At 34.7% G+C, this 72089-nt stretch overlaps 6 protein-coding genes and 3 non-coding genes across 11 annotated transcripts in view; 1 reads left to right on the forward strand and 8 right to left on the reverse strand.

Moving 5' to 3' along the window:
- Nucleotides 1-9692: 9692 nt before the first annotated feature.
- Nucleotides 9693-11467, reverse strand: LOC113742336 (gibberellin 3-beta-dioxygenase 1-like). The gene is made up of 2 exons (XM_027270163.2): nucleotides 10849-11467; nucleotides 9693-10463 (listed from the first exon to the last, which is right to left on the reverse strand). The coding sequence occupies exons 1-2, from the start codon at nucleotides 11331-11333 to the stop codon at nucleotides 9830-9832; spliced, it is 1119 nt and encodes a 372-aa protein (XP_027125964.1). The 5' UTR covers nucleotides 11334-11467; the 3' UTR covers nucleotides 9693-9829.
- Nucleotides 11468-25819: 14352 nt separating this feature from the next.
- Nucleotides 25820-27285, forward strand: LOC113740832 (UDP-glycosyltransferase 90A1-like). Its single transcript, XM_027268351.2, has one exon. The coding sequence runs from the start codon at nucleotides 25840-25842 to the stop codon at nucleotides 27283-27285; it is 1446 nt and encodes a 481-aa protein (XP_027124152.1). The 5' UTR covers nucleotides 25820-25839.
- A 2727-nt stretch (nucleotides 27286-30012) lies between these two features.
- LOC113742994 (protein DELETION OF SUV3 SUPPRESSOR 1(I)-like) lies at nucleotides 30013-35283 on the reverse strand. 3 transcript variants are annotated; one of them, XM_027271045.2, is made up of 4 exons: nucleotides 35162-35283; nucleotides 35003-35031; nucleotides 34554-34671; nucleotides 30013-30237 (listed from the first exon to the last, which is right to left on the reverse strand). In XM_027271045.2, exons 3-4 carry the CDS (start codon nucleotides 34648-34650, stop codon nucleotides 30107-30109), a joined length of 228 nt encoding a protein of 75 aa, XP_027126846.1. In that variant the 5' UTR covers nucleotides 34651-34671; nucleotides 35003-35031; nucleotides 35162-35283; the 3' UTR covers nucleotides 30013-30106. The 3 variants fall into 3 exon arrangements, with proteins under 3 accessions (XP_027126846.1, XP_027126847.1, XP_071903806.1); XM_027271046.2 differs by having other exon boundaries at nucleotides 35008-35031; nucleotides 35162-35251; XM_072047705.1 differs by lacking the exon at nucleotides 35162-35283 and having other exon boundaries at nucleotides 35008-35155.
- On the reverse strand, nucleotides 31771-31928 carry LOC113743091 (small nucleolar RNA snoR145). Its single transcript, XR_003460978.1, has one exon. It is a non-coding gene; the product is annotated as a small nucleolar RNA snoR145 (small nucleolar RNA).
- Nucleotides 32705-32869, reverse strand: LOC113743093 (small nucleolar RNA snoR145). Its single transcript, XR_003460980.1, has one exon. It is a non-coding gene; the product is annotated as a small nucleolar RNA snoR145 (small nucleolar RNA).
- LOC113743092 (small nucleolar RNA snoR145) lies at nucleotides 33636-33792 on the reverse strand. The gene has a single exon (XR_003460979.1). It is a non-coding gene; the product is annotated as a small nucleolar RNA snoR145 (small nucleolar RNA).
- Nucleotides 35284-37859: 2576 nt separating the features above from the next.
- Nucleotides 37860-40244, reverse strand: LOC113742083 (U-box domain-containing protein 19-like). Its single transcript, XM_027269786.2, has one exon. The coding sequence runs from the start codon at nucleotides 40102-40104 to the stop codon at nucleotides 38053-38055; it is 2052 nt and encodes a 683-aa protein (XP_027125587.1). The 5' UTR covers nucleotides 40105-40244; the 3' UTR covers nucleotides 37860-38052.
- A 20703-nt stretch (nucleotides 40245-60947) lies between these two features.
- On the reverse strand, nucleotides 60948-65636 carry LOC113742365 (benzaldehyde dehydrogenase, mitochondrial-like). Its single transcript, XM_027270203.2, has 11 exons — nucleotides 65315-65636; nucleotides 64701-64838; nucleotides 64444-64586; nucleotides 64182-64335; nucleotides 63867-64096; nucleotides 63562-63651; nucleotides 62697-62870; nucleotides 62482-62619; nucleotides 61910-62047; nucleotides 61754-61815; nucleotides 60948-61347 (listed from the first exon to the last, which is right to left on the reverse strand). The coding sequence occupies exons 1-11, from the start codon at nucleotides 65376-65378 to the stop codon at nucleotides 61074-61076; spliced, it is 1605 nt and encodes a 534-aa protein (XP_027126004.1). The 5' UTR covers nucleotides 65379-65636; the 3' UTR covers nucleotides 60948-61073.
- Nucleotides 65637-70914: 5278 nt separating this feature from the next.
- Nucleotides 70915-72089, reverse strand: part of LOC113742927 (probable cyclic nucleotide-gated ion channel 16) — a 7640-nt gene continuing 6465 nt past the window's right edge. The window contains exon 6 of the mRNA XM_027270956.2: nucleotides 70915-71975. Within this exon, the coding sequence (XP_027126757.1) occupies nucleotides 71187-71975 (789 nt within the window). The 3' untranslated portion in view covers nucleotides 70915-71186. The remainder of the gene's footprint in view (nucleotides 71976-72089) is intronic.

The raw sequence follows: 72089 nt of genomic DNA on the forward strand, positions 1-72089 counted from the left end.
TACAAGACAAAACTACCCCTCTATTATGCTGATTTTTTTCTTTTTTTTTTTTCTCTCTCTCTCTTCTCTCTTTTATTCCAAATTAGTTTTCTTTTTCAAATTTTTATTTGAAAGAAAATAAAAAGTTTCTCTAACAAAAAATTTAGATTGTTCATTCTCTAACTGACAAAATTCAAAAAACCACACATTTCTGTATAATCAGTTAATTACAAATCAATTTCACATTTTCCAATTTAAGAAATTAAGAAAAAATTATGTATTTATTTTCTTTTAATTATAAAATTCAAATTTAATTATGCATTTCTTTATATCACACATTCACATGCCGATTACCGGGGCATTTTTTTCTTTATTCCTCTAATGGATTTTTTCTCATTAGGGTCTTTTCTTTGCCTTTTTCTTAAAATGTAATCAATTTTTGGTATATTCCTTAATATATCTACTCATTTCATGTGAAACTTTATTACCATCAATTAGAGTGGTCAAAATTCAATCACAGTTTAAAATTCATTTAGAAAAAGGAAGAAGAAAAAGTAAAAATACAACTTAGAATTTTAAAAGGTTATTTTGGCCTCTCAAGGGGTCATGTGACACAAAATAAATGTTAGAAAGTAAAGTGAGAATCAAAATATATGTTAGGAAAACAATTATGATTAAGCCTTCTATTTTCATTTTCTCCCTTTTTGGAATTAAAATTGGGGGTTTTATGTAGCCAAAGTCAAATGAATTACAATAACAAGAGGATGTATTAAGTTTGTCATTAACAGTTGAAACAAACAGCTACAACATACATATTTTCATTCAAATTCCTTGGGCAGTTGAATATTTGAACTCTAGAAAAGATAAAATTAAACTTCAATTAGGTTAGGGAGCTGACCTAATTTAAATGTAAATTAAATTTTATGGTGAAGAGGTATACAAATAGTTCTAGTAAAGGAATTAAGTATTAAAATGAGAAACAAATTTTCTTGGTTGCCTACTTTGTTATCCGCATCTGAGTTGACAATATTTTCGTTTTGCCTTTCCATCTTAAACCGACATATGATCGTTAATGTCGTCCAAATTTGGAGATGATAGGCGTCTCAGGTCACAACCATATCTACCATTTGTTTTTGTTCAAACAAGCCTAGGATACAAAGAACGGAAAATTCTAATATTCGCTATAGAGTCAAAATTAAACTATTTTTCTCAAGCAAATGACTTACACTATTAATATTTGAATTAGGACTAATTACATTTTGCATTGACCTTTAACGTTTGTGGCATATCCCTCCCGCTTTGCTCCTTTAGCATATTTTTTGGAAACTTGCATCCTAAACTCATCAAATTGTTTAGAATCATAACAAGTGTGTTTATTAAATATAATTATAGTTATAGGCATTAAATGAAAGAAAAAAGAACAAAGTACTGTATTTCACATTGATGTAGAAACATAATAATATGATTATTATTGTCCTTATAATATATATTGGCTTTTATCGTATTTATTTTATCCATAAATTATAGTTATAGAAAAAGTCATAAAGAAAAACAAAATGAATAAAATCAAATTATCAAATTATTATGAATAGGGCGATCAATAAGTATGTAGATATTCACTCATAGACAATAAAATCCAACCCCCATTGCATATTGTTACTTATTGAGTATAGACTAAATTTGCTTCTCTTTGTTCCTACGAAGAGAATTGTTCCATTATTTTATTACCAAGAGAATAGAATAAATATTAATCCCTATTCTGAATAATCCACCGAACAGGGGGTCCATAGGATAGTTATAGTAGAGTCTTTTCTAATACAATAAAGTTACGTAGTGTCTATTTAGCTTTGATAAAGGAGTATTTTCATGGATTTGCCTTGGTATCACGTTCATACTATTGTATTGAATGATCCCAGCCACTTGCTTTCTGTTCATACAATGCATACAGTTTAGGTTGCTGGTTGGGGCTAGTTCGATGGCTCTATTCGAATTAGCAATTTTTAATCCTTTTGATCCTGTTCTTGATCCAATGTGGAGATAGGATATGTTTGTTATACCCTTTATGACTTGTCATGGGGTGGTTGAAGTATCACAGGGAGAACAGTAAGGAATGCGGGTATTTGGAGTTACGAAGGCGTAGCAGGGGCATATATTGTGTTTTTTTTTTTGTGATTCTTAAGTATTAATTCCCCTATTTGGTGTTAAAACGGTAAATTGTTGCATTGTATAGCCGTCAATTGTTGCTAGTCACTAACAGTGTGTGAAATCATACTAATTTGAGATGAATTGGAAATTCTAGAGTACAAAGTGTCTACAAGAAATTTTACCTTTTTTCTTCTTTTTTTGTTTTTTGGTTTAAGGGAAAACTCATAACCTTGTAAGAGAAAAACAAAGGGTTTGAGAGTTGAAACATGAACGTCAAGCTCACTTAACCAATGAATTGGTCACATCTTGATTAAAGCTATTTAAGCGATGCACACATAAGGAGATTTGCATATAAGATGCTAAGCTGGGTCTTGGGCTGAATTACTATGATTTGTGCATGAGAACATTCGGTTGAGTCACACTATTAAACTCAAAAATGCACAGATGAGAAGAAAAGGTAAAATCACAAATCAGAGAAGCTTCAGCCGGATTACATATTTTTAATGGTTTCTCTTGCTTGAAATGCGAATTGACAAAATGGTTCCTCTACATTGATCTTGGATTTTAAGGGTTTTCATTGTCCATACTGCTGCGATTCACTAATTTATTCTCATTTTCAAGGGATTTGCACTCATCAAGTAATATTTTGAATTCATATAGCGTGCATAAATATCTATCATATGCATGAATATAAATTTGAATACTATAAAGATATATCTGTATGTATGCATGTATATTAAATTTGTATAGACACATACACGTTTATAAACTATGTACAAGGTATAGGCTTATCCATTTTAACGCACTTTATCACTTTAAGTGATTTTATTAAGACTTAATCTTATATATATTGACAATGTATACACTATTAGGATTGGATATATGATGCATATGCAAGATTTGAAATTTTAATTCAAATTAGATTAATTGTTATATATCTAATGGTGATAATGTATACACTGTCAATGTATAGAAAATTAATGTTTTAATGAAGATCCTTCTTTCACCGAAATTTAGAATTTCTGACTTCCCCTTCTTTCTCCCTACGACATTCAATGCAATAACATCTTGACATTGGCACATTCAACATGACCCTCCAGATATTCAGGGGGTCAAATTTATGCTTGCACCATTTGTACATTTGCCAAAATTGAGACTAAGAATTAACTGTTCCAGTGCTTCAAGAAATGGTCCTATGCCACTTTCAAGAGATCACCAGAATTCAAGTAATATATAGTTTTTGAGAACTATTCCGAGTTCGAATGGGCATCAATTCACCCCTAAATAGAAGCAAACGGAGAAACACCAGAGGGAGCAGTAGTTCACAACTTCAACTTGTGCATTCAAGCCTTTCTCTATTCATTCTTATTGTCGTCGATGTAAAGTACAAATTGAAGAAGTTGATATACATAGAAAGGGACTGCCACCAAAATAGCTTAATTATAATCTTATCTAATATTCCAACTTCAATAGAAACACTACTCGTGCTGCAGCTGCTATAAACTGCAAACTGCTTTGTATTGATAAGAAAATTGATCCCCTGAATATCTGTCAAGGGCATCGTGATGGACTGGGATTCTTGCAATTGACACAGCAATTTCACCATGCAATTGATCACCCTATATTGGTATAATTTGAATTTGATTAATGGATGAAATTGATCGTGGGACATAACTTTCATTTGGCGACAAAATTTGTTTTCTTTTTGTACATTATTCTCTTAATGTCAAGATTTGCAATTTCAAATCATAATATTGTATCATGTTTACGGGATTTGTCATTAAAAAACAAAAGTATCATGCAGCAATTGCAAAGACTTGAATCGCATGGTGACATGTATATTTGGCCCTTGGAGGACTAAAGATGAGAGAGCTCAATGCCTGTCTACATCTGTTGCGTTAATGATTACATTGTGTATGTCGCAATTGCAAAAGCCGGAATCCCATGGTGACCTGTATATTTGGACCTTGTGCGTCTAAAGATGAGATAGCTCCATTCGAATTCCAGAATTAGTCCAAAATTCCAGACAACTACATAATATTTGTCAATATGCATGTGGACGGAAATACTTGCAATAAGGCAGTAGATAAGGCCTGCAACAATCATGAAATAATTTATGTAACAAAATTAGAAACCAATAGAAATGCCAAGAGGCTAGAAAGAACGATAGGAAAGGGAACCAATTATATATGAAAGTCCAAAAAAGTATATGTGGAATTGTGCTTGGGCGCCATGAATATTATTATCATAAGGGATCATCATTTCTACCATTTATTTCTGGTGAGAATTTCTCTTCTAGAAGAGAAGAATGTGCCAAATATCACTTTAGCCTTCCATGAAACTTGATAGTTGTTTTGCAAAGAACAAGAGCCCTTGGTATACGGTTGTATCCAAACTTCGCTGTGAGCTACACGAGTGTATTTCAAGTGTCGTCACTTTGATTTTTGTTTTATCTTCTGACTTGTGCTTTTACTTATATTTTTCTTCAAGAAAGAAAAATGCAAAAGCATGAAGTTTATCAGCCCATATAAGTAATGAGCTAAGTTAAAACTTAAATACTCATGACCTTCTTGTCATTGGATTGCTAATTTTAAAATTTTTATAGAAAAATATATTATAAAGATTTGATGTACGTAAAGTAAAAAAACGATTTCGAAAATGATGTATTCATGAAAAACGTAAAAGTTTTTTTTTGAAAAAAGAAAAAAACTGCAATCCAAACAAGCCTTACATTTTGATGATTCCAGGTGACTTAGGAAATTAACTTAAGGATAAATTTGGTTGGACAATTGTGATGCCAAAGTGATGCACCGCCTTCTTGAAGAAGCAAAACCCTTTATTAGACATAGATAAACAACCAAAAAAAAGGAGAAGAAAGCTGGAAGAATATAGCAAAAATCAAGCAAACGAGCATACTATATCCTGTTGCCCAAACTCTAGATTGAGGCTTCTGTCGTTTTGAAAAAATTCACGAGGATCATGTTACATTTGCACTCACAATCTTGGGTAGCTGAGATCAATTTTTCTTGGAAAAACCTCCCAAATTTTTTTGTGTGCAAACCAACATTTTAGCCATTTATACAATTTTTATCAAGATTTGGAAACACCCAGCCATAAACTACTATAAGCAAAAATGGTGATAATTGGAGACCAATCCCTGGCGCATTGGGCTTCATGTAATTTTTTTTAAAAGAAGAAAAGATTGCTTAACTGAGCAAAATTTAATTGAAGATAAGAATTAGGCTAATTAAAAAAAAAAAAAGGCTTATTGCTACATCTAATTGGTTGGATGAAGCAAGTCATGAAAGCTACTGCATGAAGGTATCAGTGTAAATATGAAGTCTCACCCTTTTTTATTTCTTTTATTTTTTTAGTAAGGAACATGTGAGATTTAAGGAGTATGGAGCGAGTGGAGGATTTTAATTCAATACTTCTAATTTTTGAAATTCAATCTTAGCCATTAGACGTGAAGTCTCCTTTATGTTAGCAACTTAACATATAACGACAAAAGAATGTAATCAAATCTTTAAAGGGGAAAAAGTGAAATTGTAACAATCAAGTCATTTTGTGCAACTGGAGATTATAAAAAAAATAGAAAAAAACTGGTATCCAAAAATAAGAAAATAAAAAAATGCATACAAAGAAAAAATCCAAGGCACGAAAACCGTTCCCAACAATTTCTTTGCATCATGGACATATCATATTTTCAATAAGTTACTGCATTATGGGTACAAGTTGAAACTGCATTTTTGCTTCTACTTAGTACCTTTCAGTTTTTCAGAATTTTTCACCCCTAGAGATCCTACGATCTTTCAAGAGCTTGCTTCAAAATTTTGATTTTAGGGGCCAAAAGTACCTCAAATTTCTAAAATATGAAGATTGTGCGGAGCTTATTTACACCATTTTTAACATTGTGAAATTTACAAAATACTACTAAAAACGTTACCTATTGTACAGAATGATTGAAGATTCTTTACTAAACATTTCACAGCAGACAATCGTCCTGCCCCCCATAACATGTTGCTGCAAAATGGACCAATCTGGTAGCAACCAACTTGCATCTCTGATTTATTTTATTTTGTTAACCCCCAAACACTTCAGAGGTATCACCTGACAGATATGATTGTTTGTTAGAATCCCATCAAAGGTCTGTCCTAAACAGTAACACGCAACATTATTGCCTTCAATGAATGCAGTTCCCTGTAACAATTTTTTCTTTTTTGGGAGGGGTAATGATTGAGTTTGTTTGGATACCCCAATTATTTCAAATAATATTTCGCTTGCATCATAGACACATTTTCCAACCCACCTTTTTATATTCCCAATCACCTTTTTATCTCACATACATCACATCACAAAAAGTGCTACAGTAATTATTCCAAATAATATTTCAAATAATACACTATCCAAACAAACCGTTATACTGTCTTTTATTTTCAAATTTTAAACTCATGATTGAATTATTATGTCCTATTCCTTTTTCATTCTCTAAAAATACTCCTGTTTGAATTGCTATTTTTAGGGGATTTTATAGAAAAATGTACTATAGTGATTTGATATATAACATAAAATAGTGATTAGAACATGTGTTCACGAATTACTATTTTTAAAAGATTTTATATAATACTTAGTTACTTTGTTTGGATACCTCAATTATACCAAATAATATTTCGCTTGCATCATAGACACATTTTCCAACCCATCTTTTTATATTTCCAACCACCTTTTTATCTCACATACATCACATCACAAAAAATGCTACAGTAATTATTCCAAATAATATTTCAAATAATACACTATCCAAACACTATACTATAATGATTTGATATATGTGAAATAGAAAAATAATTGAAAAATATATTCACGAAAAATATAAAAATTTTTCTAGAAAAGATAACAATCCAAACAAAAACGGCTTCTAATGGAATGTGTGGCTGATTCTAGTCATCCCATTCCCCAGAAAAAGACAAGGCAAAGAGAATAAAAGAATGGATGACTAGATTCTGCACTATATTAATACAATTTTACAAGAATAGATCAGTTGAAATTATAAAAAAAGAAATCTAATGCAAGTCTTCGTTCAACAAATATTGAAATCTGAAATTCAAAATCATGCGACATAAAAAATTTTTTTATCATATTTATTTTTATGTAAATCACTTGTTCCATAGAAGATCAATTTCTAGTATAACTCTAATTCATATACTCCCTCCATTACTGTTATAATTCAACTTTTCTTTTGATATAATAGAACAGAACTGTACACATACAAGAGAGCATTCCCTAGTAATGCTAACAGTTGACAAACCCACTAATTAATCTATTGTACGTTTACCTTACATCACTATTACAATCGACTAATAAAAAATTTTTGAGTTAAACCCCATTCCATTGCAAGAGTTCGGGTGAAATAAGGCTTACCAATTTAAATTTAACACAAAACATTAATTGCTTTTTATTTTTTCCGTTTCAAAGAAATAACTTTTCGAGATAGAAGAACACATTTACCACTTGAAAATGTTGAATTCTAAAGTTACATATATCTGAATTCTTTTCATACCATCTCATAATAAAGGTGACTCCAACGTTAGGACGGAAAGAGTACGTAACTGTCTTTTGGTGTGGACATCTTGTCTTATAAGCGTCAACCACTCCAAGCCGTACTAACGAAGGAATTGTGTTTGTTTCTTTTGCAAAATTTCTACTCTCAGTACGGGATATATTAACAATTAGTGATTAAGGCACACTCGCTATGTGTGCAACAATAAAAACAAGAATATATATAAAATTATTTCATGAAAATCTAAGCATGAAAGGAGAAAATATTGAGGTAATTTAGAAAGCATGAAAAAATGAAGAAAGAAAGGGAAAAAAATCGTGACAAATATTTTATTTCATATTTCTATCTCTATCATAAATTTAGATGAAATGTAGCCTATACCGCAAGACGTTTCACTTGCAACTGGCAGGTTACGGGTTCAAGTCATCAAGGGGGTAAGTAAAGAATTACTGTTAATCTTCTTTAAAAAGTTTTTAAAAAAAAGTCCGTTCAATCCAACAGTTCAACTGATCAACCTTGAAACCTAGTCACTTAGTCAAGTTGGATTAGTAGTTGGAACAGATAAAAGAAGAAGCTGATTGACTAGTCAATAACTTATCGATTCAACTGATAAAATTCGAAAAATTGGCCGATTCAACTGCCAATTCAATAAATTGTATTATTTCAAAAAATTTGAACATATTATTTTGTGATATATAACTATCGGTTCAACCAATAGACATGTAGTGAACCATTAACCTGTTAAACCGATTGCCTTGCTGGTTCATGTCCTAGTGGGATTTAATAACCATGGTTAACACTTCTGCTTTAATATATAAATTTGAAGAATGTCAGAAATAAATGTGGAGATGTTGTAAATAAAAATAGAGAAATTAACAGAGTAAAAGATGGGAAGACGGGGTAAAATAGTGACACATTTTATAACACTATAAAGGGCTTCCCACTGAGTCTAAACGGGCCAAAGTCGATTAATCCTTTAAATCCAATTGGCAATTGCAACATCTGATTGATATCATCACCACATAAGCCAAATCGACAGCCGTTCGGTTTCAGTTACAAAACAACAAAAGCTATTGTTAACAAATTGAGATTCTGATGAGCCATATTGGAAAGGAGGGGTAAAGAAACAAGCAAGAAAAGTTGTAGTTCATGGAGAATTATTGTGAAGTACTATGATGAAAGGAGTAGCTAGCAAAATGAAAATTTTTTGGACAAACTTCATTCAGGCATTGGCGGAGCTCTTCCGTTCTCGAAGTACATGTCCGAGTAATACGTGTCTTGGTGGACTTTGTTTTTCTTCTTATCATGTTGTATGGAATTATTGATATAGTCCTTTGCCCCCCATCATCTTCCAAATATTTGGTCCAATCATTTGTCCATTGTCATCTTAATCACTGTCTTATTCTTTGGAGGTGGATCTTCCTTCATATCCGGGGCAAAAAGATGTCGGTTTGAGTGTCGTTTAGTTGGATATTCAAGAGACCCCCACCCCCCCACAACTCTTTAAGTCCTCCATAGCCCTTGTCCGTGTCTCACTCTATACACAAAGACAAATGGCCAACAGGGACTGCTCATTTTGGATGCCTTCGTGTGATTTGATTGAAGTTATCCTCGAGGCACTTTGTATTGGAAAAGTTACTTTAATTCTCCACTACTCTCCAAGCACTCCTTTAGATTTGGCAAGCGGAATATACAAACATGGGCATGATTTTTGGACTACATAAAACTTCTTCTCTTATATATGAGCTGGTTTAAATGCATGACACATAATTTCTATTCAAATTTAAAATTTTTTTGTGTGCAAAAGAAGGATAGTAACTTATTTGCAAAAAAAAAAAAACGATTGCATTATAAACACATTTTCAATCATCTTTTCATCTTTTTAACTAGTTTCTCATCTCATATACATCACATTACAAAAAAATTTTCAAAAAAATTATTCCAAATAATCTTCTATCCAAACACACTCCTTATTTTGTACATTCATCCTTACACCTGCATCCTCTCGTGTTAAAAGAAGTCTATATATTGTCAATGTAAGACAAATAATAAAAATAGTTGAAAAACTTACCTCAAGAATAATCACCGTGGCGATCCTTACAAGGGACAAAAAGAAGAAAAAGAAAAAAGAAAAAGCACTTTATTTTAACCCACAGTCACACTCTGATGATCATTCGCATCCCCAAACCCATTTAAAGGAGCACAAACCCTAACTAGTGACAGTGCCTTGTCAAAGTGTTTGGCTTTGGTGCCAAGATACTCAGTCCAAGTGACTGGCCTGTATAGAGGAGGGCGGCCTTGGTCTACTAGTTTTTGAAGCGGTGAAATTGTAACACCGGATGGGGGCCCATAAAGATAAGCTACGGAGAACCGATGTCGGGTCCGGTTCACGACGGCCCGGTGCAGTACACTAGGGTATAACCCGTTGGATAGTATGTGAAGGAGGTCCCCAATATTGACCACCAGAGCTCCGGGAAGAGGAGGAACCGTGACCCACCCGGCCCCGCCGTCACGGAGCACCTGTAAACCACTGGTGTTATTCTGGTGGAGGATGGTAAGTATGGTGGAGTCCGTATGCGCAGCTAGACCCATGGCCCGGTCGGGCTCCGGACAGGCCGGGTAAGAGTTCAATTGAATGGCAGCATTTCCACCTTCAAAGGCTCCTTGAGGGCTAGCCCATTTCACCGCCTCCTCAGTTATGCCCAGTGACCCAAGAATTAACCACATCAGCTTCCCCGCGAGCTTTTTCATTTCCTTCTCGTACTCTTTAATTACAGTGCTGCAGTAAAAATTAAATTAACTGAAAGTTAATTGAAGAAGTTGTCTAAAGAAAAACAGCATGCCTTTTTGTATTCATTCAACAACAGACTAAGAGAAGAAGGGGCAAAAGGGAATCTTAATTTTAGGAATCTTATATATCTAGCTAAATTCCATATCTTAATTGTGGGACCATATCAACTTTGATATAGGTAATCTTTACCTATTGGATCTTATTGGATCAAGGAGATTGTCATGTACTTCACTCAACTGAAGTCCCAAATGGATAGTAAAAATCACCCCAAAATTCATCCCAAAAAAATTAGATGAACATATTCTACATTTGCAAAATGGAAAATGAAAATCAATTTATACACGTGCATGAGCAGGTAAGGATGGATATATACCAGAATTCATGGTAATCATGGGGCCAAAGTTGACGTGCATGTTCCAGTGGAGAACCAACAATGGTGAACCCTTCGGACCACATAAGTTTAGGGAAGAATGAAGAAATACGAGCGACTCCATAGCCAGAGACCCCCTCAGGGGAACGAGCAGCTTTAAGTTTTTGATGCATGGGGAGCGAGAAAAGTCCTTTTCCGGCAGACTCAATTTCCTCGAGCAAGTTCTTGGAGATGCCATGGTTTTTGACTTGGAAAACGCCCCATGTTTTGCATGCATGGCCGAGTAAATCTTGGGCATTTTTACCAGCCAGATCAACAACAGGAACCGTCTCAACGTTGAGTAATTCGCCACGAGGGTAGTCGTCCTTTGGCGGAGCCGTAGTCCATGCATGGGAGTCAGGTAACTTCTTGACTCTGCTTAAATCCAACTGTTTATGGTGGAAATAGAGAGGCTGAGCTCTCATGCTATCTGAAGCCCTTGATGGCATTGTTTATAGCTAGGTCAAGAAACAGGAAGATTTTAATTAGAAATTGATGTATGGAAGTTGCAATACTCCGGCAAGGGGCGGCGCTACGGGTGGAGGTGGAGGGACTAGGGAGACTTGTGATGTAAGTATCGTGTGAGAAGTGAGAAAGAATTGATGTTATGCAAGGGAATTGATGGTGTCTGCCTTGTATATTTATAGGGATGAGGGGAGAAGATGGTGACAAGGTGGGATACAAATAGTTGATCTATTGGAGATTATGGAGTAGCATAATTTTTGTTGTTTTTGTTATTATTTTTAGTTTACTTTTTAGTGGTCTAGGGGTTATCAAATTTTGGAAGGGACAGAAGTGATAGAAGGTTAGGCAGTCATTTACTAATTTTGTAGTGGACAAGTGAAAGAACAAGTAAAGATAGACCATCATGTCCTACATGAAATATGAAGAAAAGTATAAATTGCCATCTCATCGCTCAAAACAATAAATTAAAATAAAAAAACCAAAAAAAAAAAAAGAAAGGCATCTCATCTCACATTAACCAAGCTGCTATTCCATGAGAGGACTGAGGAAAGAGTCAATCTCTCTCCATGTGGCCGTGTCTTGTCTTCAAGTAGAAAAACATCTACATCACCCCCTTCACTGCTTGGTCTAGATCTCTCTTGGCTATAGGACAATGCATACTATTTTCCTATAGCTTTTCTTCTTTGTCCTTCTCTTCTCAGTTAAAAAATTGAGGATATAGGGATGCTAAAATTAATCACATGTACTAGTAGTTGATATCATGGTTATTCTGTCCTATGTCACTCTTGTATAAAAGGCTTTAAGAAATTGATTCAGACTGATTACGATTATCCAATCATTTTTTAAGATACAGATATCCTACGATGTATTCAGTCAAACTTTTATCAAGGGGAGGATCTATAATTAATTTTGGAAAGTTACAGACTACTACTCTTAGTTACCAAAATTTATTGTTATCCTATTTTATTATTTCTACTTTTACTCGACTATCTAATGTCTCCAATGGTACGAGAAACGATGACAATTGAGGGAGTTTATATACATACATCTGTAACTTTCATCTTCTTATGTGATGCTAATGTTTGATGTTTGCCTTACCCTTTTACCCTTTTGTACGGATGAATCCTCTATCTATCTTATATGATGCGCTGCTTTGGATTGGTAGGGGACCCTAAAAATTGTTAAGACCTGTTTTGGTGCTCTACATGATCTGGGCAAGAGGTGATAGGAGACCTCTTTTGGGCTTATTCGTTCAAAATTCGAATCCGACTGTGACAAACAAGGTAACAGTTTGACCAATTGAGCCGATAATTAAAAACCTAATAAAGAAAAAACCACAAAAAAGAAAGAAATAAAGAAACGGAAATCAAAAGAAAATTAAAAAGGCCAATTTTGTTTCCTTGTGTTTTTATTTTTCCAGTCAAACTCAGCATTATCAAATTTATCCGAGTCAATAACTGGCCAAATTTTTTTGGTTTAGTCGGACCAAACAACCGTTTGATTCTCGGTTGAACCGGTTGATTCTCGGTTGAACCGGTTGAACCGACTAGGCCCACCCAAGTTTTATGAACCGCTTTTGTACGATGGGGGATGGGCATTATTGTCCTCCCAAAGACAAAAAAAAAATCAGGTATCTTTCGTGCTTTTTCTTCTTTGCAATTGGTCATTTCGGTGATAAGTAATAAAGTTACTTTTGGTATTTTGCGGTTTAGATTTGCCGTCTTTTGTCCCATAGTAGACCCAAGAGTCGGACCATCTCTAAATCCATCATCTTTACTCGAAGAACAGAATTGAGACTGTTTTGTCTTAACACTGGCAAAGGGGTCATTTTCTGATTATATGTCATGCTTATGCAAATTAAAGTCTTTTACACTAGAATTCTGTGTCAAAAATAATTGCTCACAGAAAAATCTTTTACTAACCCCATGTAAGAATTAATTCATCTACTACTACTCATCTGTAAGGGTGTGACAACTTGGTCCACTAGCATCTGATTGGACTGACAGATGCATTATATTAAGTAGACATGATTAGAGTTGGATAACCATTTATCTATCTCTGTCTCAATTGGTTGCTTTCTGAACCAAAACAGCTAACTTGTGGATTGTATACATACGAAAGAAATGGGCAGCTGTTGCGATGCTCAATTGCACATGTTCCTGCCGAATGGACCAAGCAGGTCGCAGTCAACTTGCACCTCTGATTTATTTTTATGGCATTAAGCGAAACGTGAACATAGGTTTCAAAGCAAATGGTATGGCCCTTAGAATTAACTTTATCTGAAGAAAAGAGGAAAAATAGGATGTAGTTATAGAATGAGACATCTTTCTCTTTATTTTTATCACTTAATTCGACTAGTAGTCGTATTTTATATCTTTTTATTTATTGTGTTTACCTCCAACTTCAAGAAGTCGAAATTTTTTGGCACGATAATAGTATTGAACAGCATCCATTTGAAATTTTGAATATGGTGCTGCACCATGTCCAACGTACAAGACCCAAAAACAAAAACCCAAAAAAAAAAAAGATTTATGGTACGTGTCTTGTTTTACTTTGATAATTATTCACTCAGAAAGGATTGACAAAAGGCTGCTAGTGGTATATATGTTGGTGATTTTCAATGTCATTTTAAGCAGAGGTTAGTCCAAAGAGGTTGGGGTACTTAGAAACTCGTGTTCGTCTAAGAACTCAGACAAGAAACTAACTATGGGTGCAGATTAATTTTTTTTACACTAACAATGTAATATTTTGTTTACATTACTAAGTGTAAACGCGTTACATTGTTCCAAATGAATTTCAAAGTTTAAAAAAGCTTATGTGTGTCATACAATCAAACTCGATAAGCTTGCATAATAGGAAAACCTTTACAGTACTGGCGTCCAAATATGGGAATAAATTTTCTAGGTTATCAATGATAGCATTTGGGTTGCTATGTATTATTTGTAATGGTATGTGACGATTTTTTCTACAGAGGTAGAATTTGATAGAATTTGATTTTGTTACCTGCAGAGTACAATGAAATATGTCATTCAGAGATGGAGACGTGCTCTTGGTGTTAATGTTTGTGGCAGTGGGCTAGATTCCTATGTGGTAGGAAGGTGGCGGCTATGGTCTGCAGTTTGGGGTGTGGGATTGATATAATTGAGGCTGTGCACTTGCTAAAGGTTGATCTAACATTGTAGCCAAGCTCTTTTGGGTACTTGATGTGAAGGTTTCAAGTTGATTCAATTATTTGCTGTGGAAGCCTATAGGTAACAAAGGGATTTTGGGGCTGCTCAAATCTGCTGGATTTAGTTTAGAACTTTTGTAATTGACCAATTGAATTTGAGAACTTGTTGGATTGGTTTGGGGGAGTGATAGGCTTGTAGCAAGCAAGGATGAAGCAATGAAGTGGGTACAGAGAACCATTCTTTCCCCCTTTTTTTGTGTTTTTAATTATGACCACAAGGTTATTTTAGAATTTTGAAACAAAAAAAAAAACCTAACCTTTTAGGTCTACAATATTATTGAAACTATGAAAATATGAGAGGTAGATGTAATTTGTAAAACTTGAGGGGAGCTACATGCAATTGTCATAAGCTGCAGGGAAAGTTTGTGATGTTATCCCCAAAATTCATACAACTCTCTAAAGTCTAAATGAATACAAATCTTGCCCTAAGAAGAATCTTCTTCGCTTGTGTTTGGTTTGTAAATTATTTGAGATATTTTTTCTGTAACACTGTTTGTGATGTGATGTATGTGAGATAAAAAGATAATTGAAAAAATAAAAAAGTGTATTGGAAATTGTAATAGTGATGTAAGCAAATATATTTGGGCAAATAATCTGCTGTCCAAACACTGTGGTTTGAGCAAAATCAACAAATTAAAATCAAACTTCTTGAATGTAAAAACATTTAACAAATATTCACTCACGTTAACTGTCATTAAAATAATTATCAAAAGATATGTTTGAAAGTCCCAAATACCGATTTGAAGTTTGATTATTTACATTTACCTCCATGAATTCGGTCAAACAACTAAATGCACCTTATATTTTGATCCAATCAATATCCAACTCTTTGGTTAGCCAAACTATTATCAGATAGACATTCTCTATGGTCAATTTTAAGTAATGTCAACGAAAGTTTTATTGGAATTTCAAAAGTAAGAACAAAAACTCAACTTTAAATTATTAACCTAAACAAAAACAATTTTGGACCAAATTGCCAAGTTTATTGAGCTAAATTTTCTCTTTCCTATACTTAATTCTATATGCAAAATTAATGAATGATTTCTGTATGAATTAGTGGGTTGGGAGAGTATGATAGCAAATCATATGCATCTAAAGCGAGGAAAAAGAAATGTAAGGAAGTACTTTTTATAATTAATTTTCCATTTGTTTAATGTTTGATGCTTTTATGACTAGCAATTGGTTGATTTATTTTAATTTTAGTTTCGTTTTTTCTTTTTGGATGTATGTCAAGGACTTTCTTTGCATAATTTGCTATTCAAAAGCTTTAGGCTACATGTTTCTCAAACTATAGGAGTCCATTTTATGATTTGGACAAATTTTAAAGGAGATAAATTTATTATTAGAAAAAAGAGGCATTCTCATTATTTCCTTTGGTTGGGTTTGTGGTCGGTCGCTTGTAGGGGGTGAATGTAATTCGGTTAAACTATAGAGTTTATCTGGTAAACTCAGGGGAGAAAAAGGTAACAAACCCAACAAAAAATAAAAAGAAACTCATAAACTTTTAACTAAATTTGTTGTTGTCACATAAAGTAGCACATAAAGTAGCAAATCTTTATGGCAATTCAAACGAGTGTTCATATAGCAACAAACATTACCGACCCTGGAAATCGCATTCGATCCTGAGCCCCCTTAAAATTGCCTCTTATCGGGTCTCACTCTAAAATTTTGATACCTATAACAAGTTTGACATCTACAAACAAATTTTTTTTTCATAATAGGAGTAGTGATTTTTTAGAATTCCAAGCAAATCACCAATTATTTGAGAGTGATTTTCTGGAATTCCAAGTCAATCACAGATATTCAAATTAAAGAAAAAAGGGTGTAAAGAGTGACGGAAAATATCGAATGCTGAGAGGGTTGAGAATAATTTTGATTATGAATTTAGGGTTTATAGATTTTTGTTTGATGTGATTTCTCGTTAGTTGGATCATTGATACACTAACTGGGTTTTGTAATATTCAAGAAGTGGGAATAGCCAAATAGATTTTGAGATAGGATTAGATTGATGAAATCACATGAGTTGTTACGGGATAGGATTGGATTAATTAAATCCCGTGAATTGTTACAAGTGTCAAATTTTTAGGATGAGACCGGAACTCCGCAAGGGGCTGAGGATTGGATGCGTCTAGAAATGTGTAAAACAAATATTAAAATTGGTTAGTAAAAGCAAAATATCTTCTGGCCTTTGGGCAGTAATTTGCTGCCACTATTGAAACGACAAAGTGTAGCCATCCAGCAAAACTGTGCTAGGATACAAGCTTTCAGTTTATCATAACTGATCATAATACTACAAATGCAGAGTAGATTGTTTCAGCATACATGTCCATCAAATGGATAAGCCTATCAGCCATTCAAAGTTCCATGCATGGTTGCATGATTTGTAGTGCTGACTGCCAATCTTGCCCTTGTACCAAGCATTTTAAAATATCACCAATAATGCAGGATTTCTCCGACATATCATTGCGGCTTCAATCATCATTTTTCCAGATTGTTTATCTATACTCTCGTGCATGCATGTAATTCTTCGGGGGCTACTTTCATTAGATCAAAGTTTGAAAGTATCACAAAATTTTGCAGTGTATTAATACTCTAATTTCTTCGTTTTGCCTTTTTCCTACCTTTCCACCCCTCCTTATGCCCTCTCATTCCAAACTGCTAGAAATATAGGATTCGAGCCTTGATAGTGGAGAAGACTTTAAAAGTCCTCCCCTGAAGACTTTAAAAGACTTACCTCAGTGATTTACTCTTATTTCTCATTGTAGAGCCATGATTTGAATTATTTTGTCCCCATCTTCTTTCCATTCTTTATACTCATTTAACATACCAATCAAAATGGCTCGTGAGCCACTAGAAGACGTTGTTGATTCTAGTCCTCATCATCAGTCATCCCATACCCCAAGTTGGACCTCCCTGCAATTCCCGAAGGAAAAACACGACAAAAGAGACTGAAAAAGATTGGATGACTAGTTTCTGCGCCGTATTAATACAACTTTGCTAAGATAGAACAGAGGTCGTAAAAAATTTAGAGCACGAAAATCTAAATAAACCAGGTCTTAATTCGACAAAAGGCGAAATCTCAAGTTGGAAGTCACAAGGCACCCAAAAAAATAACTAAATTTGTGCAAGATGCGTGAACCACTCGAATCTTGAATTTTTTTCTTTTTTTTTTTTTTTTGTAATTTTATAAAGCAGGGAATGGATGCAATTTAATATAGCAGCTTTTCCAAGCAAGCCTCTGGAATCTCCTGTAAACCCCCATGATTTGGTCAAGGGAGGATATTAGGGGAAGCAGTGAAGCCCAACAGTTAGCATCCTCCCCTTTCTCCTAAAAGGTTGAAGCTGAAGTGGAACACGCCATTAAGAAAAAAAAAAAAAACAAAAGGAGTTCTGCATCTCTCCGGCGCTGAGGGAACAAATGGGCGTGGGGATGATTCTTCTTCCATTCCAAGCTTATCAACGTCGTAACAAGGTAGCTCTAGGGACAAACTATGGCTAGATTGAATCCTTTTTATTTATTATATTATGATATTTAGATATATAGCTATGCTTAGGGGTATGGAACTTAGCAAGCTTTCTCGATCAACTGCTCCTGGGGAATCCCAAAAGATTTCAGGCAACTCTGACTCAGAAGCACAAAAACTCTGCTTTGCTGGAAACCCAATTCTCAAAAATCTCGGAAGAAAGAAAGAGAAATTTAGCTTAAAAAAAATCCAAAACCTCTAATTCTTGAAAACTTAACTTTAGCCACGACTCTTGAATATTTGGCCCAGGGTACTCTTTTGGTTTCTTCTGCGAAATATCTACTCTAAGTTCGGGTAATGATTAACAACATCTAGGCCAGTTTGTTTCTTAACGGGGACAAAGTTGATTAATTCGTTAAATCCAATATGCAATTGCACCATCTGAAATTATTACTAGATAAACACAGTTGGCAAAGCATTCAATTTTATTTTTTTTTTGGTAACCCGGAACATGCCCCGACCAGAATCCTTAGGATCCGAGCCGGCACACCAAACCGGAGGGAAGCCGACAGCCCCATACAGCTTCCCGGACGAGTCAGGATGTGCGACGCAGCGGGCACGAATCGAATCCTGGTCAGTGGAAAAACCAGCAACACAAGACCGACCCCTCAACCGCTGCGCCATATGCCCTGGGGGCCATTCAATTTCAGTTGCATAACAACAAAAAGGATTGTCGGGGATAGACATCAGAAATTTGGAACAAGAATATCTAAATGCGATTCTTGCTATGACAAAAGAGTGAAGCCTCAAATTGAAAGTCATATAAAAATGTACTATATTTTGAGAACATGGATAGAACCTGGATGAAAATTACAATATGCAATGTAAAATATTTATCTTTATTTTCACAAAATATACTACTTTAATGTGCATAGTGTAGTCAATGTCTATGTATAATACACTACACCTACATACATAAAGTACAATTCTTTTTCTATATTTTGTATGTATCCAAATATTTTCTTGTATTGAAAAATGAAAAAATATTTAAATATAATATGCAAACCATGTTATTTTAATATAGCTATTCAGAAAAAGTACACCTTAAAGATGATCCTTTGAAACAATTGAGGGGAAACTATCATATACATGATCATCATTCATTTTTTATAAAGTACATGATTTAATACTTTACCTACATACACGATTTAATATATAAGATTTTGATCTAATAGTGCATTAAATTTGTTGTAGTGAATCATTTTTGTTTTTCTTTTCTACTACTTTCTTTTCCTTTTTATTTCTTTTCCTTTTCACTTCTTCCATGTCACTATTTTCTTCACTTACCCATAAGTATTGCTAATTGTGTGCTTATTTAAATATTGTAGTTTTCTTTTAATTATAATTTCATTCTTACTTTGATTTATTAACTTATTTATTTATAGTATTAAGAAATTCATGATAAACTATATAGCGTGACAAAATATCAATTACATGTCATAATCAAAGGAGTATATAATTTAACTATTTAACAGATATTAGCAAACTAGAATCTTTATTATATATTTCAAAGTATATGCCAAATAAATAAAGTAACTAGTAGTCGTATGAATTTTATGCATAGACAATTAAACGTTATGTGATTATGATCTATTTATTTGTTATTTTTTATTATCAATTAATTAATGTAAATGCCATATGGAATAGTCTATGTGGATAGCTAATATAGACTTTGTTATAGTGTAGAATTTGTTATCATTATTACTTTTTAAAAAAAAATTTAGCAAAAGAAAGGTGAGATTTAAGAAGAGGGAGAGGGAAGGGGAGATTTGTGATTATTATTACTTCTAACAGGAAAAAGTAAATAGCACTATAAATAAAGAATATATTTATGAAAATTAAAAATAATACATAGATAATAATAATAATAAAGAAAAAAAGAAAGTAGTTGGTCACATGAAAGAAGGGAGAAAAATTGAAAGCCAAAAATAAAAGGGACAAAAGTAGAAAAGAAATATAAATATAATTACTGCAAAGAACAGACACTTTTGCTTTTTTTTTGTTTAAATTTCTAGCAAGGAAGATTCACTTTTATCCTAAAACATCATGTAGGAGGGCAAAGTATCTATTTAATGAGTTCAAGTAGGTAACATGCAACTCGAGGCAAAGTTCAAAAGGATTTTACTGCATTTAACCCTAAAAGAAGTCACTAAATAATATAATATACTAATATTAGAATTGAGACTCTTACTGAGGGTTTTTTTTTTTGTGCACCACCACCACACCGCACTCCACCAAAGGCCACAAGAGAATGAAAGCTCAAGTTTCGGAATTTTTCCCTTTTGTATAATTTGCGTTCTGCCTCGTCTTGTCTCACTTATTTTGAGCTTTAGAAATATCTCTTGATCTTTGTATTCTTCCTTATAATAGCAAAATTTGCTCTCTTCCACTCATGAACATCCGTCTATTTGACCGAATTACATAAATCTTAGTGTCTTTATCTTTTATTATTTTTCCTTTACATTTTTATTATAGTTTTCATTATTAATTTTGTGAGTAACCAAATAACTTTTGTCCAATTACTTTGGCCAAATCCTAACACATTTTAACTGATCACAACACCATTTGGTTCGTGTCCTAATGGAAATTGACCATAATGAGCAAGCCTATATTCTCCGGGAAAATTCTGATAGAAAATCATGAGCTCTCAAAATTTAGTAGATGTTGAATGAAAATGAAAACTTAATTCGCTTTAATTTGTTATAGGCCTTGGCGGGCCTTTCGGTGCATCCTTGGTTTCAGATCATTTTGGGTTCAAAATTTTCCTCAGTTTCATTTGGGCCCAACATAATCGAGTCCAAACACACTTTGGGCACTTGGTTTTCTCCTCAGATTTTGCTTTATGTCTCATATTTGTCCACTTCAGCCTTCGGTGGGAAGCTAAAAGCTCTTCTCAATGTGAATAAATACGAGTTCCAAAATAACAGATATTTTCCCAATCTGAAAAGCTTTAATAGCCTGAGAAATAGATAAATTGATTAACTTTCAAGGAACAGAATGGATTAAATGACATATGCATTACTGAAAATTAGAATTTCAATATGGGAGAAAGGACGTCCAACAACATCAGGAGCAATTCTTTTAGGCACAACAATGCCAAATTATCTGCAAAGAAGAGTATGAAATTCTTGATGATTTTTGGATACTCTTCCAAGCGCATCAAGCTCCCCAAGCTAGTTGCTCATGTAGTTGTTGCTATAACTGAATCAAAATGTTACCAATAGATTTATGATCATTCTTGAAAATACAAATCCGTGCTACAGTAGAGAGGGTCACAAAGAAAAATTTGTCCTTGTCACTGAAAACGATTTTAGTTTTGTTATTAATGATTACAAACAAATACAACATCTAGGTAAAGTCAATGGATAGCGTTCAGGTTGAATCTAATTGATCCAAATCCAAGCTCACTGCATTTGTCAATTACCGAGACGCTCATGGTTAGAAAATTCAAACTCGAAACCTTATGGATCTAGCTAGTGATTGGGTATGAACATGTATTTCTTGATGTGCAATTAGAAATAAGGACAAAATACTCATAATCCCCCTGTACTTCTTAATGATACCACATGATCTCCCCAAGGTTATAAAATGTTCACTTAATCCCTTGTGATTTTTATGTAAATTGAAAATTTGATGAAAAATAGTTTCTGTAACATCATTAGTTGAAATGCTAGTGTCGGACTTACTTGAATACTAAATTAAATAAGGGCCTAACCATTTTGCTTACCGTCATAATGGGATTATGTGGATAGATGCAAAACTACAAGGTGATTAAGTGGATATTTATCCAAAACTATAGAGGGTTAAATAGATATTTTAAAATTTCACCACATGTACTTTTTGGAAAGTGTCTCGGTCAATTGCTATAACCAGAAATTTTTCATCTATTTTTCACTTTATATAAAACCAAAGGAGGATGATATATGGACATTTTGAAACATTAAAGGGCGTCATGTGATATCATGCAAAAGTACAAGGAGTTACAAATCATTTACCCTGAAAACAAATTCAAAAAATAATAAAAACATATTAAATTCAAAGATAACAAACCTATAATCCAAATGCCATTTTCAAATAACAAAATCAACATTTTATACTATATATATCTATGTATGTGTGTGTACACACACACACATAGACCATACAAAATCCAAACTTGTAATTCTTTCACAATGTCTCAATTCAGATAGGGTGTGGGTTTGAAAAATTGGAAATCAACCTAGGAAAATAATGAGGGATCTAGATAACACTCATCCCATTGACGTGGGAGTTAAGATCTTCTCCATTAGATTTCTTTAAATATATTTAAATTACTATGACTTTATAAAATTATCTGATTATGTCATTACTTTTATTTTAATCTCTAGATCAACATACTAAAAAATAATATTGCTTTGAGAATATTTTGGCATTTAATTTATACTAAACATTTGAAGAGTGAAAAATGAGTCACAATAATAAACAGATTTATAGTGATTAATCAAACGATAAAATTTAGTCAATTTCATATGAAATTTTATATATAACTTACACAAGTGAGGAAATGGTGTCCAACAGCTTTTTCAATTCCAAGATCATTTTGTCCACATCTCTCACTGTTTTCGTCAAGCTAACCTAGTTGTAGATATCCTTTCTAATGTTGGGTGTGTAGATGTTTTGGACAAGTTTTATCATCAAGTTTCTGAACTACCTTCTTTAGCTCGAGGTGCGTTGAGGAAATAAAATGTTGATGATAAAACTTGATGATAAAACTCGATCAATATTGAGCTCGAGTTCGAATTGACCAAGTTGAGCTCGACCTATCCAAGTCGAGCTCAAAGGTCGAGCTAACCGAGCTCGAGACTCGAGTTCAAAGGTATTTAGTTCGTTAACTCGTGAGCCGACTCAATTATATATATATATAACTTTTTATTTTAGTAATAAAATTACACATATATTCCTAATATTTTATTATTTGTTAAAAATTTATTATTTTATTTATATTTTAAAAATAAAATAATTATTTTTTTTAAGCTCGAACTCGAGTTTTACATTTTGATCTCATTGAGTTCGAAATTCATAAAACTAAGTTGGGACTTTACTCAATTAGGCCAAAGTTTGATTTGGTTTGACTCGTTTGCACCCTAATTGAAGCTAAATGCATTAGGCTTACCATCAATTAGGAAATTAATTGTTCATTAGTTTGTAAAGAAAGTAGTACTTCTTGTTTTTTGGTTTTTTTTTTTTCCACTGCTTGTTTGGAGGTAAGGTTTATGTCCATCTCCTTTTTTAAATTTATTAATAAAATTTAGGGGTGGCGTCTCTCCCCCATATACGGGGTCTGCCATTTAAAAAGAAAAAGAAAATATATTTTGGACGGTATTATTTTTTAAAATAATTTTATTAGGGTGTGATGGAGAGATTCTCTCCATTGCAATGGAGAGGAGCTCAGCCTACCTAAACTTACCCTCTTCAAAATACTGATAAACTTCGATCCATTTACTTGTTCCTCAATTGAGAAATGCCACGAAAGTGACGCAACCAGAATTTAAGAAAGCATCGCAGATCTCAAACCTGTCGGCTTAGATAATATCAAGATGCATTTCTTGGATGCACTCAAGATGATTTTGCTGCAAAGCCAGGAATTCCTAGGACCAGTTTCTATGGAATGAACGGCTTTGCTACGAACAGTATATACGTTTTTCAGCTAGTAAGTAACTTATTGCCTGTTACTTTTAATAACACACCTAAACTAAAACCATGCCTAATTCGGTAATTCCTCACTTAGCCATATGTACTTTTAATAAATTATTGCCTGTTACTTTTAGACATATGTACCTTAGCATTTTTTGTAATTTAGCTAATGTTTTCTTAATAATAAACTTATAAAAATTACAAAAGTACTTTTTATAAATTTAACGGTGACAAGTATGTCAAATGGACGTAAAAGTCCATTCATGCCTACTGCAGACTTAACAAATTTGCAAAAATGATTAAAAAGAAACTAAACTGGAGGGTGCAATTTCATCCAATAATTAGAGTTTAAGGGTACAAAATAGAAATACATAACAAATTAGGGTTCAAAATGATGTTTAACATCCTGACTAACCGTGATCGATAGGTTTGCAATCACATATAATTTCGTGAATTTCCTGAATAAAAAACCAAAGTTGGATGGCTACTTAGGGTACAATGTATTCTAATTGATTGTGTAAAGTGCAAATCCATCATGAATTATAGGGTACAAAGTGGATTTAGTCATTTATAAAATACCAATGTTACTTTTAATGTTGTACTAACTAACATAGTCCTTAGTCAATTCCCAAGTTTTAGGTTTATTTTCAATTGTTCCTATATGTTTCAAGGACTTTTCAATTGTTCTTCTTTCCAAGTCTCTTACACATATATTTTTTTTCAACAAGAAGTCCTCGTCGAAATTGATGTCAAGATAAAGGTGTCCATCTTAAATTTTTCATATCTTCTTAGATACTTCGTGCCAAGCATTTCAATTGGTTTCATATCTTCTTTCCTATGTCAAGGAAGATATATATTGGTAAAAAAAAAAAAAAAAAAGACACAAGCACAAACAATATGTGGTCACTGGATAAAACACAAAGGAAAAAATAATGTCTGTTAACATAGAAAATTATTTAAATCTTGTATGTTTCTACTTGGACACGGAGATCAAGGTCAACTAGACTTCCACAAAGTTATATATTTCGTGGAGGTAAGCGATGTTGTCAAAGCAAATTAAAGCCTAGATTACAGATTTTGTCCTTTAAGACACTCTCAGATGGAGGCAATTGAATAGAGAAGTTTGTGCCCCGCGTGAATGGTCCAGCGGCAGTGCCTCTCACCAGTGAACATTGAGGTCACAAGTTCGAGTCTCCGCTCCGCTGGATTCCTCCGCGCACTTAATGTGTTCAGGCCGGGTTGGGGCGCCGAGCCCGGGCTGCAGGGGATTAGTCGGGCCAAGTAAGGATTGACCCGGACACCCCTGTGTCAAAAAAATAAAAAGAATAGAGAAGTTTGCATGTGTACTATTCAAACCAAACTATTAATGTGCTAGTGTTTGTCTATGCATGTCTTGACTCTTGATTGTCAAACTAGAAGAGATAGCATTCATTATCAAGGCTACTCACCATATCCCCTCTCACAGAGAATATTACTTCACAATACAAGGACTCAGTCTCTTGCTAAGTATCACTGAATAGGAATCAGGGCATAGCAATGATATGTTCACTTAGGCACTGCTTGTTTTGAGGGAATAGGAGGGAAAGGAAAAGAAATGGAGGGACTCTTCCCCTTGGACAAGCGGTCAAACATGCTCTTTCTTGCAGTGAAGTCTTTTCCTTGTAGTGGTCTCTTCCCCTTGAACAAGCGGTCAAAAATACTCTTCTTCTGTCGTCCTTCCTTCGCCTCTCCATTGGTTTTAGTATCACAAACAATGAAAGTTATATTGAACTTCCTGTCTCGGCGACGTTATATTCTTGTCTCGATAACTGCATGTTATTGCTGTATCACTTCTCTTGTTAAGTTCACAAACTTAGTAAGAGTTGGAACATAGAATTTTAACATTTAATAATTGAATAAATTCGCCGGTAAACTACTTCAGTAATTATTCTTTCTTTTATTTTTACATTCTGCATTACAGTATACTCCTGAATGAGAGAACTACTCCTATAAAAAGGAGCATTTTGTACTGCAAAACCAAAAAATCAAAACAACAAACAAAGAAGCCAGCAACCGCTGCAAAAGATGGTTGCCATTTCCTCCCCACATTTTGTAATATTCCCCTTCATGGCTCAAGGCCACACTATCCCCCTCCTCTACCTTGCTCGCCTTCTCTGGCAGCGCAATGTCGCTGTCACGGTGTTCACCACCCCAGCTAACTCTCCATCAATCCGTGCTACTCTCCATGACACTGCCATCTCAATTATTGAACTACCTTTCCCAGCACATGTTGATGGCATCCCTCCAGGGGTTGAAAATACTGATAAACTTCCATCCATGTTACTATTTGTTCAATTTGCAAATGCCACGAAACTCATGCAGCCACATTTTGAGAAGGCACTTGAAGATCTCAAACCCGTTGGCTGCATAATATCTGATGGATTTCTAGGATGGACTCAAGATTCTGGCGCAAAGCTAGGATTTCCAAGAATTGGTTTCTATGGAATGAGCAGCTTTGCTACTACCATGTATGCGATTATTGGCCAAGAAAGGCCACATGCACTTACTATGTCACCTGATGAGCCCTTTTCCATCCCAAATTTCCCTAAACTAACCTTGACAAGAAATGATTTCAATCCACCATTCAATGAAATTGAACCAAAAGGTCCGATGGTTGAGTTCATTACAGAGCAAAGTATTGCAATGGCAAAAAGTTACGGCATGATTCTCAACAGCTTCTACAAGCTTGAAGCAGCCTATACTGACTTCTGGAACAAATGCCTTGGACCCAAAGCCTGGTGTGTTGGTCCTCTAGCGGAAGCCAAGCCGCCAGTATTATTAGCTGAAGAATCTGCAAAGCCAAAGTGGAGGCACTGGCTTGACAAAAAATTGCACAATGGAAAGTCAGTTTTGTACGTGGCATTTGGAACTCAGGCTGAAGTATCCCAAGAGCAACTGCTTGAAATTGCAAATGGTCTAGAACAATCTAAGGTGAATTTCTTGTGGGTCATAAAATCAAAACGGCTGGAGATCTTGCAAGGGTTTGAAGAAAGGGTGAAGGATAGAGGGATCATAGTGAAAGAATGGGTAGATCAGATGGAGACACTTAGGCACGAGAGTGTAAAAGGGTTCTTGAGCCATTGTGGATGGAACTCAGTTACTGAAAGCATGTCAGCTGGCGTGCCCATCTTGGCGATGCCATTCATGGCTGAGCAACATCTGAATGCAAGACTTGTATCGGAGGAGGTTGGTGTAGGCCTGAGAATTATGCCATGCAATGGATCAGTGAGGGGCTTTGTCAAGTCATCGGAAGTGGAGAAGAGAGTGAAAGAACTGATGCAAGGAACAAAAGGGGAGGCCGCAAGGAAAAAGATGGAAGAGGTTGGAGAAGCTGCTTGTGATGCAATGAGAGAAGGTGGTTCCTCATGGGAAACTCTAGATCAACTCATCCATGATATAAGTAACTACACAAGATTAACTCCTCTTAATCATGGATTGGTAAGTGAACTTGGGACAGTTTCAGTTAGTTAATAATTTGTTTATGTGTGATGAATTGGTATACGGTATAGTTGTACGTACAGCAATACCATATGGGGCTACTACAGTTTTATGTAAATCAACTTTCGTAACAGGACAACAACATTATGTTAGTGTATACCAAATCTCATGAAAAATACACATCACCTATATGCATCCACAGCAACCCCGAAGTCTTAACCGCAGTGTCCCTGGTTTGTAATAAGTTGTCAAGCAACCGAAATTGTTCTCCTATCGTTTGGAATCAACTTTGTTTTTCTTTTATGTATATTGTATTTATTTGGGATCCAAAGGTTAGACCTAGGTTGATTTTAAAGTTGTGAAATCTGATTAATAATTTGGAAGGGCTATGCAATAGCGACCTCAGAACCTTGCATCCAAATCAACCTTGAGATCCTTGGCTTGATTATTCGACTTGTACAGTAAATAAAATCATCCAAAGTGTCAAGAAGCAAACTTTCATAAAAAAGCCCGTGCAAAATCCTAGAAGACATATCTAGTCTACAGATGTCTGAAGCCAACATATGCGTGTCTTCTAGAGAGTTATTTTACAAGCACAACATCAAAGAAGAAAATTTATTATGCTAATGCTACAACTGAAGACAAAGGGTTTAAAATACATTCATGCAATAGGGTGTACAGAAATTATCTAAAGGTCTATGCGTTCACTACTTCTATTGATCTTATAAAACTACTTACCAATCGTATCCATCTAGTGTTTGCCCGTGTACACTCAACTCGCAGGACAAACTAAGAGTCTACTGCTGTTCTTCTTGCATATTTGTCAACATCCAAGAAGAGATTTCCAACCAAATAGGAGAGACAACAGATACAAAGTCCAAAAGCCTTTTGTGTTTCGCTCATACTTCATAACGAGGCCTTTTCTTAAAGATCTAAAGAAGCTCTAAACCTTCTTATAAGGGTTAAAAGGAAAGGGATCAAGGGAACGGGGAAAAGCTTAAGAGTAGAATCATGGATAGACCACGACGTGATCCTAATCATTTCAAACGCCCACCAGAATGTGTTTGGATTGCAAATTTATTTCAAATAATATTTCGCTTGCATCATAAACACATTTTTCAATCCACCTTCTTATATTCCCCACTACTTTTTATCTCTCATACATCAAATCACAAAAAATGCTACAGTAATTATTCCAAATAATATTTCAAATAATACTCTATCCAAACATATTTCAAGCAATCTGAAATACTTCATTATCGCAACGCGCAAAATTTTAATGTGGCGAAGGTTGGGTCTTTCATACTTGAAAATGCTACTGCTTTAGAAATAGTTGTTTGATTTTTTCTTTTTTTTGACAAATTTGTCTCATTAACCCCGCAACGGGACAATTTTGATATGCTCCCTGATAAGCTTGCACATCACAATGGATGGCGTGTTAAAAAAGATGATCAGATTCATAAAGATACATCAAACGTTTGAAGGGATTTAGAGTACTCTCTTGTCTTCTTCACTGCTAAGTCATGCAAATGAGAGCTGTTTGCAGTCAAACTAGCTCGAATAGGGTCCAGAAATGGAACTTAGGACTTCATGCACTTCGTAGCCACATGACAATATGTATTCAAATTCTGAAGTTGGTAACAAAATTCAATTAGCAGAACATTTTTGTTTCAAAACAGATAAGAAAACTGAAAGGCCAACAGTTGATGGTTCACTCTGTCTAACTAAAACTATTTTTGCAAACCTTCAAAACTTTGAAAGATACAAAATGGAATAAAGTGACGAGACAAATCAGTCTTTCAATTTCCCTAGAACCATATAAGCAGGAGGAAACATGACTTGACTTTGTTTCACTTTCAAATAAGATCCTTCGCATCCAAACAATAGCTAAAGAAAATTGAAGAGCCACCTTAAATGTCATATCTCAAAACGAAAGGGAGGAAAAATATTTTCATCCTTCACAAAATGACATGCATCCATGATGAGACCACACCTAGTTAAAACTAGTCTACAAATAATATTTGAGAAAGTACATCACATGATTCTCGAATAAATTCGTCTAGAGATGGCTAATCTAAGCAGTTTTACGTACATACATATTTATCATATAAAGGCTGCATTAAAATGCTCTAGTAATATATCATAAACCCAGGAACCTAGAAGTCCAAATGTTTAAGATCTCTCCAGTCCAAGAAGAAAGCTTTTAACCATATTCCAGGGACATTACCTTCCAAAACCCCAAAGAAAATGGCCTTGTCATTGCAGTGATTGGTGTAAAAGCAACTACAGTGTCCAGAAAATTGAACATTAGCTTGTTTTGCCGGCTTAAAACGCCAAGAGATGCATTCATACTCCTGAAAATAAAATAAAAACGTGCCCATTGGCTGTTTATGAGAAAACTACAAACCAAACAACCAAGCTGAAAGTTGAACATCAAACTGTCTTTTCTGCAGTCAGTTCTACGGAGCTCGCACACTCCCACAATTAACAAGGTACCCATTTCTGTAGAAGAGAAAACCATAGAGGTAGAGCTCTTGCCATTCTTTGGTTTATGTTGTATTATTCGTCAGCATATAGATAATCATCCAACAAAGGAGGTGCTTCCCGAAAGCATTCTACAAAGTGTCCATCTTTTATCTTTTCCTTTTTTTTATCTTTTTTTGGGTGGTTCTGACCAAAGTATTGCCATATGCGTCAGAAAAACCTTAGTTGCAAGTTTTCCTTTAAGAGAAAAAATAATTAAAACTCCAGATCATGAACTTGGCGCATTAAGATTCATCAAATCTCCATTACTCTTTAAGCAAGGGTACAAGGCACAGTGTCAGAAATAGTAACAATCATCTCTACACTTAGCTTAGTTCTTCTCATTGTTGCTCTCCAGCTCCCTCCTAAGCTGCAGCGAGAAGTCATCATTTACATCATCATCATCCCAATCATCTTCCCACTGCTGGGTTACTTCTTTGCCTTCCTCTTTGTCCTCCCACTCTGCCATTTCACAATAAAGTGAAGAAACGATTAAAATACAAGTGCAGACAACGTCTAATGAACCTATGCAAGATCAGAATCTTCGTTATCATCACCAAAACACACATATTTAATAGTAACAAAGAATTCCAAATAATACTGCTAAATCACTAACCAGCAAAACTGCAAGAAAGTGGAAATTACATGTGAAACTTTAGTAGCATGAGGAATTGAATGAGAATCTCAATTGAGTGAAACTTATCATACGTGTCAAGATTTACCTCATTGCGTGCATTTTACATCAAAACATCAAAAATAAAAGCAAGCAGCTACAGAATAACAAGAGAGCCAAACAGAACAAATAAGAAGTTCAAACAGCCGTTAAAACAACCTAAAGTAACAATGGTTACTCTACATACCCTAAGAGCAAAATACATTTCAGAACTTTCTTGGCCAAACAAATATAGCCCTAAAGATAAACAACAATTAAGCTCCAACGTGGGGGCAGTTTGATAAGGGTCCACCTGTCTCAGACTCAATAATTATGCACTTGACAGAAAGAACCCCCCCCCCAACAAAAAAAAAGCCCCTTCTTATCCAGAATATCCAGGTAACCAGAGAAACAATTGGCATCTTTCCTCCTCTGGATCCACTTCCTTTCTTTTCCCCCTTTGGTGCTCACAAAGAAACACACACTCCAACTCAACACACTGAACTAAACCCACACTGGTTGACCTGTTGATATAAAGAAAGAGGGAGGGGTGTCAAATGGTCAGGGAGGCTTCGAAGTAATGGAAGCCTAGCCATTGTAAAAGGCAAGGGCAGAAAGTCCTGCAACAGTGGTTCATAGAGGAAGGAAAAGGTAGGAAAAGAGGGGCTGGCAGATAGAGGGATCGATTTATAACCAAGGATTCCAGAGGCACTGTAACAATGGATAATTTAGGGCATCCTATGATATGGCCACATTAAGTAAATTTATGAAGGTTTTCAATTCAATTGTTGGCGAGGCCTCAACTTCCAGAGTTCTTTAGCCATCCTCTAGGTCCTTTGCAATTATCATTCTAAAAATTTACAAAAAAAGACTACAGATATGAGAAAGAAGAAAAATAGATGGGTATAGAAGACCGAATTGAACTGAAGGGGGAAAAGCTATGCTATGAAACCTTGGCAGAGAATGCATTGAATTCAATTACACCTCATCAATTGGACCTTCGTTTTTGTGGTAAACACATCTTCCCTCTACAAGCCCTTGCTTTTCCCCTTTCAGTGCTTTAAATTATTTTTAAAAATAAAGGACACACACACACAACATAACCACAGACCCTCCCGCTCACAAGCAGCATCATGAACATCAATAACAAAGTTCAATATGCCCACAAAACAAACACACTCAAACACAACAAGAAAATACATACATGCAGACCCACACAATACCTGTTTCGAATGGTCAGGGAGGCAAGGGAAGTGATGAAAATCTAGCCACTTTGGAAGGCAGGGGCTGAGTCCTGCACTGGTGGTTTGCATAGTAATGAAAAGGGGGGAAGATGTATCAATTTGTATTTAGCCGAGGGTTCCAGAAGCACCAAAACAAAGAATAATTTGGGGCATCCTACGATTCGGCCGAATAAGTGAATTTACGAAGGTTTTGCATTAAATTGTTAGAGAGGCCTCAATTTCCAGAGTTCTTCACCCCTCTGCTGGGACCTTCACCATTATTATTGCTACAATTAATAAAAAAGGATTATATAGATGTGGGAAAAAAAGAGAGGATAGATCTGCATAAAGGACCGAATTGGAGTAGATCCTAGTCGGCGATCTGGGATTCCAGAGCTAAGCTATACAAAGGCAAACTTGGCCAAGAATGCATTGAATTAAATTACATCTCGTCCATAGGAACTTCACTTGTAGTCGAACAGCAATGTAAGTTAGATTTAAGAATGTAATAAAATAAACAAAAAAGGAAAAAGAGAGTGCTCAGTGAATACGAACCAATAGAAAGAGGTTCACATTTTGAGAGTATATCTCACAAAATCACTCAGATTTCCTATGCTATCTTCATTGCAACTCCCTACTCCAAATTATCCAGGTAAAGGGAAAAAACATTTGACATCTTCCCTCCGCCACATCCCGTTCCTTTCGTTTACCCCTTCAATGCTCACACAGGAACACGTTAAAACAGACATGCCTACAGACCTCCCTCTCACAAGAAGAACCAAAAACACTAATAACAGAGTTAGAAATGTCACAACACAACACAAACGCACCAAAACACACACAAAATGTATACATGCAGAGGCTACACATGTTCACCTGTTCATAAAAGAAATGGGGTATCAAATGTTTCGGGAGGCTTGGGAAATTATGAAGGTCTAACCAACTTGAAAGGCAGGTGGCTGAATACTGCAGTGGTGGTTAGCAGAGGAAGGAAAAGGCATAAGAAAGGGGCCTGCAGCTAGAATCAGAGGACGAAAGGGGCTGGCACCCAGAAGGATCAATAGACAAGGATTCCAGAAGTACCAAAACAAAGGATAATTGGTACATCCCACAATTCGGCCCAATAAGCAAAATTACAAAGGTTTTACATTCAATTGTTAGAGGGGCCTCAATTACCAGAGTTTTTTACTTTTTTACCCCTCCACTGGGACCTTTGCTATTACTATTCCTAGAATTGACAAAAAAAGGGAAAGATTATATAGACATGAGAAAGAAGAAAAATAGATCAGCATAAAAGGCCAAATATGAGTGAATCCAAGACGGCGATCTGGGATTCCAGAGCTATGCTATACGAAGGTAAATTGGCTGAGAATGCTTGAAATTGAATGACATCTTAGCCATAACACCTTTGCTTTTGTAGTTGGTGATTTGCAGGTCAAAATGCAAGATTTGAGAAATTGTAATAAAATAAACAAAAAGGGAAAAGAAGAGTCCTGAGTAAAAATACGAACCAACAGAAAGGTCCATGTTTTGCAAGAACATCCAACAAAATCACTTAATTTCTTATGCAATACTTTATCATGACTCACTACTCCAGACAACCCAGATAAAGGGAAAAACATCTGGCATCCTCCCTCCTCCGCATTCCCTTCCTTTCTTTTCCCCTTCAGTGCTCACAAAGAAACATGCTACAAATAACATATCTACAGACCCTCCCTCACCAGAAGCACCATGAACACTATTACTAGACCTGGAATAAGTCTAAAACACACACACACACACACACTGAAACATGCGTACATGCAGACCCAGACACGTTAAGCTGCTCATAAAAAGAAACAGAGGAAGGGGTGTCAAATGTTTGGGAGGCTTTGGCTAGTCATGAATGCCTAGCCATTTTGAAGGCCAAGGGCTAAAAGTCCTGAAGTGGTCATTCGCACAAGCAAAAGGGAGGAAGAAAGGGACCGGCAGGGATCAAGATCAACATATATATAGCTGAGGGTTCCAGAAGCACCAAAATAGAGAATCATTTGGAGCATCCTACGATTCAGCCAATAAGTAAATTTGCGAAGGTTTTGAATCAACTCGTTAGAGAGGCCTCAATTTGCAGAGTTCTTTACCCCTCCGCTGGGACCTTCACAATTATTATTCCAAGGGTTGACAATATACATATACATATAGATGTAGGAATCGAAAAGATAGATCTGCATAAACGACCGAATCAGAATGAATCCAAGTCGCAGATCTGGGGTTCCAGAGCTATGCTATCCGAAGGCAAACTTGGCCAAGAATGCATTGAATTGAATTACATCTCGTCCATAGGACCTTCAGTTTTGTAGTTGGTGAATCATGAGTGAAAATGTAAGATTTTAGAATTTGTAATGGTATTCAAAAAGAAAGAGGGAAAAAGAGAGTGCTCAGTGAATACGAACCAATAGAAAGAGGTTCACATTTTGCAAGAACATCTTGCTAAATCACTTGATTTCCTATTCTATCTTCATTGCAACTCTTTCCCCAGAATATCCAGGTGAAGAAAAATTCTTTGATACATGTAAAATACTAATTAACAATAACAGTCTCACACAAGAAAAAAAAAACATAGAATCACCAAGAATCAATTTACATCTTACAGGCATCAAAATCTCGAAACAAACTGCATTCGGTAATTAATATATACAACACAATAACCTAACCTATCTATGACATCACTTTGCAGTGCCATATATTCATCTACTGTGCAGACAACACGTATTCATATAGCAAAAACCAATCAAACAGGCGGAAATAAAAATGTTCAAAGTATTTACTTTGACTAAAAAAAACCGAAGATTACGCTGAAATCAGAACAACAAGAAACTGGACAGTGATTAGAGGTAAAAAGTCAAGCAAGGGAGTTGACATACCCTGATCAATTTCAAACTCCTCAAATTCATCGTCGTCTTCAAAAAGATCAATCTTCGCGTCCTCGGTAGCTGCCTTTGGTTGCTCAGTAGTTGCCATTGTCAGTCACTCAAAGCAAAACTACACATCAAATTTTTCATAAATATAAGAAATGTACAGATCGTGGGTAAATAACCTATGTTGCCATCAAAGCCCTAGTTCAGAAAATAAATAAACAAATCGAAAAAATCAAACCAAATAATCAACTAATCAGCTAACTAGTTAATATATCAGTCAACACAACCAACAGACATCGAGACTGCAAGCAAAAATCGAGCAAATGAAACGAACGTATGACTTCCATCACCGCGAAGAGGAATTTGGAGAAATATAAAATCAGAGCATCCTTAAAATATGTAAAAATATGGAAATACGAAGAAAAATGAATCGAATAAAAGACAGATGTAATTACCTTACCAGCGTATACTTGGTTCTTCGATCCTAAAACCAAAAAAGATCGGATAAAGAAGAACCAGAGATTAGCACAGCAAATCCAATCGAAGTAAGGTAGTCGAGAACGGGGTGTTTTGAATGAAGCGGAAGGGGGGCTAGGGTTTTGAGAGGAGCGTACCTGAAAAATCTGGAGGAATCTTGTAGATGGGGAAAGGAATTAGGTCATAAGCAAGTTTATATACTCTTTTTGCAAAATCCAAAAATGTTTTTTTTCTCACTCTCCTCCTCCCTAAAGGTTATTCTAGATTGAATAATTTTTTGTTGGCCCTAAAAAGGAGCAAAAGTTTTCAATTAAGCTCCTAAAAGTGAAAATGTTGTAATTTGGCTCTTATGATACATTAAAATTGACCCTAACTTTATTGACAATACCGTTATTGATTGTAAATCAACAATCATGCTCCCAATGAGTTGAGAAGCTGAATATTTTTTAATGAAGAAGCTGAATAATCACTCATTAGGACTTTTAACAATATCTTGCATGATCAAAAAAGGAAATATAAGCTTGTATAAGTTGAAAATTTTTTAGAACATTTTCGTTGGAGGTAAAATTGAAACATTTCTAGTTTTTGGGGCTTTATTAATATTTTATTAATTACTTTGCCTGATAAATATGATGTAACTTATTTGTTATATAGCGGATTTGACTTCTCTTCAATGGATACTCTCTTCATTTTTCACAGTGTACATATCTTCATTTATTAATAAGAGTTAGGATTAGTCGAACTTAAAATGATTATGTCTCTTCCTAATAATGAAAACATGTTATGCATCTAGATGTACACTGTAAAATATGGAAAGAGAATCCACGCGAGAGGTGCCAATTCCGTGGTAAAAGTTGATTATACTAAGTGATCTACAAATTTGTGAAGTAAATTACTACTCACAATGTAGGGAAAATTTTAATGTAGCTTGAATTTTGGTACCCTTTTTATCAACCCTACTACCCTAAACTTTGTTAGATTTATACATCTTCCCACTTAGCCGTTGCATCTATTTCATTTTCCGTTTCTAAGGGAATGCTTGATTCAAGTTTAGGAATTGGAATTGTAATTGGAATCATGACCAAAATTTGAGTATGGGTTCTGATCAAGGATATCATTATAATAACTAGTGTTTGGTATATACTTATAAGCTTTTGGAATCAATTTTTTTTCGTTTTCTTGTCTTTATTTTTTTTTCTTCTTTCCCATTTCCTGCTTCCTTCTTCCTAGCCTTTAAATACTCATGCTTCACCAAATTCTCTTGAACCACCACCAATCAACTTTACAATTTGTGGAGCATGGGAGAGCGATTGACAAGAGATAAGAGAAAAACTTACATAAAAAGAAAAAAAAAAGAGAGGAGAGAAAACCAGATGGAGAGGAGCGATTGTCGTGGAGGATTGTAGGAGAGAGGAAGAGAGTGAAAAGAGAAGAAAAGGGAAAATGAGAGAGAGATTGACAAGAAAGGAGAGAGAACCAGATGGGAGGGGGGCTGCTGCCATGGAGGATTGGAGGAGAGAATGAAGAGAAAAGAAAGAGAGAAAATGATGGTGATGGGAGGCTGCCGTGAAAGATGGGATGAGAACGAAAAAATGAAAGAGAAAACATGATGGTAAGGTGTTGCCATGAAAGTTGTGCCAACGTCATATAATGATGAAGACAATATGTTTTCTTTTCTTTTTTGAAGTTTTCGAGTCAAATTGAGTTAAATTTGGGAATCCTCCAAAACCCTCCAATTTATACGGGATTGAGAACTACCAAATTTTAATGATTTATTCCAAGATTTTGAATCCAATACATGTAACCCAAACAACAAGAATTGGTATTATTTCAGTTCTTGATTCCAATCCTCTTTTACCAAACGGCACCTAAGTTTACTTAACACTAGTTTCCAGCAAAAGTTCATTGTGTTAGGGTAGTTAGGCCTTGTTCTCTAATGATTTTCAAGACTTGATTCTAGATTTTAATTTTGGAAAAGCTATTCTATTGCGTTCTTAACTGTTTTTCATATGTTGATTAGTTACTATCAAGTATCAATCAAGCCATTTAGTCAAATGCAAAGACCAGTATAGCAACAAAAATACCAAATGGTTTTAATGATCTTTTTTATGGCTGGCTAATCGATCGATACCAATGGGGTTTAAAAATCAATGTTTGATTGTCTTTGAAACTATGTTCTTGGATGCACATTCATGATTGGAATTCAGTACTTAGGATGTAGAGTGAAGACTTTAAGGTCTTTAATCTGCTAATTTTAATGATGATAAATAAGTCATGAGATTGTTTTAGAACGTAAGAGTGAAGACGACGTTAAGGTCTTTATTCTTAATTTTGATGATTAACAAACAAATTATGAGATTGTCTAAAATGTCAAATCAGAACGTGATAGATGAAAGATTTGTCTAACAGATCTAGAAACAGGAAAATGGCGCACCAAAGAAACGAAAAGGATTGAATGTGAAGCTTCATTCTTGCTAGCAAAAATGCTTAAAATTGAAGTTAGTAGAAAGCGCAGGTAAAGTGACAAAACGTTCACAAGTTTACTGAATCTTAGAAAAGGTGATTTTTATGGATTATATATGTAGCAGAAAAGCACCTTAAATTTGGCGAACTAATTTTCAATTAATTGTACCCAATTTATACATCTTTATTCTTCCAAAATTGGTCTTCATTTAAGTCTTAACAAGTATCAGGAGCTGTAGTTTGTATATTCATACCGTTGAGGGTGCTACTGAGCTTTTATTTGCAAGTATAGGCTTTGAAGATTGCTGCTATCATTGATAATAATCAACCTTGCATTCTAATGAAGACTATGGAAAATTTTCTGAAAGGAGATTACAAAGTATGCTCTATATATATATGTATGTATATCACAAGCAAATAAAGAATGATTAATTACAAAGTCTCAGCTCTTGAAAATTCGAGCTATTACAGGAAAATCAAACCGTGTGAAGAAAAAAATTGGAAAGCCATCTAGTTCACTAAGGATATATACAAATGTGTTGAATTCAAGAAAGTTTATCATGCTTTACCGAACATGAACAAACTGTCCAGGCAGAACTTGTCTGATCGAACCAGAAGAGCTTGTTTCGCCGAATTTATGCAGGATTTTGATAAGGGATCGAGCTTTCTTGCCTGCAAGACTTGTTCCTTCAGTCACAAGTGAATAAAGAGCAGGCATGAGTGATTGATCTTTTGCTAAAACTGAGATAACATCTGCTCCACAATTTAGGCACAGAGAGTGCAGAATTGAAAGACAGTACTCCTTTCCTGCTCGAGATGTTGTTGAATGCAATAGCCCCAAAACTGTAGGTAAGGCTGAAGATTCAAGAATCTTGGATGAGCCATTAACACTGTCGGCCAATGTTGCGAGGACTGCTAATGCATCTGTTGTAAGCTCTACTTTTTCTGAAATAGCTAAAAGATTGACCAGTGCTGGAATTGTCCCTGCTGCAATCACCCTCTGATGATTTCTGTGGGACAAAAGCAGCCCGAAAATCGCAACTACGGCATTCTTTTTCCCACAAGTAGCACCATCTTTGATGAGCTCTACCAAAGCTGGAATTGCATCAGGTGTTTCTCCAATCAGTTTACGATATTCATGAACTGAGGCTAGGTAGAAAAGTGTTGCAGCTGCCGTTTGTCGAGCTTCCATTTTGAGTCCGTTTCTGAGCACTCTGAGAATCAATTTCAAGCCCCAATTCTCCATGATTTCTTTCGTACCACTGGAATGCTTTGACAGCTTCAATAAAGCAGACATTGCATTCTCTTGCATAGATGGATTCTTAGAGTTAAGTAGTCCTAAAAGTGGGGGAACAGTTCCAGCTTCAATCATGCAAGACCTGTTGAAAATGTTTGATTTTGCCAGCAAACGAATCTCGTAGGCAGCCTTGTTCTTTTGATCAACAGTCCCAAAACATAGCCGGCAAGCAAGGAAATGAGCAAGGAATCTAATGGCTTCTGCGGCAGCAGCACTTCCTGGTACAATCGTCCTCGATACATCGCGATTTTTCTTCCTTGATTTAGCCAAAGAAATCCCATTATCAGCACAAAACTGCTGGATAAGTTTCAGCAAAGCCGAATTTGGCACCAATTCTGTGCTTGTCAGCTTCTCCCCCGTTTTGGGACAAATGAGATGCCCTGATCCCAACCATTTCTGTATCGAAATTCGATCATACGTCTGCCCAGTTGACACAGTTACTGGATCAGTCATCAGCTCCAATGATATGGGACACCTGAAGTCCTCAGGATTCAAACAAGTCAGAGTTTCCAAGCTATGTCTCCCATCATCTGATTGATCCGAATTTCCATAATCATAATCCTCATACAAAACTCCCCTGGAATAACACAGCAGCCCAACTAAACTGCTCAATAACGGCAACTCTCTCACATTTCCATCATTTAATTCCAATCTGATCTCTTCCTCTAAAAATTTAATCTCCTTTTGACAATCATTCCAACTTCTGATATCAAGAAAATCAAGAACTTTCTTGATAACACACCTCTCAGGCTCAAATCGGTTCTCAAATTGATTCGATATCACAATAACCCTCTTCAGTTCTTCCTCATCCTCAATACCAATCTCCACTTTTGCCTTCTGTGATTGCTTTGCTACTAATTCCACGAGCTCCTTAACTTCGCGTGACAAATCAATAGATTTCAGTGGAAGTACATCAAGAGCAGTAGCCATTGCTCTTACCAAAACCCGAAATTGAGTCGTGATAAAATGCGATTTCGTCAGTATCCACAATCTAGCTCCTTCTCTCGTGCAATCCTCCAACAAAAACTCAATTTTCTGAAACGTAAGATGAAGTTCAGAAAAGCAGAGGACAAAGGAGCTGGACAAGCTAGGAACATGTTCTCGAATTTCCTCGAAAAACATCAAAAGAATCCCAATTTGGCGAATCACTTCGCGGGCATTTTTCCTTTGGCTTGGGATATATTTGGATCGGAAACTACATATCCTACCAGAAAGATTTATTAGCGACTCCAGAAGTATCCCTGGAGATATCCCTTCACATGGATGGACAGCCGGAAATGTCAGAATCCGGCGATCACTCCGATCAAACCGTTGAATCATTGGAAATTTACAAACAAAGTTAACAAATTTGTTTGTATGATCAATGAATTTTGTGTTGTTTGTTGTGTTAGTTGAAATTTTAAGTATGGTCTGTTTTAGGAAGGTAAATATAAGATTTTTGTGGGAAGTTTCTGTTGGTGTATCCATATTGAGAAGGATTTGAATGATTTGATTTTTAATCGACACGTGGCATTAGAATGTGTGGTCTTTTGACTTTTTAAATTTCTGCGTGGACTTTTGGTGGGACCGTAGTGAGGTGACCTTGGCAGTGAGGTGTACCATACACGTGGAATGGATACGTGTGCACTAGGGATTGGTGGATAGTGACTTAATATAAAGGCTATATTACAGAATATAAAAATTTTATGTGAATAACATTTTCATTTTTTTCCGATAAATAATAGCATTCCTATATTTGGCCACTAAATAAAACAAAAAAATTCCTATTTGTAACAGTGATAATCTACATTAATGCGTGCAAATAGACACGTGTAACTAGTACTAGTATATTGCGCAGCAAGCAAATCTACACGAGCTCATTTGAGATGAAAATGAGTAAAAAGTATTTTTATGTAAAGATATGGTAGGTTTATGTGCATGTATATAATGATTTTATAAAGTGACAATCACGTTTGACTTACATAAAGTTATTTCCAAGAAATCTTACATATAAAACGCGTCTATACTTTACACAATCACTTGTCACACATATGAAGTCATTTTAAAGAAATTTGATGTTGTAGAAACCATTTATTTAACAAATCATTTCATACCTTCTAATCTCTCTAACTTTTACTTTCTAAGCTTCTTACTTCATAATACCGTGAGGGGTGATATTTAGGTGTATTAACACGTAATTGATCAATCGATTTACTTTTTACACACGTCTTTCTAAAAATCAGAGTATATATGGAATAAAAAATTAAAGAAAATAAGATATTTTATCAAAATTTACTATAGAGGTCTCTTACAGAAATTCTTACAGATGATCCATCATAAGTCATTTATAGAATTTCTTATAAATCGTCCACCAATGAAGTTCTCACATCAATATCAAAATTCGAACATACGATTTTTTACGAGAAAATGACCCGTTGGTGCAAATTAAATTTAACTTGTGTTGCTATTGAATTGAACGTGGCTGATTACAGTGGATTTTACACGTAGGAAGTAGGCGTGTTACACGGTTTACATTGTGTCATTTGTGCAGCTAACCTGGAGAGTACTGATAGGAGGAGGGCAGTTTTTTCCTTCTTTTTTTTAATATTTGATGTTTGGATAAATGATTGGACTGAGTGAAGGTTCCTTGAGGTCAATCTCATGTGGGTCCAAGATTTGGCCGACACTGGGGGCACGTGGATGTATCAGGACACCGTGACTTGCAGCGTCAGGCGGGGGGAAAGTCCGCTTAAATTCATGAAGCAGTGCAGCCGACAAGGAATAGATTATGGATGTTCCAAGGCAAAAAGCTATGGCCTTTGCTTCATGCAACGGAGGAGAAAAGTCATTTTCGCACCATGATCTTCCGGCAGAAGGTATATCCCATCCCGGATCCCGTTGGGATACTACGCTATTGTTGGAACAAATTGTATGGTGCAACTGACGGTGTAAATATATTTAACTTGAATTTAAACGAAGGAGATCGATTGCAAGGCATTTTGATACGTTACTATTAGCCGTTGGCTCACACTTGGACAAATTCGATTTCTAAAAATTCAATAATTTAAATTGTACCACACCATCTCACCAAATGATGTAGTTATTTGTCACCAAATGGTATAGTTATTCTGTGTACATTTGTTGGGGTAGTTATTTGTTGTATTCTTCACGTTGTTGGTTTGGTGTCTCATTTTGTTGTGCAATTAATGGATGGTGCAATTGAACCTGGGAATTGCAGAAGTTTGGAATTTGATAAGGAGCTCTACTATCTAGTTGTGATTGTAGAATGCAATTAATAGTGGGATATTTATTTGATCTGAAATTAAATGGATAGGATTGACTTTGAGACACAATTTTCAGTGTATATTAAAATTTGTTATGTTTTTACATGATTTTATTCTAGTATCTACCTTTAGTGTTTCAGTTTGTACATATTGTTTAGTGCACACACTATACGTGCATATATATATATTTTGTCAATACAGGGTGTATCCCAATTTTGTCGGATTAATCACCCTGTACCTGAAGTACCCCGCCCCTAAGAGCACACGGCGTTAAGAGAGGTTTGAACCCTGGACCTTGGAATTTGGAATTTGATAAGGAGCTCTACTATCTAGTTGTGATTGCAGAATGCAATTAATAGTGGGATATTTATTTGATCTGAAATTAAATGGATAGGATTGACTTTCAGACACAATTTTCAGTATATATTAAAATTTGTTATGTTTTTACATGATTTTATTCTAGTATGTACCTTTAGTGTTTCAGTTTGTACATATTGTTTAGTGCACACACTATACGTGCATATATATATATATATATATATATATATATATATATTTTGTCAATATAGGATGTATCCCAATTTTGCCGGACTAATCACCCTGTACCTGAAGTACCCCGCCCCTAAAAGCACCCAGGCGTTAAGAGAGGTTTAAACCCTGGACCTTGGAATTTGGAATTTGATAAGGAGCTCTACTATCTAGTTGTGATTGCATAATGCAATTAATAGTGGGATATTTATTTGATCTGAAATTAAATGGAGAGGATTGACTTTCAGACACAATTTTCAGTATATATTAAAATTTGTTATGTTTTTACATGATTTTATTCTAGTACCGGACTAATCACCCTGTACCTGAAATACCCCGCCCCTAAGAGCACCCAGGCGTTAAGAGAGGTTTGAACCTGGACCTTGGAATTTGGAATTTGATAAGGAGCTCTACTATCTAGTTGTGATTGCAGAATGCAATTAATAGTGGGATATTTATTTGATCTGAAATTAAATGGAGAGGATTGACTTTCAGACACAATTTTCAGTATATATTAAAATTTGTTATGTTTTTACATGATTTTATTCTAGTATATACCTTTAGTGTTTCAGTTTGTACATATTGTTTAGTGCACACACTATACGTGCATATATATATATATATATATATATATATTGTCAATACAGGGTGTATCCCAATTTTGCCTGACTAATCACCCTGTACCTGAAGTACCCCGCCCCTAAGAGCACCCAGGCGTTAAGAGAGGTTTGAACCCTGGACCTTGGAATTTGGAATTTGATAAGGAGCTCTACTATCTAGTTGTGATTGCAGAATGCAATTAATAGTGGGATCTTTATTTGATCTGAAATTAAATGGATAGGATTGACTTTCAGACACAATTTTCAGTATATATTAAAATTTGTTATGTTTTTACATGATTTTATTCTAGTATCTACCTTTAGTGTTTCAGTTTGTACATATTGTTTAGTGCACACACTATACGTGCATATATATATATATATATATATATATATATATATATATATATATACATGCAATTTTTTTGAGTGCAAGATTGTGAGTTAAATTACAATGATAACAATTTTAAATTTCTTAATGTGAAATTTATTTTCATTTATTTCATTCTAGCTCTAGAAAATCCCATGTTGCAATTTTTAGTTTCTAGGACACTAACAACTAGTTAGGGAGATGAGATTTGAGTAGAAAAGTAAAGAAAAGGAAGAGAAATCCATATCTTTCTCATGTTTGGGACTTCTAGATAGTGTTTGTTTGCCAGTAAAAGAGTAGGAAAGTGAAGGAAAATAACTTTTCTGCAAGTTTTGAATGTTCGTTTTTTAGGAAACTTATGGAACCCACCACATAAAATTTTTGTGTAACCACTTATTGTGCTATAGAATTTTTCCTACAGAAATCAATAGGAAATGTGAGTTGCGGAAAAGTTTCAACTAGTTAGATTTTTTACAACTCCTTTCTTTCTAAACTATTTTTTCCATTCTTAACTTCAAAATAAATTAGAAAAACTTAGAATTCACAATTCAAAAAATTGGCTTGTGGTTAGATATTTTATTCTTAATTTAACAATTAATGGATTAGTAGTTTGTTGGATTTACATGACATTAGTATTTTTTTTCTTTTACATTTTATGCTTCTTTTTATGTTTATATATTTTGTGAACTCTTAACCTAGAAGGGATTCTAAAGTCCCATTTGATAATCAAATTCAATCCCTAAATTTAATGAATTCAGACGTTATAACAAAAAATAGAATGCTTAATTAATTAAGTAGTTCGGAATTGTTTAACCAAAACTTATTCAAAACAATAAGTGATAGGCTCTCCCACCTCAATAATTGATGAAGTGTATATATGAATGTAATCATTTCAATTTTTTGTATGGACGAACCTTTTATGGGATTGAAAATGCCATTTTTTTATTATTAAGAGTATGAATTCTCTAATCATCTCTCTTGTCTTTTCTTAAATAGAATTCTTTAATCATACGTTCTTGTATCAATGAACCTTATGACTGAACCTTCTATGGGACTACATTTAATTATAAACTATAACAACACTCGGAATTATGATAATGTAGAATGAATTTCCCGTGAAGGAATAATGCATTTCATGCCAAATCCATAAAGAAACTAATGTAGCCCTTATCTATATATGACATCGTTCTATGGACCAAAAATTTTAAGATTATTTGATTAGCTTTGATTCAATATATTACTATTATCCTCCTTGCAGGGTCTGCAAATTTCATTGGCTTAATCAACATCTATTTTTTCTCTCTTTTTTTTTTAAAAGAAAATGTTAGTAATTGATTTTTTTAATATAAAAAATGATTGTTCAAAGTACCAAGGCCTTTACCTTTCTTGCAAATACATAGGTAAACTTAATCTTGCAGACCATTGCTTTAAGTAATTGTACATATATGTATTATTATTTGTACCTCATGCAGGAATGCAAGTTTCTAAAGCATGTTGATTTGCAAACAGGTGTACCTAAATACTTTTCGTACATCTACTAGCTATGAAGCAAGATTTACAGGTCTTTAAATCAATTGTCGGTTTAAGCTTCTATAGTTGTGGCATGATAAAAATAACATTCCAATTCGTGAGCTATTGCATCAAGTTTCTTACGTACATATTTCACGTTAGCACTCTAATTTATGACTTTACTTGCCAACAAAATTTTATGCAGGTGTCAAGCTTATGTTTAAGATATTCATCCACCTAGCACAAGGACGGAACTAGTGGGGGCCGCGGAAGGACTAAGTTTTAGATATTTATAATATTTTCCTTAAAATTTTAAAAAAATTTATGTGTTTTATACTATTTGCCCCCCCCCCCCCGCCCCCCAAAAATTTAAAAAAAAGTCCTATATAGATTCAAAAGTTTATATGCACACGTATTTCATCCCCGAATTAAAATTTGTGATTCCATCTAGGGATGCATTCAAATCGAGTTAAGTTTAAGTAGTACACTACTCGAACTTGATTCGGGATAAAATAATTGAGTTCAAACTCGAATTTGAATTCGTCAAACTTTTAGAAGTTAAGTTCAAGCTAGAACTCGACTTCAGTTTACCTCACTCGAGTTTGAACTTGACCTCAAGTTTAATTAAATCTAATCGAATTAAATCAAGTTCGATCGAGCTTATTTGAGTGTAATCAAGTTAAATTGAACTTATTCGAGTCTAATCAAGCTCATGTAGTAAAAATTAATATTTTACATATAATTTTAAATAAAGGACATTATTGACATCTCATAATAATAAATGTAAAAAATTAAAAAATATATATTATAAAAAACTCAATTAGACTTATCGAGATTTCGAATACAAAATATTAGAACTCGAATTCAACTAATAAGTTCACACGAGTGGCTCGAACTTGAGGTTGAACTTGATCAAAACGAGCTCGATTTAAGTTATTGAATCGAGTTATTTGGTTTAAGCATCATCTCTAGTTCCATCCCTAGCCTAGCATATCACTGTTTCCTCTAGAAAATTCTTTTTTCTAGAGAATTCCATTCATAATGCTGACACTCGCAAGGCTTGTCCTCGTTTAATTTGATAGATACTGATGACCATTGGAAAATCATAGGCGTGAAAAGGTCCCATTCTATGGTGCCATTTTTCCTTTTTAAAGTTTAACATTTTCCGTGGTGGACCAATAAGCATTAATCAGTTGGACTTGATTGGTTTCTCTTATTGATTACGAGATCTACGCTTCAAACACCACCACAAAAAACATATAGGGAAACGCTTTAAAATTTTAGGAGTGTTAATATAGCAGCTGTTGAGTGGGTACTTATTAATATTAATTTCTGGTGTTAGTTTTTTAATAAGGTGAAATAAATCAAAGTTAGAATCTAAATGTTAGAGAAATAACAAATGTGAACATGTCAATGCAATTAAGCATATTAATAGATCGGGTCTTATCCAAATTTAACATAGACCCAATATACTTGAGTGGGTTTGGATTTAATTTTTCAAATTCAGACCCTACCCAAACCTAGATCTTGTGAGAGAGTTATGGTTCTGGGTAGGATTTAGTTTTTTAGAATCCATACCCAAATTTAGATCTATACCAAGTCATATCCAGATTTAGACCCATACCAAGATTTCGTTTCATTAGAAATCTTGCAAAATATTTCTTTTGCCCTACCATCTCTTGTATTGTCTTTACTATTTTCGGCTATTACAATTGCATTAGAATCTACATTTAATGTTGGTGGTAGGATAATTGATGAGATTCATGCTAATTTGCTTCCAGATGTGGTTGAAGTATTAGTAACTATTGATAATTGGATTGAATCAAAGAAAAAAGATGAGTAAGTATTTATAAATCTTCTTATTCTATTATTTATTTGCTATCGGTTCTTAGTCAAATGATTTTTATCTCATTCATTATTGTAGCGTTGGATTGCAAGAGATCTATCTACATTGGGGCTTAAATAAGATAAAGAGGAACAAAATTATATATATATTTAATAAGGCTAAATATTTATATATGTTATATTGATTTCTATTTTTCAAACTAATTCTAGTTGTTATTATAATTTGTACAAACTGTTCAGGAAAAGAAGAAAAAATAAAGACAAACAAATAAAAGATTGGACGTGGATGTAGTTGAAATTCTGAAAATATAGAGAAAGTAGTCAATGGTAGTTCTTTCTTTGAGTTCATAAAATTACATTCAACTTGTTGAATATTAATTTCATCATTTGAAAACAAAACTTGGACGGTATTTATATTATTTATTAACTCTATATACTTTTAATATATTTTTATTTTAGTATGTTCAAAAAATACTCACATATATTTATTGGATACCCAGATCCATAAGGGTCTAGATCTAGATTTAGCATGTGTTTGATAAAACTAAAATCTAATAACTGAAATCTGAAATCTGAAGTTTAAATTCATTAATTCATTAAATTCTTGAGTATCAAATTTATTATATGTGAGTGTATATCACATTCAGTAATAAATAAATCTCTTATCACTTAATTTTGGAGCAAGTTTTATCTAGGAAATTCAGTGATACTTAATTAATTCAGATGTTTAATTTTTGGTAATCAAACGCGTCTGAATAGATGGATCTATTAAATTTAAGTGTTGAATTGAGTTATCAAACATGACCTTACTTTTTCATACCCGTAAAGGTTTGGGTTTGAGTATACATATATGTGTGTATTGGAGAGTGCAAGTGAGAGAACTTGAGTTCAAACTCCTGTAAGTAAGAGGTATCGAGTTTGAACTCTTTCATTTACACTGAAAAAAATATACGTGTGTATGTGAAACAAGATACTCAGCTCGAAAATAATTCGAGAGAGCTGTCTCATCAATAACACTCATCATTTATTCCGAACATGTTTTGATTGGAGACATGGGCATCTACACTGACAATCGCTAGCATCCTAAGAATTTTTCTAAACTGAATATGTACCGACCACTTATGTGAAAGCTGAAAAGCCCCTCGCATCCAAGTTATCAATCCATCTGTTTATGATCCGAACTTATGACGTGTACGTACATAAACCATTGATATTTTTCCACTTTAAGGGACACAATTGATCTCTGGCCCGCCCTAGAGGATTAATTAAAATAGATTTTACTCTATTATATTTTTGAAGAATGCTAAACAGAAAGGATTCTATAAGCTGTAATGCCATCCTCACGTGAAAATTTGAGATATGAACCGGGCTCATAAAAGAATAAACATTTGTACAGAATACATGAAAAGTGTACGTTCCAGAGTAGTATGATTTGAAATTATACCCATGCAATTGATAGTTGAGTATAACGGTCAATTAATAACACAAGTTATTATATATATATATCGCTGTAACGATAATATTTTTATAATCTAATTTATCCATTTTTAAAGGGAGGGATGCTTAAAGAAGCTTCGCCGTTATTATATATTACCTCTGTATGTATTTGTGTATTGCGTAGTACAATTGAGACTTGACAGTTGCAGAACCCTAAATCGGATTATTTGATATGAAAGATGAAATTTCATGCTGACAAAGCAGGGATGACAATGAATACAGAAATAGTAGGGTAATTGCTTGAGGTGGACCAATAATGTATCCACATGTAGCATGAACTAATTTGTCTCTCTATTAGTAGTCCATTATCTATTGTCTAATCAAAACCTATTCATACCATTATCATTGTTTACTTGTCTTAAACACCAAGAGTCCTCCTTGAGCATGCAATCTCATTATTTGATAGCTCAAACTTAATGGTCCAATAAAGGGGCATGGAGCCATCATTAGAGAATAATAATTATATCTTCTGCAGAGGATGGAGGACAAGTGGAATGTTGATTTGAATTTTTGCACAATAAAGTATTTGGAGGAAGAGCTAAACCTAAGAAGGAAAGTGAGAGATAAGATGATGAAGTCAATTTTGGTCATAAGCAAAGTTTGCTTTTCAAGTAATCATCTCCTAGCTGCCACATCTTCCAATGAACACGAAGAAACAAGATAAACTAATCATGTTCTTAGTCCAAAGATAGACAAAACAATCCACATTAGAATATTGATTGAGAACATACCCACATGAGCAAGAGTTCAAAGAATAAGGGGTTTGATTAATTTGGAACCTAATTAATCAATAGGTTTGATTGATTGGGTTTATTAGGACCCAGGTTCTTAGAAATAGAATATGTTGCCAAATTCTTGGCATAACATCATCGAACAGTTATATGACTCATGCTTGGATAGAGTCGATCTTCAAAAATTCAATGACCCAAATTGTGCCACACTATCTCATAAGATATGATGTGGTACAATCTGAACCATTCAGTTTTCGAAGATCAGGCCTATCCAAGTTTTGGCCCAATTATGTATAGCATAAAACAGATCTTGCAGTTACCTTATCTGATGTTTCTATCAGCTAAAGTTAGGAAAATTTTCTGGAACACACAATTGTAGTTGGGAAATCCAGTTTAAATTAGATTGCTCACCTCCAAAAGCTACGAGCCAATAGCCAATCTAATCCAGTAGTAAAATGGGAAAGCCCACAAGCCAATTGACCCAATTGGCCCGTAGTCCTGCTACCACTTTTTGAAAACTGTTTGGGTCAATTGACAATTCTTCCTCTTTAGTTGGTTAAAAAATTTTGAATTTTAGATTCCATGGTAATTATATATAGAATAGATTTTAAAAGGTAATGACAAACTAGCCTGTCAAAACATACTTGTTACCCACCTCATTATATATACAATAGATTTCAAAAGGATTAATGACAAACTAGCCTATCAAAAAGTACTAAAATTTGCATCTTAAACGTCTATATTTCAGATATAATACAATATAAACTTTGCAATTTCAAAGTGCACATGATTTTGTCACATAAGATGCACGTTTTGCAAGGCAAAAAAAAAACTTTCAATTGGGCCAATATTTTTTTAAAATTGTGCAAGAATATATAACACTTGGGGGTATCTTCATCCTGAAAATATAATGCGCATCAATTTTTGTGGATTGCATGTTTGTCTTCTTCATTTTTATACACTTGCAATTGGACATTTCTCTAAAATATTGCTTTAATAGCACATTAGTTGTCAAAGTTATATTCAACTTAGGATTTCTTGGATTGATTGTATTATATGGCCCAAAAAAAAAATGTGTAAGTAGCAGATTGATCTATTTAAACAGTAAATGGAAAAAATTGTGATTCACCTATTCTTTGAGGGTGCATCTTGTAATTTACCCATTCAAGAATGCATGTCTCCCAACAGATATGGCATCAGATTAAGTCTTGCTTTTGTATAAATCTAGCAAGGTTTCTAAGAATCAGAAAACAGTAACAAAATGTTATTTTCACACTAATAGTAATACTTGAACAGAATATTATCATGTTTACCAATTTAGGATTGGTTTGGAATGAGAAATTTGATGACTGATTTGAAATCTATCCAAATCGCTCTAGTTATTTGAATTGCTTAAGAGGCATTTGAATTTGTAATTAGTTGTTCGGATTACTTAATAGGTATTTGAACTTGCAATTCACCAATTATCTGAATATATTTTAAACACTAGAATAATTAGCAATTTACAAATTCAAATACCTCTCAAGTAATTTAAATAACTAGAGTGATTTAAAAGATTTTCAAATCATTTGTCAAATCCCTCAATCCAAAAGCAACCTAATTAAGTTTTATGCCATGGTATTTAATATATTTCATACTCTAGAGCAAGTCACAGAAACTATGAAAAACTGTATCGGAGCAAGAAAGAAACAAACTTGAGAAGCATACATTACATTCCATTTCAAGTTCTTCATGCCAACACTATGCATTTAGTCCACTTATTAAATAGGAATTATCAAACAAAGACCAAAAAATTTACAACCAAGCTGGATTCTCCAATGGAGTAACAACAGCCTTCGCCTGCAAATGGTTCTTTAGGCTATAAATTCCTTTTTCTCTTCCATGACAGCTCATCTTATAGCCACCATATGGAATTGCAGCATCAAAGATATTATAGCAGTTAATCCATACTGTTCCAGCCCTTAATCCTCGTGATAATGTGTTTGCTGTGTTGATGTTCTTTGCGAAAACTCCTGCTGCCAGACCATATTCTGTTGCATTTGCCCTTCTGATCACTTCATCAAGGTCCCTAACAGGACATGACATGTAACACTCATAAACTGAAATCCTGTCATATCTCTTTTGTTGTATTGTCTTCTCTAAAAGTTTGAAATAAACAGAAAACTCAGATAACACTTGGAATCATTTGCATCAAGATTAGACTTCAGAAAACAAAGATGTAGTTATTCAATATGCGAGTATATGTAGGTGTCAATTCATGTATATCTGATTTCTGAAGGCATTTGGCAACCTAGCTAGAGCAATCCAGTCTGACCAGTGATTCACTGGTGTGTTGCGGAAGCCCTACCAAAGTTAAGGTATAACGAGTAAATTATTGTATCTAAAATTGCAAAATGGTAATTCCCAGGAAATATTTGGTGAGGCACACTGGCCTGCTTAAGTACCAATTTCCTAGACAGAATCACCTATATATGCACTTAATTGCACAATAACTCACTACAAATATACCTACAAATATAGCTACTAAATAGACAATAAAATAGAACACCAGAATTTAACGAGGTTCGGCTAATTTGCCTACGTCCTCGGACACTACCGACAATTTAATATTTCACTAGAAGAAATATTACAAAGAGAGAGAAGAAAGCAAGTTATTGGCTCTTGCTTGGTGTACTTGAATTGGTTTGTTTGAGAGCTATTTATAGTTCTCAAACAACCTCTCAAATGTTAAACTTAACCGATGTGGGATTTAGAAATTTAGGCCAAAGAATTCAAAGTCCTCAATTTTGGCTTGAAAAAGTCATCAATTGAGGCTTGGCTTTGAATTCAACAAATCTCCACCTTGGCATAATTTCTAATCCCACCAAAAATACAAATTTTTTTTCCCTCAAATTCGGTGGTGTCTTCAAATGCGTTGTCAAGCGCCAATCTTCAAGTCGTGCACAACATTTATCAAATTCAAACAATGTTGGAATTTGATAGTTGTCACAACCTTCGTAAGCATATCAGCAGGATTCTCCTTGGTCTGAATCTTTTGAAGTAGTATCGTACTATCTTCCAAAATCTTCCTCACAAAATGATACCGTACGTCGATATGCTTCGTCCTTGCATGATAAACTTGGTTCTTTGCTAAATGAATAGCACTCTGACTATCACAATGAACTTTGATAGACTTCTGTCCAATTTCCAATTCATCAAGCAATCCATGAAGCCAAATTGCTTCCTTAACAGCTTTCGTAACTGCCATATACTCCGCCTCTGTAGTAGACAAAGCAACTGTTGACTGTAAGGTAGACCTCCAACTGACTGGTGCCTTAGCAAGTGTAAAAACATACCCAGTCGTTGATCGACGTGTATCTTGATCTCCTGCGTAGTCGGAATCACAATATCCAACTACGCCTTGACCAATCTTCTCATCCCGCTCAAATACTAATCCAACATCTACGGTGTTCAAAATATACCGTAAAATCCATTTCACAGCTTGCCAATGCTCCTTGCCAGGATCATGCATGTACCTGCTCACAACTCCAACTGCTTGTGAAATGTCGGGCCTTGTACACACCATAGCATACATCAAGCTACCCACCGCATTTGCATACGGTACCTTTGCCATATATTCTCGTTCTGCATCATTCTTTGGAGATAACGATGCACTAAACTTGAAATGAGGAGCAAGTGGAGTACTAACAGGTTTAGTCTTTTCATTCATACCAAACCTCTTTAATACTTTACTAAGATACTCTTTCTGTGTCAAATAAAGCCTCCCCAATCTTCTATCTCTACTTATCTCCATGCCGAGAATTTTCTTGGCTTCGCCGAGATCCTTCATTTCAAACTCCCGACTCAAATGAGATTTCAATTTTTCAATCTCACCTTGATCCTTGGAAGCTATCAACATATCATCAACATAAAGAAGAAGATATATGTAGGATCCATCTCGTAGCTTGCGCAAATATACACAATCATCATATTTGCTTCTTGTGTACCTTTGCCCCATCATAAACTTGTCAAATCGCTTATACCACTGTCTTGGAGACTGCTTCAATCCATACAACGATTTGTCAAGCTTGCATACCATCTTTTCTTTACCAGCAACTTTGAATCCTTCTGGCTGAGTCATGTAGATTTCCTCTTCCAAGTCACCATGTAAAAACGCAGTTTTTACATCTAATTGGACAAGTTCCAGATCCAATTGTGCTACCAAAGCCAATAAAATTCTGATGGAGGAATGTTTCACGACTGGAGAAAACACTTCGTTGTAATCAATTCCCTCCTTCTGAGCGTAGCCTTTAGCCACCAATCTTGCTTTGTAGCGAACACCAGACTTGTCAGGAAATCCTTCCTTCTTTGCATATACCCACTTGCATCCGATTGCCTTCTTTCCCTTTGGAAGACTGGTTAGCCTCCATGTTTGATTCTTATGAAGGGAATGTACTTCTTCATCCATTGCAATCCTCCACTTTTCTTTATCCGAACTTTGAGCTGCTTCATTGAAAGTGGCAGGAATATCAACATTTATGGTTGGGGATGCATAGGCCACTATATCAGCAAAACGAGCAGGTTTTCTGATTGTCCTCTTTGGCCTACTGGTTGCAATTGATTCATGTTGCTGTGAAAGTTCTTCAACTGGAACATTTTCTTCAGTTGATTCTTCTTCTACCATAGGAGTCCTTTCATCTACTCCGATATCCACTGCTGGTCTGATAATGCTTCTTTCAAACTCCATCTGCTTAGGAGTGCTCTCCACCTGTTGGGGAGTACTATCATTCTGCTGTACATCTACCTTTGTTAACATGGTAGATTCATCAAAGGTGACATCCCTGCTGAAAACTATCTTTTTCGTTTCAGGACACCAAAGGCGATAACCTTTAATGCCTGTTGTGATCCCCATAAAGAGCGCCTTCTTCGCCCTTGGATCCAACTTTGATTCTTTAACATGATAATATGCAGTAGAACCAAACACATGTAAGGAATCATAATCTGTAGCAGGTTTTCCCGACCATTTCTCTAATGGCGTTTTGCCGCCAATAGCAGTTGATGGTAAGCGATTAACGAGGTGATTTGCATATGCTAAGGCCTCAGCCCAAAATTGTCTGCCCAACTCAGCATTGGACAACATACACCGAACTTTCTCCACCAATGTCCGGTTCATACGCTCTGCCACCCCGTTTTGCTGTGGTGTATCTCTGACTGTGAAGTGCCGAACAATGCCTTCATTTTCACAGACCTCCATGAACGGATCACTAGTGTATTCACCTCCGTTGTCTGTTCGAAGGCGTTTGATCTTTCTTTCTGTTTGAGTTTCCACCATCTTTTTCCACTTGATGAAAATTCCCAATACTTCACTTTTCGCCTTCATAGTATACACCCATACTCTTCGAGAGAAGTCATCGACAAAGGTAACAAAATAATTCTTGCCTCCCAAAGAAGTTGTTTTGGAAGGTCCCCACACATCAGAGTGCACATAATCCAAAATACCCTTGGTATCGTGAATTGCAGTGCCAAATTTTACCCTTGTCTGCTTTCCTTTGACACAATGCTCGCAAAAATCTAACTTGCAAACACTGGCTCCTTTTAATAGTCCTTGATTCATCAGAAGATTCAAAGATTTTTCTCCGGCATGCCCTAAGCGCATATGCCATAATCTGGTTACTTTCAATTCTCGATCATCACTGGAAGCCACGGCCGCTACTCCAACAACTGCATTACCTTGATAGTAATACAAGTTATTATTTTTCCGGATTCCTTTCACCAGCACCAATGCACCTGAAATGATTTTTATCACTCCATTATATGCCGACACCTTGTAGCCCATTGATTCTAGTACTCCCACAGAAATGAGGTTCTTTTTCAATTCTGGCACATATCGGACATCAGTTAGAATCTTAATTGATCCATCCTGATTCCTCAGCCGAATTGAACCAACCCCATTTGTTGCTAATGTGGTCTCATCTGCCGTGTAGACGACTCCACCTTCTTTTTCCTTGAAATCAAAGAACCATTCTCTATTGGACGTCATATGATGGCTACAACCTGAGTCCAATAGCCATGTACTAGAATGACCAGTAGGCATGACAGCTAATGAAAAATCTGAGTTTTGATCAATGCACTCAGATACATTTGAATCCGCAACAGCTTTTTCTTTGTCAGGTCTACCCTTCAGTTTTGGACAGTCCTTCTTCCAGTGCCCTTTCTCTCTGCAAAAGACACACTCATCTTTACTTAGTCTGGCTCTTGACTTGGATCTTCTTCTCGTCCCCTTTCTCTGGTTTTGTGAGCGTCCTCTAGTTACCAGAGCTTCTGCTGCTCCATCTCTGCTATTTTGCTTGTCTTTTCTTCTGAGCTCATAGCTGTACAGGGCAGAGCTAACTTCACTGAGGGACACCTCAGCTTTCCCATGGAGTAGAGTTGTTTCAAGATGCTCAAACTCCTCAGGAAGAGATCCCAACAACATGAGAGCCAAATCTTCGTCTTCAAATGTCACATCTAAATTCATCAGATCAGTGATTAACTGATTGAAATTAGTGATGTGATCACTTAGAGTTGTGCCAGGAACATAAGTGAAGCGAAATAAACGCTTCTTCATGTTGAGCCTGTTCTGACAATTTTTCTTCAAGAACTTCTCCTCCAATCCAGTCCATAATTTATTTGCAGAGGTTTCTTTTGAGAACACATATTTTTGTTCCCTTGAAAGACACGATCGAATTGTACCACACGCTAAACGATTTAGCGTCCTCCATTCCTTCTCTTCAATCTCTTCTGGTTTCTCTTTTTCGATGGCAATGTCTAGACCTTGATTAAAGAGCGCGTCTAGAATCTCACTTTGCCACATGCCGAAATGACCGGTACCATCAAATGTCTCCACATTTAATTTTGTATTCGTCATAACATTTCTCGCCATAATAGATAATGACGAGCTTGTTGATGCTTGCATTGTAGATGAAGATCTACTTTCGGCCATCTCTACAAATTATATTTAGTAGCTCCTAAATGTAGAGTAACAATAGCCCAAGAAATCTTTTCTGATGTGGAAGATCAGACCATGCTGCAACCACAGAGCATACTAAGAAACCTCGAGCTCTGATACCAATTGTTGCGGAAGCCCTACCAAAGTTAAGGTATAACGAGTAAATTATTGTACCTAAAATTGCAAAATGGTAATTCCCAGGAAATATTTGGTGAGGCACACTGGCCTGCTTAAGTACCAATTTCCTAGACAGAATCACCTATATATGCACTTAATTGCACAATAACTCACTACAAATATACCTACAAATATAGCTACTAAATAGACAATAAAATAGAACACCAGAATTTAACGAGGTTCGGCTAATTTGCCTACGTCCTCGGACACTACCGACAATTTAATATTTCACTAGAAGAAATATTACAAAGAGAGAGAAGAAAGCAAGTTATTGGCTCTTGCTTGGTGTACTTGAATTGGTTTGTTTGAGAGCTATTTATAGTTCTCAAACAACCTCTCAAATGTTAAACTTAACCGATGTGGGATTTAGAAATTTAGGCCAAAGAATTCAAAGTCCTCAATTTTGGCTTGAAAAAGTCATCAATTGAGGCTTGGCTTTGAATTCAACAAAAGGGACATCCCTTATATTTTAAAGGGACACTTGATTGAGTGTTTAATTATCAATACAAGAGAAAAAATGATAAAACTCATTATCAATTAATTAGTCATAATGCAAAGCAATAAATACATATATCATCAAGGAGGTCTTGGCTTAATGACTAAGGTTGAGACCTTAAAAATTAGAGCTCCTAGGCTCTAATTCCCTACCCCCCTCCTTGCTTTTTAAGTCCTACCCCTTCCCTGTTAGAAAAAAAAAAAAGTTTGAGACTAGCTATGCAAAAGTGGAGAAGCGTCTGAAAAATTAGTGAGATAACTAAATAAAATAAAATAAAATGAGAACAAAAAGATGTTTAATTAGTTTTTGCATGTTTTTTTTAACACAATTTCAATCTAATTCGCATCTTCTTTCATCCTAAAACCACTATTTATAATCTAAGGGACTATAATGATCCAAATTCGAAACATCGAGGACCAAAAGTACAAAATCAAAGTTATTGACAAATGGCAATTTAATATGACGGTTAGTTATTATTGAATTTCCATCAAGTGTCCTAAATGTTCCTAAAATCTAAAATTTTGAGGACCAAATTTGTTTTGGTCAAAATATTAAGGAGTAGCTTAGCACATAGGCCAAACATTAAGGTCTAAAACTGCATTTTTTTCCTACATTTGAAAATGTAAAGTATTTTTACACGGGTAGTGTACTAAAAATGAATCGTTTACTTAATACTTCTTTCCACCCTAGCTTCTTAAATGAATAAAAAAGAACTCGTTATTTTTCTTTTGATAATACGCATTGCGTGCATATTTGTTTGCATATTCAGAAGTTAACATGATCCATGGCAATTTCATTGTTAACAAAATGAGAAAGGATCATTCAAAAATTCAACCTAGTAAAATAAGAACTTTGAATTCACAGTGGTGTATTTTAGAGTCCCCTTTTGATCAATCGTTTCAAGTTTTAAAAGCAACTTGGTCCCATGCAACATGTATGACGGGTCATTGCCCTTCTTTCATCAGGAAATGGAAAGCAGCATTGAGAGTTAGATATATCAAGGCGCCTGGTAGTTCAATCATGCATCTATGAATGATGCAGCTTGATTCGACACACGTTTCATCTAGATGGTTCAACTAATCCAAGAAACGTGAGGTCTTTTTCTGTAGCGGATCAGCGCAGATAAATTTTCGGTTATAAAAAATAAAAAACTAAAATCTTGAGTTGAATATAAATAAGAAATTGGCTCCTCCACATTTTTTTTTTTGCCTTTGAAAGACAATCACGAATGATCATTCATGTTTGAGAGAGAATATTTCATTCAACTTGATAAAATGGACACCCAAGAAATGAGTTCAAGAGGGCTATTTGTAACGTTTAAGTCAAGAAAGTAATAAGCTAATGCTAACAAAGAAATACTCAAATTACAAGCGGAATGAATGTCACAAGTCTGTGCTCTTCTTTGTGTAGAAAGCTAGTGCAAAAGAGGAAAAAAATTGCAAGACAATTAAAGCACCACCCTGTCCAAATCAAAACAAGATTCTGCATTTGTATTTTGAGGTTTCTTGGGCCCAATTTCTTAGTTTGTGATTGAAAAAAGAAAATTCATAGGCCAAAGGGAATTGATCTAAATGAGGTTCAAAACTTTTGTACTTGTAACATTTTTTTGTTTTGAGGGAGGGTTGGATTTGGTGGTGAGGTGGGAGAGATTGTAAGTAATAGGTCATGAATTCAAACTCCCATTTACAAAAAAAAAAAAAGATGTTTTTTTTTCTTTCCGGTTATTACATTGCATATCATAGTGAAGCTGGACTATAGGTTACAATGTCGTATATCTCCCATCGAGTAGATAATTTTATTAACTAAAATTGGAGCTGCTTAAATTACCAATGTCTAATTTAAGTCCAATCTTTTACCCTTAATTTTGCTTTCAAGTATATTCAATACCTTTAATCACACCAGCAAAATTGCTGATTTATCGTCCCGCAGATCACTGTTTTCATTTGAAAAGCATTCTTCTAGAGATTGCCATTGTAATGCCTTGTATACGGGCCAAATACAATTTATTCCCCTGTGGTTTAGCGCTTCTTCACATAATCCCCTATGGTTGTAAAACGTAAAATCATATGGGGTTGCATGCATATTATGTTTATATATTTTGGTTATTTCAATCATTTTAGTTTTTAAATAAGAGTAATTTTGACATTTCATGGGTTCCGTTACAAATGATCATTTCTGTCATTTTGACACTTTAATCTAAACTATGAGAGAGTTATATATAACTTTTGAAACTATAGGGGAATTATGTGAAAATTGCTAAACTACAGGGGATAAAGTATATTTTGCCATTTGTATATTGCTGTTTTCGATTGTCTTGTTTGATATGACTATTCGAAAATCATAGGTGCCAACAATTATTTCTGCAATCCCCTTTTTCTTTTATGTTTATAAATTTGAAATTTATCATTCAAGCTACAATAATTAATATGTAAAAGTATTTTATTTCTAAATTTTACATGTACTAAGAAAATTAATGTATTACTTTTAGGATAAATTACATATAACCCTCCTGTAGTTTCATCTATTGTCATATGACCCTCTTGAACGTTTCAAAATACCCACTTCATCCTTTATGGTTTTATGTAACGTGAAAATTTGACGAAAAATAACATATGTAATGCAGTTAGTTGAAATACGAATGATGCTCTTACTTAAGTGCTAAATCAATCAATGGTTTAACCACCTTGAATAAAACTATAGGAAGATTACATGGATAAATGGTAAAACCATAAGGGGGTATATAAGATATTTATATAAATCATAAGGGTGTTAAATAGACATTAAGATTTTATCACACGCGCTTTTAAAGTGCGTTTGGTATAAATGCCATAACTGATTGTGCATTTCGTCCATTTTTCGTTTTATATAAAATCATAGGGGAATTATATCACAATTTTAAAATTTTAAGAGGGGTCATCTGGTGTTGTGTAAAATCACAAGCGGGTAATAAGTTATTTACCCTTATTTTTATTTATAAATATTATTCAAATGATTCATCGAATCAACCACTTATCCATCTATTGACCCAGTGACCCGTCTATCCGCTCCTTTTTTAAGTTTTCTCGGGCCAACTTGAATGACTATGGAGATTTGTGTTCATCAAAGAGAGTTGTATGACATCAACCAAAGGACCTATTTCAAAAGGACACTCTTCACAATTCTTTAGTTGTTGAATTACTAAGAAAGCATCCCTTCAAGAAAAAAATTAGTGATCCTCAAAAACTCAACTAATTCGACAGCTTCGTTGGTTGCTATTGCTTGTGCAACCTAAGCCGTACACAATCCCCTGAAAACTCTTAGCAAGGCCAGCGACGATGACACTATCATTGTCACGACTAACAGCTCCCCCGAAGCTAATTTTGAAATAATTGCATGGTGGCGACAACTAATGCACATATATCTCGATATCACTTTAGTCTCTAGATTCTAAATTTGGATACTTTAATTCCTAAATTGTATGTCGATTCCTATTTTGGATGTCCAAAATCCATTTTTCCCTCAACTTTTGGAATTTTTTCTGGGCATAGTTTGATCTGATTTTGCTGCTGTACCCTTGCAACATGCAACCATGCTGTTCAAGTGACTAGTATTCCATTAATTTTGAGATTCTGTTAAAGATTGTACTTAAATGCGATAATTTTAATAGTTTGGGGACTAAAATATCCCAATTTATAATTTAGGAACTAAAATAGGAATTGAGATACAGTTCAAGGGTGTAAAGTGAAATTAATCCGAAAAAAAATGTAAAACCCAAAATTTAGGAGTGCCCATACATACATGTATGTTTTATTACATGAATTTGTTGTCTGAGCATTTACCTTACCAATTATAATTAAAACTTGCACAGTTAATAAGCCTCAAAGTTGTGTCAATTCAAATTCCTCAACCACTTAGCCTCTATATTGTTCGGACATTTTCACTTTACCCTGCTCTATTTATGTTCAACTCTTTATTTTACACTAGAATAGCTGTGTCAGAGCATTATAAGCTTTTCTTTAACACAAAGTTGTTTGGCATTAGATTAAGAATGTTATGTTTGCTGTAAATATGGCAAGGTCTAAATAATGAGAAGACATTAACAATCTTTAATTTTACAGTTCCAGTCTTGCTTGCACAGAATAATTTATTCTTTACCATTTGTATGCCATACCATTTCACGTTTTTCCAAACCATGTAGCAAGTCACAGAAAAGATGAAAAATTCCATTCAGAGCAAGAAAGGAAACAGCTTGACAAAAACACAATACATCTTCTGTTTCAAGCAAGCCAAATTTATCCCAGAGGTTCTATCAACAAAGACCAGAAAGTTTACAGCCAGGCTGGATTCTTTAAAGGAGTAACAACAGCCTTCACCTGTAAATAGTTCTGTAGGCTATAAAATCCTTTTTCTCTCCCATGGCCGCTCATTTTGTAGCCACCAAAAGGAATTGCAGCATCAAAGACATCAAAACAGTTAATCCATACTGTTCCGGCTCTCAGTCCTCGCGATAACGTGTTTGCTGTGTCGATGTTCTTCGTGTAAACTCCTGCTGCTAGGCCATATCTTGTGGCGTTTGCCCTTCTAATCACTTCATCAAGGTCCCTAGCAGGACAGGACATATGACACTTTTGAGTACACATAAAAATTCAGTTATGTCTATTACTGCTGTATTATCTTCTCTGAGAGTTCAAAATAGGGAGAAACCTCAGTTAATACTTGATCATTTTTTTCATAAGCGGAGTTAGAAATCCAAGATGTAGTTGTCCACATCCAATTATTAGAAAGGTAACAATCTTATGTATATCAGATTTCAGAGGGCATTTAGTTGCCAACCTAGCTAGGCTTTTTCTAGAGGTCTTCCTTTTTACTCTTCTTGGAAGGGCCTAGGGGCTGTTTTTATACCCTTGTAATGCAGTAGGATTCGGTTCAGCTCTACAAAAAAGCCCAGATACTACTAAGCATGAACAAAATGCAGAGTTCAGATGAAATTCACTATCAAATAACTCACTTGAATTTTAAGATCGACTGCACTGGGCCAAATATTTCATCCTTCGCTATCAGCATATTATCCTGTTTGAACACAGATGTTGGTTGCTTATGTTATAAATTTTTTTTTTTTTGCACGTTGTAGTTGAAGATTAATGGAACAGAAATGCAGGGTTACCTGAACATTGGAGAAAACAGTTGGTTGAATAAAGAAGCCCTTAGAACCAATTCTTTCACCTCCACACTCAAGGGTAGCATTACTATCAACTCCAGATCTTATATACCTCAGAACCTTATCAAATTGCTCAGAGTCAATCTGAGACATTTATTGGGCAAAGAAACTTTTTTGTTAGAAACCAGAATTTGTAATTGAAAAGTAAAATGTATATCGACAAGAAACAGACATAGCAAACTTTGTTTATGATGAATGTGTTCCACAGATTAAAAATTTGCAGGAAGATTTCCCTTTCTTTCACGACAATGCTGAGAATATGCTCCTCCACAGAATTATGTTATCATATTTGAATGAACAACAGTTGGTTGCATTACAACACCCTCAAATACAATAAATAGATTTGGCATAAGTTGCATGAGTAATCTAGAGCCTCATTTTATCAACCATTTTTACACTTCAGCAAGAATGGTCAAATGCAGAACATATTTTGCCATGGTCACAGACTAATAGACAGTCACTGGAGAGCATGCTTAAATCCACATTAAACCAGAGCACAAAAATACATTAGAGAATACCTGAGGGCCTTGTTCAACACCTTTCCTGAATGGATCTCCAACTGTACGCCTCAAGGCGCGAGCCTTTGCTTTCTCCAGAAACTCATCATAAACACGTTCATGAACAAACGTACGAGAACCAGCACAGCAGCATTGGCCCTAAAGGTAGCAAATGAAATTCTAAATAGAGCCTTCAAACCGCAATATTAACTTTGGCAGACAATTCTTGTGCAAACCTGGTTAAAGAATAAAGCAAAATGTGCTTCCTCTACAGCCTTGTCGATATCAGCATCCTCACATACAATAAATGGTGATTTCCCTCCAAGTTCCAGAGTAACTGGTTTGAGATTGCTTTTTGCAGCCAATTCAAGCACAATTTTACCTGTATCTGTTGATCCTGTAAAAGCAAGCTGTAGAAAACAATAATAAAAAGTTGTAAGAATCAACCCCAGATCTTGCTGCACTGTTATAGTTTTCCGCTTGGGTGCATTTTAATGCAAAGAGTTAAAATATGCCCCTCGGCTTCTCCCTGATCATCAGTATCCTGAAAAGCTTAATTTGAATTCCAAGAGCTTAATCATTGTTAAGTCGCTTATGTGAGTGGCGAGAATAAATAACAAGTATAATCAACAATCGAGTGTCAAAACATTGTTCCAACAGTCAGCCTAGAACAACAGCGTTTGATAGCAGTCTTAATTTGTGTTTATTCTCTGGAATATTAATAGTCCTCACAGAGTATATCTTTACGAAAAGACAACTCCATGTTAAATCCTTGCAGCCAAGCTTCAATGGTATCGCTCTGGAGTCGGTTAGTTATCCGTGGATACAAGAATTTATCACTTAGTGAACTCATCCCCTTGAAGCCAGGTTATATTAGATTGGATACAAGAATTCATCTCCTCTTCAGAACTCCTCTAGCTCTAGCTATCAGATGTAGTTCTACAAAACCTTACAGTTCATGTTAGCACATAGCTGCCAGTATTCTATCTTTTATTATGCAATCCTTAAGCATTACAATAACCTCTAGCAGATGATTCATATGAAAGCAACGTTGATCGAAAGTATCTATCATTCATGGTTCCAACTGAAAACACATCTAACCTTGTCAACATCCATATGACTAGCAAGAGCTGCACCGGCAGTAGGGCCATAGCCCGAGATTACATTCAAAACGCCAGGAGGAAGACCAGCCTGCCAAAACTCTATTAAGTTAATTGAAAAGTTATAACTATGTTATCACTGTTTGGGATTTGGGCATAAGCACCAGGGAAAGACACATACTCTTGATTCTATTCTCAAAACACAGTATGAAACAAATGAATGCTTAAAAATTAACTTGAATGAGCAAGCACATTATTAGCAATTACTACAAGTACAGATCAGGAAAACAGCTTTCTTAAACCAACCTCATGAAACAGCTTTGCAACGTACAGAGCAGTTAGTGGCGTTTGCTCTGCAGTCTTCAAGACAACGGTATTTCCAGTTGCTAGTGCAGGCCCTATTTTCCAAGCAAACATTAGAAGTGGAAAGTTCCAGGGAATAATCTGACCCGCAACACCAATTGGTTCGTGCAAAATTTGAACATGATGAGCGCCATCAGCTGGAACAGTTAGACCATGGATCTTATCCGCCCAACCTACATATTGAACATAAGTGTGTCATGCCATACACCTTCGGAGCTCAATAAATTTCCTGATAACATTTCCCTCCAAGCCACATACCAGCATAATAATGGAATATACGGACAAACGTTGGTAATTCAGCTTTGGCGGCCTGTTCATAAGTTTTCCCATTGTCCCATGTCTCAAGGGCTGCAAGTTCGTCACTATGCTTTTCCACCAAATCAGCAAACCGCAATAATACCCTTGCCCTTTCCTAAGTTATTGATCATCGCGGAAGAGAAATTTAAAAATTGTCATATAACGTGCTCTGTCTAGCTGGAACTTGGAAGCCAAAATCAACCAAAAAAGGAGGAAAGCTTACATAGGCTGGCATTTTGGGCCAGGGTCCCTCATCAAATGCCTTGCGAGCTGCGGATACAGCACGATTGATGTCCTCAGTATCACCTTCAGCAACATGTGCAATTACCTCTCCAGTCCGAGGATCCAATGTTGGAAATGTTTTACCTTTACAGACAATTCAATGCTACTGAATTTCATCTTTGAGTAATCATATCGTTTAAAAATTGAGAATTCCATAAGCTAGATTAACTATATATCTTTGCACAGAGAAAGGATTACCTGATGCTGAATCAACAAATTGACCATTGATTAGTAGCTTGGTGTAATTAATCTGAACTGGTGGAGAAATTGGCTCCTCAACTGCTGCAGTAGCAGTACTGAACCTATTCATGCCACTCACCACACCATAATTTGCTCCTGAAATTAGAAAATAGATATAATTTGTAACATAAGAAACAGTATCGACGTAGAATCTTGAGTTTTTGAGACTATCACAGTGGTCCTCTGCTTTTACTACTGTCTTTTCTTAGGAAAACTCTCTCAAGGATTCAGAATCATCTATTCCAAAGGATGAGGAAAACAACAATATGAAAGGAAAAAAGGAAAAAAAATCCACAGTTGAAGTTGCTGAGCATGATGCCAAAACACAAACACACGCACAAAGAGTTTACTCATTTTGCAGTTGCGGGCAGAATTTACTCTTTTATGATTGAAGTTTATTAGCATGATGATTGCAACAAAAAGAACAAGAAACAAAAGAATCAGAAAGAAGAAATTCTGAATCCAAGCTTGAGCTATCAATCATCACTGACAAGATTGAAAACTTTGGAATCCTTTTTTCCTTTCTTTTAAACATGCAAATACATGTGGATATAACGAGATGGAAAAGTCACCTCGAAAAGAAGAAGAAAGAGATACAGAACGAGTGAGCAAAGAGGAAAGTCTGCGAGCAGCCATAGTCTTCTGCACCTCTAGAGTTTCTACTTCTTCTTCTTCTTCTTCTTCTTCTTCTTATGTTTATGCTTATCTTGTGCTAGTGATTTGAACTGCCAAAAAAATCACATCTAAAAGGATAGAGAGAAAATGAGTGAGCTCAGTTAAGCCAGAAGTTTTCTTTCCTTCTTTTTTGTCTTACTAGTCTCTATAAACAACAAAATCTACACCTTGCAATTTGCAAACTTCTCTTTGATTAATATTTCTCCTGAATCTTCACTTAAAAAAAAAATCCCATTTGATTTTACTTTGTTACACGCATAAAAATCAAAAGCAATGGTGCAAAACGGCAATCCTACCCATTCTTACCTCAAGAAGAAGAAAACGACACAAAGTTTTCAAGTTTGATGGATGACCAATTACATGCTCTAAAATAAAAAAAAGATGTAACAACAAAGAAATCCCACCACAGAAAATGAAGGAAAATGAGACAAATGTGCATATGATTCCAAGAACTCTTAGCTAGATAAAGAGTCAGAGTTGTACAGCAATGAGCCAGAACTAAGGAAATGGTCACAAAAATTACACTTTTGTGGCTTGTGCCTGAGCCAAGAATCTATCCACGCGTCCATGTTGATGCAATTGTCAATTTTTCTGTAGCAATTAACTATAGGAAAAGTTGCAGGCCATCTCAAGTCACCATTACAAGTGCCTTAATTTGGCAGTAAGATGGTTAGTCTTCGAATTGTTGGTTTTTATACTTTATATTTGCTATATAATATATTTTGTTCTAATCACGACTTGAGTTGTGTACCACATTGGAAATGAATAATACATAAGTATGAATTGATAGGTAATATCTTGGGTTATGAATTTTCTATTAGTTACCTGCCACCATGTGCTTATGTCAGGGTATGTTAACATATTATGGAGGATAACTATTAAATATTCATCACACGTAAAATATTAGTAGTGGTGGTAGGTCAATCACACAATGGCCCATGTAAACTATACTTGAGTAAAAGTAAAACACGATACATACATATACATATACATATATATATTACATACATACACACATGCATATATACATACATACATATATATAATGAAATTATGTTTAGTTCACTATATATAAGTTTGTTGAGTTGGATGTATCTACGTTCTATCAAGTGGTCGTCCTATCGTTTTGTCACGTGACAAAAAATTTTTGTGTTTGTTTATATTTTTTGTTGATTTCATTCTTTTTCCTTTTTTGGTAATAATTACTTTACACTTCCTTTTTCAGTTTATTATTTGTAGTAAATTTCAATTAATTACCAATTGCCTACCTTTTATACATTCGTATTAATTATGTCTCTATTTTCCAATCAACTCATAAATTTCCTTTTTAATTCTCATACATTTCCTTTTTTAATTTTTTCCTATCATTCCAATCATTTACAACCATTTTTCCTATCATTTATTATTATACCTTTATGTTCTCTAAATTCCAATTGATTTATTACTCTCTTGCCTTTCCTCTTATTGAATCAGTTAGCGAATCAAACAATCAATCTATGATTTTAATTCTCTGTTCCCCAATCACAATATTCTTTCTTTTATCCATGATTAGGGAAATTTACAATGAGTCACATTTTTCTCTAATTTTCTACTCCTATTATTTGACTTGCCTACTAATTCAACCCTATTATGTCCCATTGTAAATGACAAGGTCATTAGCAAATTTATTATAGTTTATTTCATATTTCTGTACCTTATATATGTTCTTTTTCCTCCCTTATTTTCTTTCATAACACTACTCCTATTACTCTTCTCTTATCCTATTACTGAGTTTGGACACATTTTTTTTCTTAATGCTTTGCAATTTGACTCTTTTTTTCATTGGTTAATACCTTAATTTTAGCCTATTACTCAGTGCCATTAATTCGATTCCATTAGCCTTGCGTGAAGAAAAAGTTTATTCTCTTCATCTTCAAACTCTTTTTGAATACTGAGTGAAAAAATAATTTATCTATTAAATGAACATTTAGATTTTCAAAATTTGTGTTACAATTTCTAATTGTGCTATTATCGAATGCAAAATGAGCAACAAGTGTTAGCATATTTTGGAGGATAACTATTAAATATTCATCACACTTAAAATATTAGCAGTGGTGGTAAAACAATCACACAACACTCACGTACACTCTATATTTAAGTAAAAGTAAAACATATTTAACATCATAACATTTCAAGTACATCCAGAATCAGATATGCACATGACTTCTTATTTTATTGTTGCAGTAAATATTGGCTTCTTACCATTGTTGTTGACTCACCTTTCCCTTCACAGAATTCGATCCTTATACCAAATTCTCCTTTTTATCTTTCCTACGTTATACATACATACATACATAGATACATATATATTTATTTATTTAACAATATGTCTGCCAAATGGACAAAAAGAGAGTTTTAAATTTGAATATAAGTTATGTGTTATGCTTTTAATTTCTTAATACAGATATATTTTTACATTGGTGCTGTATGAAAAGTTAATTGTTTGCTTAATACTTTTCCCTTATTCCTGCCTTTTCTTAAATGAATAAAAAGAACTCTTTATTTTTTCTTTTAACATTAATGCATTTAGAAGTTTACAAGATCCATGCCCATTTCATTATAGGCTTTTCTAACGGGTGCCCACAGGGCACTGATTAATACACATAATATTCACCTAACATATCATGTATATACATATATTAACAATTATTATCTTCTCTTACATTTATATACTTTCTCTATTTAATCTTACCTACCCTCCCTTGTATTCATTTACTTTTCTTAATTAAATTTACATTTCCAAAAATATTGCACCTGAAATATATCTTAACTAATGCCCGTTAGATAGACCGTACGTTTCATTATTAACAAAATAAAAAATGATTTTTCGAAAATCCAACCGCGGACTAAATCAAAAACTTTAAATTCAGAGTGCTGCACTTTAATACTTCCTTTTTATTGATGATTCCAAGATTTAAATGCAACTTGGGCCCATGCAACATCCATGTTTAATCATTTCCTTCTTTGTATCATGAAAGCAATTGTTGTCTACCCAATTATGCGAGTTACACATATAGTAAGGTCAAGTAGTTGAATCATGCATCTATTATTTAGCTTGAATTCGAGAAAAATGTTTCATCAAGGTTGAAGCTTCAACTCATGCAATAGATGTGAAGTCTTTTTCCTTACCACAGAAAGAAAATCTTGAAAGATCAGTGATGTGAAGTACTGATATAGGACAGCCAAGCAAAAAATCTAGGGATAATATCAAAAACATCCCTTGAAGTTTGAAAAATTACAATTAGCTTCCCTAGAAAGTACGTATTGGTAACAATTGATGATGTAAGCAAAAAATATCCAATGAATATCCAATATTACCCCATTCTGATGTGTAGAAGAAACTAAATGCTAAAAAGTCAACTATCACCATTTTTCATTATGTTAGTTTTTTGCAAGAAAATTTAAGCCATGTTTTGAAAGCATTCTTTTGTGGTACTTTCGACATTTTTTGGGTTCAGTAATTTTTGAATATACTTATTTTAACAAATGCCTCCCTAATTGGTTGGTCGAATTTTTGTAAATTGACTAATAAATCTAGTCAAAAATATTGGGAATGAAGCATAATATACTAGTTTAGATGATATTAGAATTTTATGATAAACGTATTATAAAAAAATTTCCAATTTTCTCTTTTAAACTCATTTTCACTTAAAATTTGCAAATTTTTGAAGGCTATCATAATCTTTTCATAGTATCAGGGTAATTTTCAAACCTTAGGGGAGGTGACCACAATTGTAAAAAATCGCAAGGGAGGTTTCTAAAATTTTCCCAAGAATCTAACTTTATTAAAGAGAGTGTTTCAGAGAAAAAAAAAATTTAATTCAAGTTGATAAAATGGATATCCAAGAAATGAGTTCAAGAGGGTTATTCGCAAGTTGTAACATTAACATCAAGAAAGTGAAATAGTTAATTCAAACAAGGAAACAATCAAAACACAAGGGGAAATTTCAAAGTTTTGCTCTTCTTTTCTATTTTGTGGAATTTTTAACTTGCTGTCAAAATTCAGATTGATGGGCAGATTTTCGAGTTTGCACTCAACATACGGCACCGATGATAATGACATATAGTTTTTGGCACTACATTTTCTAGGCCAGTCATTCTCAAATATGGATTAAGGGTCTTTCTTGTCATTCAGAAAAGCTGAATACTTGTGATAATTTATTCAACACGTCAAAACTTTGTGGATTTTCTATAAGCATGAAGGAGTTTCATACTTTAGAGAGTTTAGTGGAAAGATAGAAAAAAAAAAAGAAAGAAAGAAAGAAGGAAAACAAAGCAAGAAAATAGCAAGAATAGAGGGCAAACAAGGAATACGACAAATTGCATTTAGGTGCAGGAGTCAGACCGGAATAAAGTAGGCGCTCTTTTGTTTTTTTAAATCTTTTTGCAGTTCAGTCAATGTAGAACCCGAATTCAGGATTCTAATAATAATTAACGTATGTAGGATTACAGAATTGAAAGGATAAAATAATCACTCAAAATATATATGTAAGAGAAAAGAAAATAAATAATTTACACTATATTAAAATCCCAAACAATAAAAAAGAGCGACACTAACAATAAAATCTTATAAATGCTCTTAAAAAAAGTGCCTTAACTAATATCCTATTTTATAACTTACTGAACTTGTAAAACAAGAAATCACTTTGTCAAGAAATTACCAATAAAACATATATTATTGAATAGGAAAACTACTAAAATCCTGATTCCAGGAAGACTGCTAAATAACTAAACAGAAATTGCTAAGCTTTGTTTATTATGTCAACAATAAAGCTGGATATATGATAAATTTTTGGGAAAATGACCTGTTTCATCCCTCATATTTCGTAAAAAAATTCTTTTCGTCCCTCACATTTAAAACGAAACAAATTGGTCCTTCACATTTAAAAACCCAAGTTTTTACATCCTAGAAATCAACTTTCAGTTGTGAATTAAACCATCTAATAACCCGGTTACAAATTTTAGGGGTAGAATTGGTAGATCACTCGCAAAAATATATTTCTAACAAATAAATTAAACAATTAAAAAATCTTAATTAAAACCCAGAAGCAAATGGGTTTTAATTAAGATTTTTTAATTGTTTAATTTATTTGTTAGAAATATATTTTTACGAGTAATCTACCACTTCTACCCCTAAAATTTGTAACCGGGTTGTTAGATAGTTTGATTCACAACTGAGAGTTGATTTCTAAGATATAAAAGCTTGGGTTTTTAAATGTGAAGAACCAATTTGTTTCGTTTTAAATGTGAGGGACGAAAAGAATTTTTTTACGAAATGTGAGGGATGAAACGTGTCATTTTCCCTAAAATTTTTAGCTAATTTTGTTTTTCTAAGATAAGAGCTACTTTGACAGTGTGTCTTATTTTGCACTTGTTACATTGCGTATCATAGTAAAGCAGGACAGGTGATATATTTTCCATTGAGTAGATAATTTTGTTTATCTAAGATGAAAGCTACTTTGAGAGTCAATGCCTAATTTAGGTCCAACTCTTCATTCTTTGATTTGTTTCAGAAGTATGCCAAATTCAATGCCTTTAATCACAAGCAAAATTGCTAACTTCGTTATGTTGGGTCTTCACAGCTTAATATTTGAATGTAAATCAAAGGCCTAAATTTGATCCCTACTCCAATGATGAAATTGCAGGGGAAAAAAAACCACCTATAAAGAAAGTTGTAGGGGAATATTTTACAAGCAGCCTGTCTAAATAAATCAAGGCTAGCTCATCACTTCAATCAAATTCTTCGGTGTCCTTAGTGTACTCTTTGTCTGCGTGAAAATCAGGTTCGTCAGGCTTGAAAAGCTTTGGCATTGGTAAACTTGAGCTAGCAGCTTCAACCCTTGTGACCTTCGGGCCTCTTTTAGTGTTGGTAGCAAATCTTGAAGCCAAAACTGTAGCTCCTAAATGTTGGGGAATGCCATCCATTGCAGCACTGCCAGTAGTAGTACTTCCATAAACTGCAGCTGCAAATGCATCACCATACTGGCTGTCTTCATCAAAGAACTGCAGATTGCACGAGTATTCCTGTCTTGCCAGCTCTTCTGCAAGCCTCTTTCTTTTGAGTCGTCTCCAAGCAACTTGTATGAAGCAAGCTCCCCATGTCCTCCACTGGTGTGAGTAATATCGGAAAGCATGTTGTAACCTCTTGCTGTGAAGCCGTTTGAATTGATTCGCGACAAATTTGAGGTCCTCAGCACGAAGTGCAAATGCTTCGACTTCAGTAAGTGATTTGACAGTACGCGTTGAGGATGGGAGATTGAGGTTCGATGTAGGCATTAAGGCCCATGTCAGCAGTTCTTCACCACAGAAGTCACCAGGTTTAAGAGTAATGGAGTTAAAAAAACCAGAGCGTCCACCATTGGTAGTTGAGCTCTCAAGTTCACCTCTGATGATGAAAAGCATCTCAGCAACTGGATCACCTTCTCGGACAATGTACGTGTCTTTGGTATTCAATGATGAAACAAGACGTTCACATATTGCATCTAGGAGTTGGTCATCCATTTGAGAGAAGAAAGGAACCTAAACCTGTGATGTTAGTCACACACAGACAAGGAAAGAGGTACACTGAAACAGCAGAGCTAGACCAATCTTGACATGACTAAAACCGCACCTTATCCTTGTTCCTATGCACCA

Source organism: Coffea arabica, chromosome 4e, assembly GCF_036785885.1.
Source record: "Coffea arabica cultivar ET-39 chromosome 4e, Coffea Arabica ET-39 HiFi, whole genome shotgun sequence".
Taxonomy (NCBI): domain Eukaryota; kingdom Viridiplantae; phylum Streptophyta; class Magnoliopsida; order Gentianales; family Rubiaceae; genus Coffea; species Coffea arabica.

Bases quoted from the DNA above. Each gene is read 5' to 3' on its own strand.
- LOC113742994 (XM_027271045.2), bottom strand. From the start codon at position 34,650: ATGGCAACTACTGAGCAACCAAAGGCAGCTACCGAGGACGCGAAGATT. The intron at 30,238-34,553 runs GTATGTCAACTC...GTGAAATGGCAG, and splicing joins GGAGTTTGAAATTGATCAGG to AGTGGGAGGACAAAGAGGAA.
- LOC113742083 (XM_027269786.2), bottom strand. From the start codon at position 40,104: ATGATTCAACGGTTTGATCGGAGTGATCGCCGGATTCTGACATTTCCG.
- LOC113742365 (XM_027270203.2), bottom strand. From the start codon at position 65,378: ATGGCTGCTCGCAGACTTTCCTCTTTGCTCACTCGTTCTGTATCTCTT. The intron at 64,839-65,314 runs GTGACTTTTCCA...TTCTAATTTCAG, and splicing joins TCTTTCTTCTTCTTTTCGAG to GAGCAAATTATGGTGTGGTG. The intron at 62,871-63,561 runs GTTAGATGTGTT...TGTTTTCTACAG, and splicing joins GTCATATGGATGTTGACAAG to CTTGCTTTTACAGGATCAAC.
- LOC113740832 (XM_027268351.2), top strand. From the start codon at position 25,840: ATGGTTGCCATTTCCTCCCCACATTTTGTAATATTCCCCTTCATGGCT.
- LOC113742336 (XM_027270163.2), bottom strand. From the start codon at position 11,333: ATGCCATCAAGGGCTTCAGATAGCATGAGAGCTCAGCCTCTCTATTTC. The intron at 10,464-10,848 runs GTATATATCCAT...TTTTTACTGCAG, and splicing joins CATGATTACCATGAATTCTG to CACTGTAATTAAAGAGTACG.